The sequence below is a fragment of the Ictalurus furcatus genome, chromosome 26, assembly GCF_023375685.1.
Source record: "Ictalurus furcatus strain D&B chromosome 26, Billie_1.0, whole genome shotgun sequence".
NCBI classification, from domain to species: Eukaryota; Metazoa; Chordata; class Actinopteri; order Siluriformes; family Ictaluridae; genus Ictalurus; species Ictalurus furcatus.
In genome coordinates, this window is record NC_071280.1 from 19,970,154 (window position 1) to 20,042,242 (window position 72,089).

General features: G+C 41.4%; 5 protein-coding genes across 7 annotated transcripts in view; all 5 read left to right on the top strand.

The window, feature by feature from the left end:
* The first annotated feature begins 1,882 nt into the window (after window positions 1-1,882).
* Window positions 1,883-10,103, top strand: thumpd1 (THUMP domain containing 1). Its single transcript, XM_053616344.1, has 5 exons — window positions 1,883-2,023; window positions 2,902-3,114; window positions 3,305-3,464; window positions 9,371-9,619; window positions 9,703-10,103. The coding sequence occupies exons 2-5, from the start codon at window positions 2,905-2,907 to the stop codon at window positions 10,077-10,079; spliced, it is 996 nt and encodes a 331-aa protein (XP_053472319.1). The 5' UTR covers window positions 1,883-2,023; window positions 2,902-2,904; the 3' UTR covers window positions 10,080-10,103.
* Window positions 10,104-18,897: 8,794 nt separating this feature from the next.
* LOC128602482 (cytochrome P450 3A30) lies at window positions 18,898-29,793 on the top strand. Its single transcript, XM_053616323.1, has 13 exons — window positions 18,898-19,120; window positions 21,214-21,307; window positions 21,449-21,501; window positions 22,318-22,417; window positions 23,733-23,846; window positions 23,982-24,070; window positions 24,211-24,359; window positions 24,769-24,896; window positions 24,988-25,069; window positions 25,440-25,600; window positions 27,325-27,551; window positions 28,793-28,955; window positions 29,147-29,793. The coding sequence occupies exons 1-13, from the start codon at window positions 19,050-19,052 to the stop codon at window positions 29,258-29,260; spliced, it is 1,545 nt and encodes a 514-aa protein (XP_053472298.1). The 5' UTR covers window positions 18,898-19,049; the 3' UTR covers window positions 29,261-29,793.
* A 1,378-nt stretch (window positions 29,794-31,171) lies between these two features.
* LOC128602479 (cytochrome P450 3A30-like) lies at window positions 31,172-44,608 on the top strand. 2 transcript variants are annotated; one of them, XM_053616319.1, is made up of 13 exons: window positions 31,172-32,186; window positions 37,081-37,174; window positions 37,274-37,326; window positions 37,543-37,642; window positions 37,801-37,914; window positions 38,039-38,127; window positions 39,257-39,405; window positions 39,858-39,985; window positions 40,094-40,175; window positions 40,938-41,098; window positions 42,492-42,718; window positions 43,338-43,500; window positions 43,662-44,608. In XM_053616319.1, exons 1-13 carry the CDS (start codon window positions 32,116-32,118, stop codon window positions 43,779-43,781), a joined length of 1,551 nt encoding a protein of 516 aa, XP_053472294.1. In that variant the 5' UTR covers window positions 31,172-32,115; the 3' UTR covers window positions 43,782-44,608. The 2 variants fall into 2 exon arrangements, with proteins under 2 accessions (XP_053472294.1, XP_053472295.1); XM_053616320.1 differs by lacking the exon at window positions 31,172-32,186 and having other exon boundaries at window positions 37,135-37,174; window positions 37,252-37,326.
* Window positions 44,609-45,263: 655 nt separating this feature from the next.
* LOC128602484 (cytochrome P450 3A27-like) lies at window positions 45,264-57,375 on the top strand. Of its 2 annotated transcripts, XM_053616327.1 has the most exons (14): window positions 45,264-45,489; window positions 47,468-47,561; window positions 47,661-47,713; window positions 48,469-48,568; window positions 48,978-49,091; window positions 50,826-50,914; window positions 51,007-51,155; window positions 51,270-51,397; window positions 51,479-51,560; window positions 52,204-52,364; window positions 52,479-52,705; window positions 54,631-54,793; window positions 54,931-55,058; window positions 55,607-57,375. In XM_053616327.1, exons 1-13 carry the CDS (start codon window positions 45,419-45,421, stop codon window positions 55,033-55,035), a joined length of 1,536 nt encoding a protein of 511 aa, XP_053472302.1. In that variant the 5' UTR covers window positions 45,264-45,418; the 3' UTR covers window positions 55,036-55,058; window positions 55,607-57,375. The 2 variants fall into 2 exon arrangements, with proteins under 2 accessions (XP_053472302.1, XP_053472301.1); XM_053616326.1 differs by having other exon boundaries at window positions 45,265-45,489; window positions 54,931-57,375.
* A 3,912-nt stretch (window positions 57,376-61,287) lies between these two features.
* The window catches only part of LOC128602486 (cytochrome P450 3A27), a 13,850-nt gene continuing 3,048 nt past the window's right edge, over window positions 61,288-72,089 (top strand). Inside the window, exons 1-11 of the mRNA XM_053616329.1 lie at window positions 61,288-61,564; window positions 63,350-63,443; window positions 63,609-63,661; window positions 65,428-65,527; window positions 67,435-67,548; window positions 67,805-67,893; window positions 67,982-68,130; window positions 68,267-68,394; window positions 71,004-71,085; window positions 71,670-71,830; window positions 71,945-72,089. The exon at window positions 71,945-72,089 is cut by the window's right edge and continues 82 nt beyond it. Of these exons, the coding sequence (XP_053472304.1) occupies window positions 61,494-61,564; window positions 63,350-63,443; window positions 63,609-63,661; window positions 65,428-65,527; window positions 67,435-67,548; window positions 67,805-67,893; window positions 67,982-68,130; window positions 68,267-68,394; window positions 71,004-71,085; window positions 71,670-71,830; window positions 71,945-72,089 (1,186 nt within the window). The 5' untranslated portion in view covers window positions 61,288-61,493. The remainder of the gene's footprint in view (window positions 61,565-63,349; window positions 63,444-63,608; window positions 63,662-65,427; window positions 65,528-67,434; window positions 67,549-67,804; window positions 67,894-67,981; window positions 68,131-68,266; window positions 68,395-71,003; window positions 71,086-71,669; window positions 71,831-71,944) is intronic.

The window sequence follows — 72,089 nt, forward strand, 5'->3', positions numbered from 1 at the left end:
TCTCACTGTAAACCTCTCACTCTAAACCTGTCTCACTCTAAACCTGTCTCACTGTAAACCTCTCACTCTAAACCTGTCTCACTCTAAACCTGTCTTACTGTAAACCTGTTTCACTGGAAACCTCTCACTGTAAACCTGTCTCACTGTAAACCTGTCTCACTGTAAACCTCTCACTCTAAACCTGTCTCACTCTAAACCTGTCTTACTGTAAACCTGTCTCACTGTAAACCTCTCACTCTAAACCTGTCTCACTCTAAACCTGTCTCACTGTAAACCTCTCACTCTAAACCTGTCTCACTCTAAACCTGTCTCACTGTTAACCTCTCATTCTAAACCTGTCTCACTCTAAACCTGTCTCACTGTAAACCTGTCTCACTGGAAACCTGTCTCACTCTAAACCTGTCTTACTGGAAACCTGTCTCACTGTAAACCTCTCACTGTAAACCTGTCTCACTATAAACCTGTCTCACTCTAAACCTGTCTCACTGGAAACCTCTCACTCTAAACCTGTCTCACGCTAAACCTGTCTTACTGTAAACCTGTTTCACTGGAAACCTCTCACTGTAAACCTGTCTCACTGGAAACCTGTCTCACTGTAAACCTCTCACTCTAAACCTGTCTCACTCTAAACCTGTCTTACTGTAAACCTGTCTCACTGTAAACCTCTCACTGTAAACCTGTCTCACTGTAAACCTGTCTCACTGGAAACCTCTCACTCTAAACCTGTCTCACTCTAAACCTGTCTCACTGTAAACCTGTCTCACTGGAAACCTCTCACTCTAAACCTGTCTCACTCTAAACCTGTCTTACTGTAAACTTCTCACTCTAAACCTGTCTCACTCTAAACCTGTCTCACTGTAAACCTCTCACTGTAAACCTGTCTCACTCTAAACCTGTCTCACTGGAAACCTGTCTCACTGGAAACCTCTCACTCTAAACCTGTCTCACTCTAAACCTGTCTCACTGTAAACCTGTCTCACTGTAAACCTCTCACTCTAAACCTGTCTCACTCTAAACCTGTCTTACTGTAAACCTGTCTCACTGTAAACCTCTCACTCTAAACCTGTCTCACTCTAAACCTGTCTCACTGTAAACCTCTCACTCTAAACCTGTCTCACTCTAAACCTGTCTCACTGTTAACCTCTCATTCTAAACCTGTCTCACCCTAAACCTGTCTCACCCTAAACCTGTCTCACTCTAAACTTGTCTCACTGTAAACCTGTCTCACCCTAAAGCTGTCTCACTCTAAACCTGTCTCACTCTAAACTTGTCTCACTGTAAACTTAATGGCGTTTAAAACAGTGTTAGTATGAATGCAGACTTTAATACAGTGAAACATACACACTGTTAACATCACAGAAATATATATAAATAAAATGGGGTTCACTCTGCTCACGTTTAAAAAGCATTCCTGTATTCTCTTGAATGTCCATGGAATAAAATAACATATTAGATGCCGCGAGCGAACCTTCTGCATCATTTGAGTGGTCATGTAATACGAAGCAGTGCCATAACATGACATTAAAATGACCTTATATGCACATGGGCCTTGTTTCCACTCAATCCTGAGAATATTCTGATTTTTACTGAATGCACCTGTACTCTGATGACTTTGTTCTGTAACGCATTACAGTCACCTGTGTTTGTGTCCTGATTACATATATTCCGTTACTCTCCAAACCTGCTCATTCTACTGAATCAAAAACCAAAGTGTTTCATATGTTTACTGTTTAATTCACCTTTAAATTAAATTAAACTAAACCCTTTTATTAGATATTTAGAGTCTGGATGAGTCTGTCGGGAAACGCGTTTTTATAGTTGATGAAGATTGTCCCAAACGAGAGACCGTTCGCGCTGAGGTTACAGTGCGCATGCGCAGAGGCACAGCGCTACCTGTGTGTCCGCGTGGTTATACTCAGACCGTGTTTACAGCATTACTGCTGTATTCCTCTACAGTACACAAATACAGGGGAGTCGTTTATTACTGCAGTGTGCAGGGACTGAACCAGCGGATTTATAGCGGGTAAGTGAACTCTCTCTCTCTCTCTCTCTCTCTCTCTCTCACACACACACACACACACACACACACAGAGTGAGATATTTATATGTATTTATGATTTATCCTGCACAGGAGGCTTGAGAGTGTAGAGTTTATAAAGCAGAGAGACTGAAAGCTTTCAAAATTACGGAAGTAATTATCCTGCGTGTGTCTGCGTCTGCGTCTGCGTGTGTCTGCGTGTGTCTGCGTGCGTCTGCGTGCGTCTGCGTGCGTGCGTGCGTGCGTGCGTGAGAGCGTGCGAGAGAGTGATTAGTTTCCTATAACAGCACGTCTTCGAGTGTTTTATTTCTCTTGCATCACAGCAATTTACCAACAATTAGTTTATTATTTATTAAACAGCAGCACATCATAGTTATTATCCATTTATTACTACATTTTATGGTCGTGAAACAAGTTAGCTCCTGTTCCCGCACCAGCCTCTCTTTATTCCCTCTCTTTATTCCCTCTCTTTATTCCCTCTCTTTATTCTCTCTCTTTATTCCCTCTCTTTATTCTCTCTCTTTATTCTCTCTCTCTTGAAGTTAATAAGAGAGGAAAAAAAGAGAAACAGTAAAGAAGTGTAAAGTCCTCTGTGCTGAAGGTTGGGGAGAACGTAAATTTACAGCTTTACCCCTGACTGTAACAAAGCGCTGACACTGGAGACTCCTTCCTTTCACATTACATAAACATCTCACAGAAAACTTCATCACATGAACAATAACACACCTTTGAGATCTGTCCTCTGTGAATGAGCTGTTACTATAGAAATATAAAGCTGTGGTGTGGCGCTGCACTGCTGTTATAGAAAATGAATCAACATCTTCAGAATCCAGAACTGTAAATGAGTCTGTGGTGTTGAGCAGGTGATGTCTGACAGCGTGCAGGACGGGAGGAAGAGGAGTAAGAGGAGGTATGGTGCCCCCCAGGCGGGCGGAAAGCGGCGGAGAGGTGGCAGGGAGCTGGAGCCAGGCATGCAGGGCATCCTCATCACCTGTAACATGAAGGAGCGCCGATGCACCGCCGAGGCCTACAGCCTGCTGAACGAGTACGCAGACCAGCTGTACGGTCCAGAACAGGTACACGTCCCTGTGAACCAGCTGTTACCATAGAAACCATAACGCATTAGAACGAGCGCATTAATATAAATAAACCTGTGATTTGCAGCTGCGCTGCTTGAGCACCATAAAGCTTTGTGTATCTGCAGCATTAAAATCTGTGTCCACTGGGGGGCGACACAGTAATCTGTGTGTGTGTGTGTGTCTGCAGTTAGCAGACCCTAATGACAGCAGCAGTGAGGATGACGTGGAGGCAGCACTGCAGAAGGAGGTGAAACAGTTCCACTCGACCACAGAGAACCAACAGAGACGCTTTACAGCTCTCGAGAGTGGAGCAAATAACGTCTTGTTCATCCGCACACACAGCATTGGTAACACACACACACACACACACACAGCATTGGTAACACACACACACACACACACACACAGCATTGGTAACACACACACACACACACACACACAGCATTGGTAACACACACACACACACACACACACACAGCATTGGTAACACACACACACACACAGCATTGGTAACACACACACACACACACACAGCATTGGTAACACACACACACACACAGCATTGGTAACACACACACACACACAGCATTGGTAACACACACACACACACAGCATTGGTAACACACACACACACACAGCATTGGTAACACACACACACACACAGCATTGGTAACACACACACACACACACACACACACAGCATTGGTAACACACACACACACACAGCATTGGTAACACACACACACACACACACACACACACACACACACAGCATTGGTAACACACACACACACACACAGCATTGGTAACACACACACACACACACACACACACACACAGCATTGGTAACACACACACACACACACACACACAGCATTGGTAACACACACACACACACAGCATTGGTAACACACACACACACACACACACAGCATTGGTAACACACACACACACAGCATTGGTAACACACACACACACACACACACAGCATTGGTAACACACACACACACAGCATTGGTAACACACACACACACACACAGCATTGGTAACACACACACACACACACAGCATTGGTAACACACACACACACACACAGCATTGGTAACACACACACACACACAGCATTGGTAACACACACACACACACAGCATTGGTAACACACACACACACAGCATTGGTAACACACACACACACAGCATTGGTAACACACACACACACAGCATTGGTAACACACACACACACAGCATTGGTAACACACACACACACAGCATTGGTAACACACACACACAGCATTGGTAACACACACACACACACACACACAGCATTGGTAACACACACACACACACAGCATTGGTAACACACACACACACACACACAGCATTGGTAACACACACACACACACAGCATTGGTAACACACACACACACACACACACACAGCATTGGTAACACACACACACACACAGCATTGGTAACACACACACACACACAGCATTGGTAACACACACACACACACAGCATTGGTAACACACACACACACACAGCATTGGTAACACACACACACACACACACAGCATTGGTAACACACACACACACACACAGCATTGGTAACACACACACACACACACACAGAGCATTGGTAACACACACACACACACACAGAGCATTGGTAACACACACACACACACACACAGCATTGGTAACACACACACACACAGCATTGGTAACACACACACACAGCATTGGTAACACACACACACACACACACACAGCATTGGTAACACACACACACACACAGCATTGGTAACACACACACACACACACACAGCATTGGTAACACACACACACACACAGCATTGGTAACACACACACACACACACACACACAGCATTGGTAACACACACACACACACAGCATTGGTAACACACACACACACACAGCATTGGTAACACACACACACACACAGCATTGGTAACACACACACACACACAGCATTGGTAACACACACACACACACACACAGCATTGGTAACACACACACACACACACAGCATTGGTAACACACACACACACACACACAGAGCATTGGTAACACACACACACACACACAGAGCATTGGTAACACACACACACACACACACACAGCATTGGTAACACACACACACACACACACAGCATTGGTAACACACACACACACAGCATTGGTAACACACACACACACACAGCATTGGTAACACACACACACACACAGCATTGGTAACACACACACACACACAGCATTGGTAACACACACACACACAGCATTGGTAACACACACACACACACAGCATTGGTAACACACACACACACACACAGCATTGGTAACACACACACACACACACAGCATTGGTAACACACACACACACACACAGAGCATTGGTAACACACACACACACACACGGCATTGGTAACACACACACACACACACACAGCATTGGTAACACACACACACACACACACACACAGCATTGGTAACACACACACACACACACACACAGCATTGGTAACACACACACACACACACACACACACAGCATTGGTAACACACACACACACAGCATTGGTAACACACACACACACACAGCATTGGTAACACACACACACACACAGCATTGGTAACACACACACACACACAGCATTGGTAACACACACACACACAGCATTGGTAACACACACACACACACAGCATTGGTAACACACACACACACACACAGCATTGGTAACACACACACACACACACAGCATTGGTAACACACACACACACACACAGAGCATTGGTAACACACACACACACACACGGCATTGGTAACACACACACACACACACACAGCATTGGTAACACACACACACACACACACACACAGCATTGGTAACACACACACACACACACACACAGCATTGGTAACACACACACACACACACACACACACAGCATTGGTAACACACACACACACACACACACAGCATTGGTAACACACACACACACACACACACACAGCATTGGTAACACACACACACACAGTATTGGACACACACACACACACAGCATTGGTAACACACACACACACACAGCATTGGCAACACACACACACACAGCATTGGTAACACACACACACAGCATTGGTAACACACACACACAGCATTGGTAACACACACACACACACATACAGCATTGGTAACACACACACACACACACACACACACAGCATTGGTAACACACACACACAGCATTGGTAACACACACACACAGCATTGGTAACACACACACACAGCATTGGTAACACACACACAGCATTGGTAACACACACACACACACATACAGCATTGGTAACACACACACACACACACACACACACAGCATTGGTAACACACACACACAGCATTGGTAACACACACACAGCATTGGTAACACACACACACACACACACATACAGCATTGGTAACACACACACACACAGCATTGGTAACACACACACACACACAGCATTGGTAACACACACACACACACAGCATTGGTAACACACACACACACACACAGCATTGGTAACACACACACACACACATACAGCATTGGTCACACACACACACACACACAGCATTGGTAACACACACACACACAGCATTGGTAACACACACACACACACAGCATTGGTAACACACACACACACACAGCATTGGTAACACACACACACAGCATTGGTTACACACACACACACACAGCATTGGTAACACACACACACAGCATTGGTAACACACACACACACACACAGCATTGGTAACACACACACACACATACAGCATTGGTTACACACACACACACACACACACACAGCATTGGTAACACACACACACACAGCATTGGTTACACACACACACACAGCATTGGTTACACACACACACACAGCATTGGTCACACACACACACACAGCATTGGTCACACACACACACACAGCATTGGTCACACACACACACACACACAGCATTGGTCACACACACACACACACATACAGCATTGGTCACACACACACACACACACAGCATTGGTAACACACACACACACAGCATTGGTAACACACACACACACACAGCATTGGTAACACACACACACAGCATTGGTAACACACACACACACACACAGCATTGGTAACACACACACACACATACAGCATTGGTTACACACACACACACACACACACACAGCATTGGTAACACACACACACACAGCATTGGTTACACACACACACACAGCATTGGTTACACACACACACACAGCATTGGTCACACACACACACACAGCATTGGTCACACACACACACACACACAGCATTGGTCACACACACACACACACATACAGCATTGGTCACACACACACACACACACAGCATTGGTAACACACACACACACAGCATTGGTAACACACACACACACACAGCATTGGTAACACACACACACACACACAGCATTGGTAACACACACACACAGCATTGGTTACACACACACACACAGCATTGGTTACACACACACACACACACAGCATTGGTAACACACACACACACACAGCATTGGTAACACACACACACACACACAGCATTGGTAACACACACACACACATACAGCATTGGTTACACACACACACACACACACACACAGCATTGGTAACACACACACACACAGCATTGGTTACACACACACACACAGCATTGGTTACACACACACACACAGCATTGGTCACACACACACACAGCATTGGTCACACACACACACACAGCATTGGTCACACACACACACACAGCATTGGTCACACACACACACACACACAGCATTGGTCACACACACACACAGCATTGGTCACACACAGCATTGGTCACACACACAGCATTGGTCACACACATACAGCATTGGTTACACACACACACAGCATTGGTCACACACACACACACAGCATTGGTCACACACACACACACAGCATTGGTAACACACACACACACAGCATTGGTAACACACACACAGCATTGGTAACACACACACACACAGCATTGGTAACACACACACACAGCATTGGTCACACACACACACACACACAGCATTGGTAACACACACACACACACACACACAGCATTGGTAACACACACACACACACAGCATTGGTCACAGACACACACACAGCATTGGTCACACACACTTTCAGTATTTAATACTGATATGACACTTCAGTATTCAAACCTCAGACATAACTACAGACTTAAAAGTTATTTACTAGTACATGTGGGGGCGGGGTAAAGCAGGGGCGTGTCTCAGTTATGCATACAGGGCGTGTCTCAGTTATGCATACAGGGCGGGGTCTGGGTAAAGCAGGGGCGTGTCTCAGTTATGCATATAGGGCGGGGTCTGGCTAAAGCAGGGGCGTGTCTCAGTTATGCATACAGGGCGGGGTCTGGCTAAAGCAGGGGCGTGTCTCAGTAACTGTCAGCGCGATATAGAATAATAAACTGTAAACAGTGCACGCTGGATCAAGTGCTATTCTACGTGCTGCTGAATGAGTGTGGAATTCATTTTGTTCTGTTAAACCCGTGATTAGTAATGAAATAGTGTGATCATTACAGTGACTTACTGATATTCCCGTCTCCTGTGAGATTTATTTCAACACTCGCCATCTTCTCACTCACATCTCATCATATTAGTGTTTTATTCCTTCATATTCGTTCTGGCTTTTATGTTACATCTCTCTCTCTCTCTCCCTCTCTCTCCCTCTCTCTCTCTCTCTCTCTGTGTCTGTCTCTCTCTCTCTTTCTCTCTTTCATTCTCTCTTTCTCTCTCTCTCTCTGTGTCTCTCTCTCTCTCTGTGTCTGTCTCTCTCTCTCTGTTTCATTCTCTCTCTCTCTCTCTCTGTCTCTCTCTCTCTTTCTCTCTTTCATTCTCTCTCTCTCTGTCTGTCTCTCTCTCTCTTTCATTCTCTCTCTCTGTCTCTCTCTTTCTCTCTCTTTCATTCTCTCTCTCTCTCTCTGTCTGTCTGTCTCTCTCTCTCATTCTCTCTCTCTCTGTCTGTCTGTCTGTCTCTCTCTCTCATTCTCTCTCTCTCTGTCTGTCTGTCTGTCTCTCTCTTTCATTCTCTCTCTGTCTCTCTCTGTCTGTCTGTCTGTCTGTCTCTCTCTCTCTCTCTCTCTCTGTCTCTCTCTCTCTCTCTCTCTCTCTCTCTCTCTCTCTCTCTCTCTCTCAGACCCGGGTCAGTTAGTGCACTCTATCCTGCAGGACCTGTACAGTACTCGGAGGTTGAAGTCGAGGGTGATATTGCGGATGTTGCCGGTGTGTGGGTCGTGTAGAGCGTTCCCTGAAGACATGCTGAAGTTCCTGTCTTCGTTCCTGCAGCCGTGGTTCCTCTCTCCGAACCACGCCTCCTACCAGATCTGCTTCAAATCCCGCAACAACAGCCACAGCAAGAGGGACGACGTCATCAAGAGCATCGCTGGTGACTAAACATTACATTACACACACACACACACACACACACACACACACACACACACACACTAACAAGTCCTCTTGCTCCAGGTTTGGTGAACCGGCTAAATCCGAAGAACAAAGTGGACCTGACCAATCCCGAGCTCAGCGTCATCATTGAGGTGATAAAGTCGGTGTGCTGCGTCAGCGTGATCCGAGACTACAAACGCTTCCGAAAATACAACCTGCAGGAAGTGGCCAAGGGCCCAGCCACCCAGGAGTCATCCAAACAGGAAGTGGCAAAGGACCCGGCCACCCAGGAGTCATCCAAACAGGAAGTGGGGGAAAATGAAGCAAACCAGGAAGTGCTGAAAGACTTGACCAGTCAGGAGCAGGGCCAACAGGAAGTGGTTGAGAGCAAAGCCAATCAGACAGAAGAGCAGAATGTGGGCGGGGACAGTGGGATAAAAAAGGAGGAGCAAGAGTAATTGAAGTTTTGTTCCAAATACACGAAGGGGGAGGGGGTTCTGGGGGTGGTCGCGGGGGGAGGGGGTGCTGGGGGGGATGCGGGGGGTTCTGGGGGGGTGTTGTGTCACAGTGGTTAATGAATTAGTTTCTTTATCAGTGTGGTACATTTATTAAAACTCTGTGTGTTAGTTAAATAACTTTCTCTTTTTACTGTTAAACTCTTTTATTGGACTTTTATTTCAGTTTAATTTTATTTTAGGTTAAGATCATTGTTTTCCAGACTCAGAATAAATAAGATTTTGGCGTGATCACTGTTCTTCACCTGTCTGTCAGGGAAACTATTCTAAATATCTCTCACTCGATTAAATATCACACTGCTGTGGAGAACAGACCCGAAGTGTGGAGGAGACGGCGAGTAACACCTCACGCCGGCGTAATATCCTCCGTTCACATAAATATATCAAATATTCCTTATGGGACTGACAGGGAGACAGAATGAGAGTGAGAGACAGACAGAAGGAGAGGGAGAGACAGAAGGAGAGGGAGAGACAGACAGAAGGAGAGGGAGAGACAGACAGAAGGAGAGAGAGAGGGAGAGACAGACAATGAGTGTGAGAGACAGACTGAAGGAGAGAGAGAGAGACAGAGTGAGTGTGAGAGACAGACAGAGTGAGTGTGAGAGACAGACAGAAGGAGAGTGAGAGAGACAGAAGGAGAGAGACAGACAGACAGAAGGAGAGAGAGAGGGAGAGACAGACAATAAGTGTGAGAGACAGAAGGAGAGAGAGAGACAGTGTGAGTGTGAGCGACAGACAGAAGGAGAGGGAGACAGAGTGAGTGTGAGAGACAGACAGAAGGAGAGTGAGAGACAGACAGAAGGAGAGTGAGAGACAGAAGGAGAGAGAGACAGAGTGAGTGTGACAGACAGAAGGAGAGGGAGAGACAGAATGAGAGTGAGAGACTGACAGAAGGAGAGAGAGAGTGAGAGACAGACAGAATGAGTGTGAGAGACAGACAATGAGTGTGAGAGACAGACAGAAGGAGAGAGACAGTGTGAGTGTGAGCGACAGACAGAAGGAGAGAGAGACAGAGTGAGTGAGAGACAGACAGAAGGAGAGTGAGAGACAGACAGAGTGAGTGTGAGAGACAGACAGAAGGAGAGAGAGAGACAGAGTGAGTGTGAGAGACGGACAGAAGGAGAGAGAGAGAGAGAGACAGTGTGAGAGACAGAAGGAGAGAGAGAGACAGACAGTGAGTGTGAGAGACAGACAGGAGAGAGAGAGAGAGAGACAGACAGGAGAGAGATATTCAGTGTTTAATAGATCATGTATAAAACAAACACTTTACAGTGAAGCATTTTTTGGACTAAGTGGAATTAAAATATGTTGCATAATAGAGCAGTTTAATCACTGATCTGTGTGTGTGTGTGTGTGTGTGCGTGTGTGTGTGTGTGTGTGTGCGTGAGAGATAGTGCTCTAAACACACTAAATCACTTTATGATGTTTGTACAAACTCTCGTGACTGGACTTTCACCTGAAAATTATATCACTCATATACGTGTGTGTGTGTGTGTGTGTGTGTGTGTGTGGTAGCTGTCCCAAATGAAAACCACAATCAGGACTCGGATTAAAGTTCGTAAGGAGATGAGTAAAACTAAATAAATCAATTTCTTCACTAATTATATTCCATTGTTCACACACACACACAGACACTGCTCAGAGACGTGATTTAACGTGATCTAATTAAATTTTGTTTGTTTCTACTGACACCATGAATGTTCTAGAGGATTTTACTACAGTGCCGGAATGTAGCTTTTAACATTCAAATTCAATTTTGTTTTTAAAGTACAGTCTAAACTTGTGTTTTTCTGTTAATCAGAAGGTAAAATTTAATAAAACAGTTTGTCGTTAGACGAAGAAGAACAGTTACTCATCAATCACTCATCTCTAATCATCACTCATCATCCACTCATTACTCTTCATCAATCTCTAATCATCATCAATCACTCATCATCCACTCATCAATCTCTAAATCATCAATCACTCATCATCAATCTCTAATCATCATCAATCACTCATCATCATCAATCACTCATCATCATCAATCACTCATCTCTAATCATCACTTATCATCCACTCATTACTCTTCATCAATCACTCATCATCAATCACTCATCATCATCAATCACTCATCATCAATCACTCATCTCTAATCATCACTCATCATCCACTCATTACTCTTCATCAATCTCTAATCATCATCAATCACTCATCAATCTCTAATCATCATCAATCACTCATCATCCACTCATTACTCTTCATCAATCTCTAATCATCATCAATCATCATCAATCACTCATCATCAATCACTCATCTCTAATCATCATTTATCATCCACTCATTACTCTTCATCAATCACTCATCATCAATCACTCATCAATCACTCATCATCAATCACTCATCTCTAATCACTCATCATCCACTCATTACTCTTCATCAATCACTCATCATCAATCACTCATCAATCACTCATCTCTAATCACTCATCATCCACTCATTACTCTTCATCAATTACTAATCATCATCAATCACTCATCATCAATCACTCATCTCTAATCATCACTTATCATCCACTCATTACTCTTCATCAATCACTCATCATCAATCACTCATCAATCACTCATCTCTAATCACTCATCATCCACTCATTACTCTTCATCAATTACTAATCATCATCAATCACTCATCATCATCAATCACTCATCTCTAATCATCACTTATCATCCACTCATTACTCTTCATCAATCACTCATCATCAATCACTCATCATCATCAATCACTCATCTCTAATCATCACTTATCATCCACTCATTACTCTTCATCAATCACTCATCATCAATCACTCATCATCAATCACTCATCATCATCAATCACTCATCATCAATCACTCATCTCTAATCATTACTCATCATCCACTCATTACTCTTCATCAATCTCTAATCATCAATCACTCATCAATCACTCATCATCATCAATCACTCATCATCAATCACTCATCTCTAATCATCACTCATCATCATCAATCACTCATCATCAATCACTCATCTCTAATCATCACTCATCATCCACTCATTACTCTTCATCAATCTCTAATCATCATCAATCACTCATCAATCACTCATCATCAATCACTCATCATCAATCACTCATCTCTAATCATCACTCATCATCATCAATCACTCATCATCAATCACTCATCTCTAATCATCACTCATCATCCACTCATTACTCTTCATCAATCTCTAATCATCATCAATCATCATCAATCACTCATCAATCTCTAAATCATCAATCACTCATCAATCTCTAATCATCATCAATCTCTAATCATCATCAATCACTCATCATCAATCTCTAATCATCAATCACTCATCAATCTCTAATCATCATCAATCACTCATCATCAATCTCTAATCATCATCAATCACTCATCATCAAGCACTCATCTCTAATCATCACTCATCATCATCAATCACTCATCATCAATCACTCATCTCTAATCATCACTCATCATCCACTCATTACTCTTCATCAATCACTAATCATCAATCACTCATCTCTAATCATCACTCATCAATCTCTAATCATCATCAATCATCATCAATCACTCATCAATCTCTAAATCATCAATCACTCATCATCAATCTCTAATCATCATCAATCTCTAATCATCATCAATCACTCATCAATCTCTAATCATCAATCACTCATCATCGATCTCTAATCATCATCAATCACTCATCATCAATCTCTAATCATCATCAATCACTCATCATCAATCTCTAATCATCAATCACTCATCATCAATCTCTAATCATCATCAATCACTCATCAATCACTCATCATCAATCACGCATCATCATCAATCACTCATCTCTAATCATCACTTATCATCCACTCATTACTCTTCATCAATCACTAATCATCATCAATCACTCATCACTCACTCATCATCAATCACTCATCATCATCAATCACTCATCTCTAATCATCACTCATCATCCACTCATTACTCTTCATCAATCTCTAATCATCATCAATCACTCATCATCAATCACTCATCATCATCAATCACTCATCTCTAATCATCACTCATCATCCACTCATTACTCTTCATCAATCTCTAATCATCATCAATCATCATCAATCACTCATCAATCTCTAAATCATCAATCACTCATCATCAATCTCTAATCATCATCAATCACTCATCATCAATCTCTAATCATCAATCACTCATCATCGATCTCTAATCATCATCAATCACTCATCATCAATCTCTAATCATCATCAATCACTCATCATCAATCTCTAATCATCAATCACTCATCATCAATCTCTAATCATCATCAATCACTCATCAATCACTCATCATCAATCACGCATCATCATCAATCACTCATCTCTAATCATCACTTATCATCCACTCATTACTCTTCATCAATCACTAATCATCATCAATCACTCATCACTCACTCATCATCAATCACTCATCATCATCAATCACTCATCATCCACTCATTACTCTTCATCAATCTCTAATCATCATCAATCATCATCAATCACTCATCAATCTCTAAATCATCAATCACTCATCATCAATCTCTAATCATCATCAATCACTCATCATCAATCTCTAATCATCAATCACTCATCAATCTCTAATCATCATCAATCACTCATCATCAATCTCTAATCATCATCAATCACTCATCATCAATCACTCATCATCATCAATCACTCATCATCAATCACTCATCTCTAATCATCACTCATCATCCACTCATTACTCTTCATCAATCTCTAATCATCATCAATCATCTCTAATCATCACTCATCAATCACTCATCAATCTCTAAATCATCAATCACTCATCATCAATCTCTAATCATCATCAATCATCATCAATCACTCATCAATCTCTAAATCATCAATCACTCATCATCAATCTCTAATCATCATCAATCTCTAATCATCATCAATCACTCATCAATCTCTAATCATGAATCACTCATCATCGATCTCTAATCATCATCAATCTCTAATCATCATCAATCACTCATCATCAATCTCTAATCATCAATCACTCATCATCAATCTCTAATCATCATCAATCACTCATCATCAATCTCTAATCATCATCAATCACTCATCATCAATCTCTAATCATCAATCACTCATCATCAATCTCTAATCAGCATCAATCACTCATCAATCACTCATCATCATCAATCACGCATCATCATCAATCACTCATCTCTAATCATCACTTATCATCCACTCATTACTCTTCATCAATCAGTAATCATCATCAATCACTCATCAATCACTCATCATCAATCACTCATCATCAATCACTCATCTCTAATCATCACTTATCATCCACTCATTACTCTTCATCAATCTCTAATCATCATCAATCATCATCAATCACTCATCATCATCATCATCAATCACTCATCATCAATCACTCATCATCAATCACTCATCATTATCAATCACTCATCATCATCAATCACTCATCTCTAATCATCACTTATCATCCACTCATTACTCTTCATCAATCTCTAATCATCATCAATCACTCATCAATCACTCATCATCATCATCATCAATCACTCATCATCAATCACTCATCATCAATCACTCATCATCATCAATCACTCATCATCATCAATCACTCATCTCTAATCATCATCAATCACTCATCAATCACTCATCATCATCATCATCAATCACTCATCATCAATCACTCATCATCAATCACTCATCATCATCAATCACTCATCATCATCAATCACTCATCTCTAATCATCATCAATCACTCATCAATCACTCATCATCATCATCATCAATCACTCATCATCAATCACTCATCATCAATCACTCATCATCATCAATCACTCATCATCATCAATCACTCATCTCTAATCATCACTTATCATCCACTCATTACTCTTCATCGATCACTCATCATCAATCACTCATCATCATCAATCACTCATCATCATCAATCACTCATCTCTAATCATCACTTATCATCCACTCATTACTCTTCATCGATCTCTAATCATCATCAATCACTCATCATCAATCACTCATCATCATCAATCACTCATCAATCACTCATCATCATCAATCACTCATCATCAATCACTTATCAATCACTCATCATCAATCACTCATCATCATCAATCTCTCATCAATCACTCATCTAAATGTCACAAACTTTAGAAAAATGCAAGGAGTCATTTGAGAGCTGAAAGAGTCGACTCTTATTGATCAACTGAGTCAAATTATCTGACTCACTGAAAAGAACATAACTTCAGATTCAAATCTATAATGCGTAAATATTAGAATGTTTATCTGAAACTTCTGTAAGAAATAAATTATAGTCAAATATTTCTGTCATAAAATATTTCTAGTTGTGATTCACCTCCATTTCCCACAATTCACTGGGGCAGGAAATGAGCATGTATATATCTCATACAGTGTGTGTGTGTGTGTGTGTGGATATTATCTCTCCTCAAGATAGTGTTATATAACAGTATCATTTTCCCTTGTGAAATTTATATTAATCACTACTATAAACACTGCTCTCACACACACACACACACACACACACACACACTTTTCTTGTCGATTGTTGTTGTAAATCTTTCTGGATGACCATCAGAACCCTGCAGTTTGATCAGAAGTACGAGGAGTGAAGAATCAGGAGACTGAGAGTCGGGTTATAAACAGAGCTGTGCTGGTGATTCTCCTCTGAGCTGTAGTCACCTTCATCACAGGAGAAACATCATCACAGCTCTGTTTATAACTCTTCATCTGTAAAACACCCAACTGAACACTGTACCTCCATGAAATCTACACCTTATTTCTGTGAAACTTTCAGGTTCGTATCTGGTCCTCCACCACAGATATTCAACCTGAAAGGGAGGGGAATTTTATTATTATTATTTGTTAAGTTGCACTCTCTCACCAACATAAAAAAGAGATCTAAGATCTGAAATGTTCTGCATGTACACTGTACTTACCCAGGTACCCCCTAATAATGAAGACTATAAGAGACTCAAACCCTTCCCTTTATAAATCGACTCTGAAAGTGGAACTGTGAGCAATCTTGAGCATTACAATCGGACTGAAGTTCGAAGTCTACGGAACAAGAATGTGCAAAATGCTTACATATGTTCATGAACCTTGTAATAGTAGTCTAGTTCTAGTCTGTCTACCCCACAGAAAGACTGAAGTCAGTAGGAATAAGCTCTAAAGTACCATGAGCATAACGTTTAGCATTCTTTGGCATTTAGTCGGCTTCTTTATCTGCAACCGTGTGCATTTCATCATTCTTATACAAGTACACTCGGTTTTATCACAGTTCACAGGTCCACGAGTGCTAGGAGCATCCAAGCAGATGTGTGACTTATCGCTGGCGGGCCGATGGAACAAAATGATATGAAGGACGGCAACGGGTTTCCCTGTTCCTCTGGGCTTAGGAAAGATCCGGGTCTCATGGCACTGTGAGTGCTGCTGCACATCATAGGACGATGAGGAATCCAGAGACCATGTCTTTGATCAGCAGTTAAGCTTTTTAAGCGCTTCTCTGATTGAGAAAACACAGTGAGTGTCTGTTTTTCAGAAACCTCAGTCTTGGCCTGGAGAGAGTTATTGGAGTGCTGCTCACAGGTTTTCTGAGCGGAGATAGCAGTGCGTTTATGGTTAACACGTTCCTTCGCCAGCTTAGCTTTCATCTCATCGATCTCACACTTCTTCTCATCCCTCTCTTGTATGAGGAACGCATACCCCCGTCTGAACACCTGTACTACTGCCTCGAAGTCTTTACACTTCATGCAGTTATCCAAAGCAGAAAAGCACTGCTCTGTACTCCGCTCTGTTTGTTCTGGAATAACAAGCTCTTTACATAACCTGGCCTTCTTCTGTACACACCGCTTGCCTAACGTTTACCACAGTGCTCTCTCAAAACTGAGAGGATTAGCAAACGGCGAGGATGACTCAGAAACTGCTGAGGAAGATTCTCCAACACCCTTTTCAATTTCGCCTCAATTCCGTTCATCAAACTGATTGTCATCTAGAAGGTTCTTTGACAGGATGAGCCACTCACCCATGTTCATCACATGCTCATCACATGCTCGTCACGTGCTCGTCACGTGCTCGTCACATGCTCATCACCTGTTCATCACGTGCTCGTCACGTGCTCGTCACGTGCTCATCACGTGTTCGTCACGTGCTCATCACCTGTTCATCACCTGTTCATCACCTGTTCATCACATGTTCATCACGTGCTCGTCACGTGCTCGTCACGTGCTCGTCACATGCTCATCACCTGTTCATCACATGCTCGTCACATGCTCGTCACGTGCTCGTCACATGCTCGTCACCTGTTCGTCACATGCTCGTCACGTGCTTATCACGTGCTCGTCACGTGTTCGTCACGTGCTCATCACCTGTTCATCACCTGTTCATCACCTGTTCATCACATGCTCGTCACATGTTTATTAACAACAACAACATCAACAACAATAATAATGATAATAATAATAATAATACACTTAATAGAAACATTGTGGCAGACTTCTTGTCTTTAGTTATTTTCTTTCTTTCAGAAATGTAAGCAGACCTAATAAACATGTTGAGTGGTACAGATGATTGTGTGTGTGTGTGTGTGTGTGTGTGTGTGTGTGTGTGTGTGTGGGTGGGTGATCGTGACTGTGTGTAGAGGTGAGCTAGATTAGTGTGTGTTTAATCATTAACTGTAGCGTGGGGTTTAAATGTGCTCTCGTACAGCACACACACACACACACACACACACACACACACACTACAGTAACACCTGACTGCAGTATCTCTGGATTTACAGTATTCTTCCTAACACTACTACTAACACTACTACTAACACTACTACTAATCAGGATGGCGTATTGGTGGAGTTTTTCGGCGGAGACGTGGGCTCTGATCGTGATCCTCATCAGTCTGATCCTGCTGTAAGTGCTGATTCACATTTCACTTTATCTCACGGTTAGTGACAGGTACACACACACTGTACACACACACTGTACACACACTGTACACACACTGTACATATACTGTACACACACACTGTACACACACTGTACACACACTGTACATATACTGTACACACACACTGTACACACACTGTACACACACTGTACACACACACTGTACACACACTGTACACACACTGTACATATACTGTACACACACACTGTACACACACACTGTACACACACACTGTACACACACTGTACATATACTGTACACACACTGTACACACACACTGTACACACACTGTACACACACACTGTACACACACTGTACACACACACACACACACTGTACACACACACTGTACACACACTGTACACACACTGTACACACACACTGTACACACACACTGTACACTGGCCAAACATCAAGAACTGAACACTAAACTTCACTGTAATAAGCAGAATGGTTTTAGTGAGAAATTATTGAGATCGAACTGGAAATAAACCCGTGATTTGTTTGGTATACATCTCTCAGCCACACCGGGCTGCACCGGGTCGCACCGGGCCACAGCAGGCCGCACTGATCATTCTTTCAGTAAAGCCGTGTAAATGTTAAATGTTCAGTGTGTTGATGATGAATCAGCTGTAAATGACCTCTCTGTGCCCAGAACAGCTGATAAATGACGCGCAGTGCCTCTCAGGCCGTCTGAGGGTCAGGGGTAAAGAGGGCAGTCACCCTAGAGGGCAGATTCTCTCGTGTGTAGGATCACCTGTCGGCTCTTCATCTCCTTTCCTCACATGTAGGGAAGCCTACAGCCTATAGCACTGCAGCACAGGGAAGAACACCTATATGTGAACTTCATGAACTCTTTAATGAACACTAATTTAGAGTAAAGTCAAGAGCTGAGAGAGAGAGAGAGAGAGAGAGAGAGAGAGCAAGAGAGAGAGAGAGAGAGAGAGCGAGAGAGAGAGCAAGAGAGAGAGAGAGAGAGAGAGAGAGAGAGAGTGAGTGAGAGCAAGAGAGAGAGAGAGAGAGAGAGAGAGAGAGAGCGAGGGAGAGAGAGAGAGAGAGCAAGAGAGAGAGAGAGAGAGCGAGAGAGAGAGAGCAGTTAAAGTAGGTAGAGAAGTGGATTAAGAGAAATAAAAGGTTTAAAAGTTTAAAACCCCAACACTGCTGTTCCTGGTAATGTTTTACACACCACAATATCCATCCATCCGTCTTCTATAGCACTTATCCTTCAGGGTCAGGGGGAACCTGGAGCCTGTCCCAGGGAGCATGGGGCACAAGGCGGGGTGCCAATTCATTAACACACCCATTAATACACCCATTCGTACACCCATTCGTACACCCATTCGTACACCCACTCGTACACCCATTCGTACACCCACTCGTACACCCACTCGTACACCCACTCGTACACCCACTCGTACACCCATTCGTACACCCACTCGTACACCCACTCGTACACCCACTCGTACACCCATTCGTACACCCACTCATACACCCATTAGTACACCCATTCGTACACCCATTCGTACACCCATTCGTACACCCACTCGTACACCCATTCGTACACCCACTCGTACACCCACTCGTACACCCATTCGTACACCCACTCATACACCCATTCATACACCCATTCACAGACCCACTCGTACACCCACTCGTACACCCATTCAAACACCCATTCGTACACCCACTCGTACACCCATTCATACACCCACTTGTACACCCATTCATACACCCACTCATACACCCATTCGTACACCCACACATACACCCACTCAGACACTACGGACACTTTGGACACGCCAATCAGTCTACCATGCATGTGTTTGGACTCGGGGAGGAAACCCCCGCAGCACGGGGAGAACATGCAAACTCCACATACAAACACACACACACTGGGCAGCAGCGGGAATCGAACCCCCGACCCTGGCGCACACCACAATGTGTTTTAATAAAAAAACAAAAACTAAAAAACGTAAAACTATTTTACTCGTCTTTCCTGCTTTCTTATGTTCTTTCTCTCGTTTTCATAGAAATAGTTACGCTGTGTTGTTTTCAGGTACGGGTACTGGCCACACGGTTTCTTTAAGCGTTTGGGAGTTCCTGGTCCTAAACCGGTACCATTTATTGGAACCATGTTAGAATATCGTAAGGTGAGCTTATTATTATTATTATTATTATTATTATTATTATTATTATTATTATTATACTGCAAACATTATCCTATAAAAACTGCATTAAATGATAAACCCATGGTGGGAATTATTCATGGAATATTCTTCACTGATTTTCAGGGAATCCATCATTTTGATATGGCGTGTTTTCAGAAGTACGGCAAGATTTGGGGGTGAGTGTGTTACTCAGTGTCGCAGTGACACGCAGCTAACGGAGAACGCTAACATTCAGTAACGTATATAACAGGTTCTAATAAGGTCAGGTTCCATGATGCGGAAATAACGTTCCTGCAATGTTCTGAGAAAATGGAAATGTTTTTATAATGTTACTCACACAACGTTCCAGCTAACGTTACAAAAGTTAGTTTTAATGTTTGTACATGTTACAGAAAATGTTCTCAGAACAACAACAACAACAACAACAACAACAACAACCCTGACATAACATTCATAAAAGCAAACCTAAAACATTTACCAGGCTTTAGGGTTGGGGTTTATCTGCCTAACAAAGAGAATGTGATCAGAATGTTTGGTAACATATGGAAAAGGTTGTATAACGTTCCTGCAATGTTCTTCATACCTAGGTTACAGTAATGGGTTTAGAACATCACTCACACAGCAGTCTGTTATACAAGAACTAACATTACAGCGTTTTAGATGAACACTAATAATAATAATAATTATTAGTAGTAGTAGTAGTAAACATTCCTACAACGTTGCTGCAACAGAACATTAACCTGAATATGTTATAAAACATTCTGGTAAGATTCACATTGTTTAACTTCTATTTACTCAGTCAGTCAGTGGGTTATAAGTTTCAGTTAGACATCATATTAGTTTAGCTGGACTCAGTGTGTTGATGTATATAGAGTCCTCCTCTCCCTAACTCTGTTAATCAGGTTATTCACACTGTATAAGGTTGTTGTAATGTTGCAGTTAGTAAATATGATGTTACGTCAGAAGTCTGATGCTTGTCGTGTTAATTGCAGTATATACGATGCGAGACAGCCGGTCCTCTGTATCCTGGACACCGAGATCATCAAAACCGTCCTGATTAAAGAGTGTTACTCTCTCTTCACCAACCGCAGAGTGAGATCACACTCTTACACTTAACACTGACAGACAGACTGAGAGAGAGAGAGACAGACAGACTGAGAGAGAGACAGACAGACAGACAGACAGACTGAGAGGGAGACAGACAGACAGACTGAGAGAGAGACAGACAGACAGACTGAGAGAGAGAGAGACAGACAGACAGACAGACTGAGAGGGAGACAGACAGACAGACTGAGAGAGAGACAGACAGACAGACTGAGAGAGAGAGACGGATGGAGAGACAGATAGACAAATAGATCTTTATTGTCATCACAGTTATATACAGTACACAGTGAGTTGAGTGAAATGCTCCGAGACAGAGAGAAAGAGAGACAGACAGATGAGCAGACAGACTAATAGACAGGGTTGTACTAGCACAATCAATAAAGGAACAAACAACAGCAGCGGCACAGACAGGGACGCCTCCACTGCCAACAAGCCTAATCCTTCTTACTAATTTATATTCCAGAAATACCCTTAATACACACGCACACACACACACACACACACACACACACACCACTCCACTTTAATAGGAACACCCGCTCATTACTGCACAGTTATTCCATCAGCCAATCACGTGTCAGCAGAACGATGCATAAAATCATGCGGCTGCAGGTGAAGAGCTTCAGTTAATGTTCACATCAAACATCAGAAAGAAGGAGAAGTCTGATCTCTAAAGTGTGACTGTAAGTGTGGCGTGGATGTGGGTGTCAGATGGACTGGTTTCAGTATCTCAGAAATCTCCTGTAAAAAGTGATTATATGAGTTACTCTATCCTTCCTGGCAGCTCAAAACCACCTGGAGGTTTAACTATGACGCCTCTTACCGACACGGCGTTTCCACCCACAGAACTGTCACTCACTCCATGTGAAAATCCCAGGAGATCAGCAGTTTCTGAAATACTGAAAGACTGAAACCAGCACATCTGATGCTAACATCCACGCCACGGTTCAAACCACACGTTAGAGATCAGACTTTTTCTTCATTCTGATGTTTGACGTGAACATTAACTGAAGCTAAGTGCTAAACTGGTTTACTATTATAAATTAACTTTTTGCTCTGCTGCATGAATTAATTTACTTTAAATTATATTCTTATATAAGTAACACTATAAAAGCAATAATACATGAATTCATTTCCTCAAGTGATCAATTGAAATGTAATGAAAATAATACTTTTGTCAAATGCGTCCTTTCAGCAGCACAAAACCACACTTGTTATAAACACGATTAGTAACACCACATCTACAACTGATAGATCTCTAACTGTGATCGAGTTTAAATGATCATTTTTTCATTTTGCTCAGAATTTCGGTCTAAACGGTCCTCTGTACGACGCTGTGACCGTCGTCGAGGACGAGGACTGGAGGAGAATCAGGAGTGTTCTCTCTCCATCCTTCACCAGCGGCAGACTGAAGGAGGTGTGTGTGTGTGTGTGTGTGTGTGTGTGTGTGTGTGTGTGAGACCAGTAATTAATTTCTTTTAATGATTTAACACACGCTTTGGCTTTCTCTTAAGGCTTACATTAACAGTGGATGTTATTTCCTGTTTCTCAGATGTTTGGAATCATGAAGTCTCATTCTCGCTCGTTGGTTGAAAATCTGCAGAAGACGTCAGAACGAGGAGAATCAGCAGATATTAAAGAGTAAATAAATACACTCTGATGCAGCACATAACTCACAACAGATCAGTGTGTGTGTGTGAAATATTAAAGCATAAAATGTATGTTTAATTCACTAATTTCTGCATGTTGCTTTGATTTGATGGTGTTTTTGGTCACTTTAGGTTTTTCGGAGCGTACAGTATGGATGTGGTGACGAGCACAGCGTTTAGTGTCGATATCGACTCCCTGAACAACCCCAAAGATCCCTTCGTATCCAACATCAAGAAAATGCTGAAGTTTGACTTCCTCAACCCTCTGTTCCTCGCTGTCGGTAATTTATTGATTTGAGATTAGGGGCGGCTGTGGATCAGGTGGTAGAGCGGGTGTTCCACTAATCGTAGGGTTGGTGGTTCGATTCCCGGCCCACGTGACTCCACATGACTCCACATGCCGAAGTGTCCTTGGGCAAGACACTGAACCCCAAGTTGCTCCCGATGGCAAGTTAGTGCCTTGCATGGCAGCTCTGCTATCGTTGGTGTGTGTGTGTGTGTGTGTGAATGGGTGAATGAGACTCAGTGTAAAGCGCTTTGGATAAAAGCTCTATATAAGTGCAGCCCGTTTACCATTTATATTAGAACTCATTACAATGAAATTTTATTCCAGACACTTAAAAGTCAGATTTATGTTTGTATTTGTTGTGTTTCAGCTGATATTATACGTTCTCTGATTTTTTCTACTAGCGTTGTTCCCCTTTATCGGGCCGGTGCTGGAGAAAATGGATTTGGCCCTTTTCCCGACCGCAGTGACTGATTTCTTTTACGCCTCCCTGAAAAAGATCAAATCTGAACGTGTGGCTCAAGATCATAAGGTACTAAAAAGACTAAAAAGTTTGTAAAACCCTTTACACACTTTAGACACTACTGAGGTTTTATTGTGTTTGTGTCTCTGACTTTCTGCAGAGACGAGTGGACTTCATGCAGCTGATGATCGATTCTCAGAAATCAGAAAAAGACGATCAGAACGGCAAAGAGACAAACAAAGGTATTTTCCTCTAGTAAAAAAATCTCTCAGACAATATCATCTAAATAATTTTAATAATATAAGCCCTCATGGTGTGTCTCCAGTTCTCTGCTTTCCCAAATTTTAGTTCATGATCCTATAAAGAACAGAAATGCTGGTGCACCGTGGTAACCATGTTTCCCAAGCAAGGACTGAGAAAAAGAAGTGCAATGCATCTCCCTTCAGCTTGTTTGAGACTATAGTGTCCTGCAAGGCCACAATCACTGCTGGGATCAAATATGAGAATATAAATAGGGTCACAGATTTAAAAAATCACACAAAAGCATCCTCATGCTGTCACGTGTGTGTGTGTGTGTGTGTGTGTGTGTGTGTGTGTGCTTGATGTCTGAAGGTCTAAATGATCATGAGATCCTGTCCCAGTCCATGATGTTCATCTTTGCTGGTTATGAGACGACCAGCAGCACGCTGTCGTTTCTCTTCTACAATCTGGCCAGTAATCCAGACACGATGAAGAAACTACAGGAAGAAATCGATGAAACTTTCCCCAATAAAGTGATTCAAGTATTTACTTAAATTACAAAAGTTATATATCAGATGCAAAAAATGTGATATGGGGTTGGACAATTGCCATATCATTACAGACAAAGTGTGAATACCAGAATAATAGTTTACACGGGACAGGGGTTTACATGAGACCGAGACAGGGGTTTACACGGAGACCGAGACAGGGGTTTACACTGAGAACGGGACAGGAGTTTACACTGAGACCGAGACAGGAGTTTACACGGAGACCGGGACAGGAGTTTACACGGAGGCAGAGACAGGAGTTTACACGGAGACCAGGACAGGGGTTTACACGGAGACCGGGACAGGGGTTTACACGGAGACCGGGACAGGGGTTTACACGTAGACCGAGACAGGAGTTTACACGGAGACCGGGACAGGGGTTTACACGGAGACCAGGACAGGGGTTTACACGGAGACCGGGACAGGGGTTTACACGGAGACCGGGACAGGGGTTTACACGGAGGCAGAGACAGGAGTTTACACGGAGACCAGGACAGGGGTTTACACGGAGACCGAGACAGGGGTTTACACGGAGACCGGGACAGGGGTTTACACGGAGACCGGGACAGGGGTTTACACGGAGGCAGAGACAGGAGTTTACACAGAGACCGGGACAGGGGTTTACACGAAGACCGGGACAGGGGTTCACACGTAGACCGAGACAGGAGTTTACACGGAGACCGGGACAGGGGTTTACACGGAGACCGGGACAGGGGTTTACACGGAGACCGGGACAGGGGTTTACACGGAGGCAGAGACAGGAGTTTACACAGAGGCAGAGACAGGAGTTTACACAGAGACCGGGACAGGGGTTTACACGAAGACCGGGACAGGGGTTCACACGTAGACCGAGACAGGGGTTCACACGGAGACCGGGACAGGGGTTCACACGTAGACCGAGACAGGGGTTCACACGGAGACCGGGACAGGGGTTCACACGGAGACCGGGACAGGGGTTCACACGGAGACAGAGACAGGGGTTTACATGGAGACCGAGACAGGGGTTCACACGGAGACCGACACTTGGGTTTACACAGAGACAGAGACAGGGGTTTACATGGAGACAGAGACAGGGGTTTACACTGAGAACGAGACAGGAGTTTACACTGAGACCGAGACAGGAGTTTACACTGAGACCGAGACAGGAGTTTACACGGAGACAGAGACAGGGGTTTACATGGAGACCGAGACAGGGGTTCACACGGAGACCGGGACAGGGGTTCACACGGAGACAGAGACAGGGGTTTACATGGAGACCGAGACAGGGGTTCACACGGAGACAGAGACAGGGGTTTACATGGAGACCGAGACAGGGGTTCACACGGAGACCGACACTTGGGTTTACACAGAGACAGAGACAAGGGTTTACATGGAGACAGAGACAGGGGTTCATATGGAGACAGAGACAGGGGTTTACAGAGAGACCAAGACAAGCGTCTAAACAGAGAATGAGACAGTGGTTAACATATTGAACAAGATAGGGGTATTTAGAGAGACTGACACTGAGATCGACATGGAGACTGAGACAGATTTTGAGATAGAGAAAGAGACAGGGGTTTACACAGAGAATGAGAGAGATCAAATGGAAACTAAGATGGGTCTACACAAAGACAGAGACAGGGTCTTCACGGAGACCAGGACAGGGGTTGACAAGGAGGTTGAGACACTAGTGGGCATTATATATATGTGTCTTATCATTGGGTTTTCAGGCTGAAGTTGATTATGATACGGTCATGAACATGGATTATCTGGACGCTGCTCTGAACGAGTCGCTCAGGTTGTACCCGATTGCTCTTCGTCTGGAAAGAGTCTGCAAAAAAACTGTCGAAATAAACGGCCTTACCATCCCAAAGGACACCGTTGTTATGGTCCCCACTTACGCCCTACATAGGGACCCTGAATATTGGACTGATCCAGAGGTCTTCAGACCTGAGAGGTATGAAGCAATCTGTGATAAACAATAATGGAAAAGTAATCAATTCTGATTAATTTCTTGAACAAGATTCCGTCCATCCACCGTTTTATGAATCGACTTCAGCCCTATTTGAACAGGATTCGCTTCCTTTATTCTTACTCTAACACATTTTCAAGAGAAAAAAGTTTTTTAAATGCTTAATTTTAATTTTGACCTTCAGAATTCTGGTTAGATTTTGTAAATTAGCTGGGTAAGTTACCTAATGTCATGTTAACTAGGGATGGAGAAGGATGCACGTGCAGTTAAAAGCTTTAATTAGAGATAGGAAGACAAATCCAACAATATGCAAAGACGCGGTCAAAAACAGGTGTGGGTCAGGTGATCGACAAACAACACAAATGAGGCAAGGCAAAGTTCAAAAATGAGAAACTATGGACAGGATCAGAAAACAGAGCAACGAGGACAAAGAAAGGTTTGGTATGGCTCTGGCGACAAAACACAGAAACACAGACAAAACACAGACACAGACAAAACACAGACAAAACACAATACTTCGCCCCAACCTGCAAGGAGTTTAAAAACTAAACATAATCAAAGGGGATAACACAGAACAGCTGAGTCATATTAGGAAACAACCAGTAATAAAACAGGGGTAGAGACAGGACAGAAATAAAAACAAACACACGTGGAACTGAGAACCTGGAAGCGCCGCTGTCGTGCTCGAGGCTGCTGAGTGCACTTCTCACTCCGGCACTCAGTGTGAGGGGAAATCCCTGACACCTAGCTAGTTAAATTAAGCTTGCTGAATTAGCTAGTTTTGCTTTCATTGCTAATGTGCCTTAGCATTCCTTCTAAAAGGGTAATTAAACATTATCTAACCATGAAGTCAAATTCTCAGTTTTACTGAGAATAATTTTCCTTATGACTGAGTGCTTAGCGAGCTAGCTTGTCACACAGGATGAGGATAGTTAAACAGCTCAGTGTTTAAATGTGAACACTTATTGACTTTCACTTAAGAGTTTTGCCTCCATACTCCTGCTAGATGACTAAATACAGAAAATGTTTATCCAACACAAGAGGCAGCAGCTGCCTTCACAATGAGCCAAAAAAAACCAGAAGAGTCATTGGGTCTGTAATGGGACCAGTATTATCTGAACAGGATGGAAATACACCAGGTCTCCATGTAAATGTAATCCCGTCTGAATAGGGCTTTCCGATTTTTATTCATTAGTATTGTATGTTGATCCTCCATATTGTTTCAGGTTCACTCAGGAGAATAAGAAGAGCATCGAGCAGTATGCGTACATGCCGTTTGGTTTAGGACCCAGAAACTGCATCGGGATGAGGTTTGCCCTTGTGACCATAAAGCTGGCTGTTGTTGAGATACTGCAGAAATTCGACATCAGTCTTTCTGAGGAAACAAAGGTTGGGATTTTCTATCACTAATCATCTAACCATGTACAGCTAATGTTGCTAGTGCTGGGTAATAACTTAGCTAACATTAACCTAAAATGGCATTAGTTACTGCTTTTAAAACCACGTTCCACTTTCCATTGTTGGCATTTTATACTCTGTTTAAGTAAATGTCATTCTTAATTTCTTCATCTTCTAATCAGGGTCCTCTGAAGCTGAGCAGCAGTGGACTTCTGGCTCCTGAACAGCCCATCAAACTGAAATTCACGCCTCGGAAAATGTCAGACTCCTGCAACAGCAACCACATTAACTCGTAAACTTTCAAAGTTTCTGCTTCCTTTTACTGAATTTCTCATTTTTAAATGTTTTACATTCAGTCTGTATTGGACACTGAAATCAGATCAGGCGTGTAATGATGTGCACAATTCCCTGTTTAGCCACTAGTGCCAGTAAAGTTGGGCCTGTTAGTGCTGAACCACATCTTTTCCTCATTTACACATCTTAATAAAGACATTTATTCATTTGGAAGTAACAATAAGCACTACAGATAATGTACATCTAGTTAATCAGAAAAGTCCTTCAGCAATGTTCTGGTGTAGAAAAGGACAGATTCTGGACATTATCTGGGTTTGAACTGCTTGTTACTACACAATCACTTAATCATATCTACAGTATATATGCTCTGTTGTTGAATTCAAATTAATATCATTTTCTTTTACTTTTCTGGTTGCATGTATTCTGTAATATATAAAAGTGGATTTTATATATTCTAGAAAATATATACCTCTAAATTAAAGCTCAGCTATAACGCTCTTGTTTTTTGTGAAGTATTAAAAAAACCCTAAGTGGTTCAGGTGTAAGTCCTTGTTTTTTTCTACTGTACTGAAATACATAGCCAAATATAGAAGACAGTGGCAGTGGGTAGTGTCGTCTCCTCAGAGCTCCAGGGTCCTGGGTTTGATCCTGAGCTTGGGTTACTGCCTGTGTGGAGTTTCACATGTTCTGCCTGTGCCCATGTGGATTTCCTCTGGGTTCTCTGGTTTCCTCCCAGTATATTCCACACCTTTATTACCCATTACATGTTTACATTTTTTTACCAAATCTATTTAATATTTTTATTTCTGCTGTCTTGAGCAAGTTGGCCCAAAAAGTCCTTCAGGATTAATATATTTATCTTATTGAGTGTACGAATGTGAGGAAAGCCATCCTATCCAGAGTGCATTCCCGCTTCACACCCTGTGCTGTGCTCAGGTCAGACTACGGACCCACCACCACCTTCACCAGGAGGTCGCCTTTTTATTTTTATGGCCATATTTTATGGCTCCTCCTGCTGGCCAGCTCCAACTGCAAATTCCATGGCCCACTTGCAAGGCCTGTACACAGTCCTAGAACAGGTGGGTCCAGTGAACTACCACCTGCAACAGCTGGGTAAGCGAAGAAATGCACAAGTATACCACATTATGACTCCCGGAATGACAATGACTCCCGGAAACTGAACTAGGTTTTGAAGTTCGAAGGCTACCCCCTTCCACGGGTGGATAACCTGGTGGATCACCTGGGGAGAGCCTGCTTCATCTCCACCCTGGACTTCACAAAAGGGTACTGGAAGGTAGTTCTAGCCCCAGAAGCTCAAAACAGCATTTAGGACATCCAGTGGCCACTGGCAATACCGGATTCTCCCCTTCAACTCCACAGAGCTCCTGGAGTAAGGTCATCTTCTCTGATGAGTCCACTGTTCAGCTTTTCCCAACACTTGGTCGTCCCAAGACCTGGAGAGGCCTACAAGCCACAGTGTCTTGCATGCACATCGCCATGGATCATGGAAATTTTTACAGACTTTCCTCTGAGCTTCAGGCTCACTTTATTGCTATTTTGTTCCCTGCATGCTGTTCAGTGCACACTCTCTTTAACTAAAGTCCAGCACAACCAGAGAGAAAAACGCCCAGTCTCAGCCTCACTGCTTTCCAGTTCAACTTCACCCGTACTTCAATCAGATACTGCTCTGTGTGAGTGTTAAGAGGTGATCTCTCTCTCTCTCTCTCTCTCTCAATCTCTCTCTCTCTCTCTCTCTCTCTCTCTCTCTTTCCCACAGCATTCCTGCAAGAACAAGCAACAAACAAAGCACATACAAATACACTGGTGGTGCTTACACATATCTGAGAATCATCATCGCAGGTTACCTGACAATTCAACCAGCATCCTCTCCATCCGCAGCTGATGCTTCACCACGCCCCCACTGCCACACCTACAATAAATAAAAAAGTCACAGGGGGCACTATAGAGTCCCTGGGTAACTCCTGAATCCACTCTTTTGACAGAAAATGATGACACACACTTCTTGGTACAAAGTTTTGTAAGTTTTTGAGGATTCTAAATGAATCCCACCCCGCCCCCCCAAAAAAAGGTATAAAAGGACTAAAAAAGGAATGATAATGAAAAACTAAGTACAATAAATGAATAAGTAATCACAGAGGAAGAGAAAGGAAAAGAGAAGTTATTCTGGACCTACAAGTTTTGGTCCCTGAAACATTCAAATAATGGACCCTGTGTCTTCCGAAATATTTTACAGACCCCCTGATGGGGCATCTTTAATCTATAATGAATGAACTGGAGGAGGAGCTGATTTACAACTAAGTGAGATGAGACACATGGTCATCAGTGTTGAAAATGCTGGAAGTTCAGCACTATATTTGGGCAGTGGTAAAGTTAGAGGCGGGACTGAGATATGACTCAGACTGCAGCTTGTTCAAAAGACGTCTCTGCACTAGTATTAAAGATCCAAGTCAGACCAAAACTGATGAAGAGAAAGACATAAATGTTCACAGTTTCACACAAGTTTCTGGATTCATTACAAAATCTTTATAACATTATAACTTTATAACTTTCTTTCTAGCCTGCTCTCTGGTTCCTGGTTTCATAACGGAAGTTGAACATGACACCCAACACCCCCAGCTGTACAGAGATAAGCTGTGTGTGTGTGTGTGTGTGTGTTTAATCTGTAGTGTGAGGTCTAAATGTGTTCTCTTCCAGCTCTCTCTTTCACACTAAAGGAACCTCCAACTGCAGTGTCTCTGGATTTCTCATAATAATAATACTACTGCTAATACTACTACTACTAACAGTAATAATAATAATAATAATAATAATAATAATAATAATAATAATAATCAGGATGGCGTATTGGTGGAGTTTTTCGGCGGAGACGTGGGCTCTGATCGTGATCCTCATCAGTCTGATCCTGCTGTAAGTGCTGATTCACATTTCACTTTATCTCACTGTTAGTGACAGAAAATAATGAAGTGTGAAAAAGTTTGTACACCCTCAGGACTGTATGAGGACAACCACTTCATTTCATCAAATTATAACCTCTTATATAAAACCACACCCACTATTTAATTAAGTTAATCAGTCTAATTTATTCATTATGGTTTCTTTCATTCTGTTTCTTGCTATTAGATTTTTTACTGTGCTTTGCTTTGGGAACACTGAACTTGAGCCTGGAAGGCAAATTTATTTGATCCCAGGATGTTCAGTGAGTTTGAGTTCACAGATATCAAAATTGGTGTATGTTAACATATTACTAATAAAAAATAGACCACTATTAAAATGGCATTTTAATATTTTACACCCACTTTGATTTTTTAATTTGACAACATTCTCCACTCTTTATTTTTTATAACTAATTATAATTATATAATTCATTATAAAACACGGCATGGTTGAAATCTCAAATCTGATTGGTCAGAAGTTTGGACAATAGTTCCAGCTGTGACATGAATGACAGGATTATATTAACGCACATGTTCTTGTTCCTGTAGTGTAGAGATTAATTGTCTTACTCAAGCTAAGGCCACTCGTATTTACTGAGAAAGAGCTTGAGAGTATTTTGTTCCCCAGTATGGATGGTCTTAATGAAGCTTCCGTGAAAGCAGCATTTGATCGTAATCTCAAGACATTACTCAATAAGGAAACTAGGTTGCTTTTGCATGGCAGTACACTGAGGGAATCTGTTAGAGTTAAGAGAATTCCACGAGGACTCAGAATACTAAAAGAACCTACTACTGGACGTAACAATGAATATTTTTGCAACAAATGGTGTGAAATCATGAACAAGGCTTCCATTGACCTTACAGTCTTAGTTATAGACTTTGTGAGTAAGGAACTGGGTCGTACTCATCAACAGATCACTGAACGCTAAGAAAATACAAAAAGTCTTCAATTCTCTAGAGAATGAGCTCCATTCAAGCATCGATAAATAGAAGAATGAATTTTAGAAAATCAAAGTAAAGAAATATAAAAGACATGCCCTTGATTTTCGTGATGATCGAGTATATGTGTGGTGTAGTCCATCAACTGATGCCCTTAGATGTAGACAGAAATCAGTACATTTGATAGATACACATACCTCTGGATCTTCATCAGAGGGTCTGACTTCATCTGAATACCCCACAGATTCTGAGGGCCTTACAGCTCGGAGACATTTTTTTAATTCAAGGAGTGATCCTCCACCTCCCACACATTTTCTAGTTGATATGCCAGAACTCGTACTGAACTTCTTCATGTACAATAAGGAGTTCTGTTTACAGAAGGAGGGTACAGCAAAGGGAGCGGCATTTGCTCCTGACTATACCTGTTGATTTATGTCATTTTTGTAACAGGAACACATCTTCAACAACAATAGAGTCTTCTATAAACGATACATAGATGACATTTTTTCATTTGGATTGCACAGGACAGTGATTTGGATGATTTTGTAAGCTATTTAAATGGCCTTGTCCCGACGATTAATCTTAAAATGGAAACAAGCTCTGACATGATCATCTTTTTGGATACTTATATTAGTGTTAATGACACTACTCCACAGCTCTCTACAGAAAACCTACAGAACGTAACAGCAATCTTCATGCCAAAAGTTTTCATCGTATTCCTCTGAAGAAAGGTCTCCCCTATAGCCAATTTCTCCAGATTAAGAGAATATGTACAAACAATGATGATTTTGAGAAGGAAATGTACATTCAAGATGTACATTCAGTTCCTTCATAGAGGATATCCTGAACAGTGGCTGAGGAAAGCAAGTGAAAAAGTAAGGTCTACACCAGTGGGGTCCAGTCTAAGACATCCAAAAGATGTGTTGCACCACCTACACTGTGCAATGGTCAGGCAATTACATCAGTCATAAATAAACATTCTCATGTTCTCAGAGCAGATGACATCGGAAACAACATCTTTAAAGAGACTCCCTCGCTTATCAGTTTCTGTTATCTACCTGATCACATGTCCATGGGGACTACAGTACGTTGACAAGACAAATCGACAATTAAAGATCCGCATTAATGATGCTCCATGAGGAGGGCGGATTTTCATTCCCCTGTGGCCAGACATTTTGTAGATGTGGGTCATGGAATTTTGTGGTATTCAGAGGTTACCTGTCCTAGAAGAGGTGGTGATTTGAACAAAAGGCTTTTACAATGTGAAGCCAAATGGATTTATTATATGGACTTTGCACACCCTAAGGGATTAAATGAAGATCTCCAATTGTCATATGTTGAATATGTTACTCCATATCTAGACCTTTGTATTTTTTCAGCACACATTAATTTGTAAAAATGTTTTATACAAATGTGTTTATTTAGAGTGAACAAAACTTTCTGTGCATGGGAAAGTCTTCAGCACATATGTGTTTGCACTTTCTGGTTTCACAGTTAAGTGTGAGGCTGCATTTTTGAAAGAGAGAGAGGGGGAGGGGGAGGGGGAGGGGGCTGGTGAGAGAATAACTGTTTATTACAGCTATAGTGTAAGTGAGAACAGGAACTACTTTTTCCACAACACAATACCACAGAGTCTGTTGTGTGCTATTCTTTACATACAGTGGTGCTTGAAAGTTCAATTTTCTATATTTCTGCATAAATATGACCTAAAACATCTTCAGATTTTCACAAGTCCTAAACGTATGTAAAGAGAACTCAGTTAAACAAATGAGAAAAATATTATACCTGGTCATTTATTTATTGAGGAAAATGATCCATTATTACATATCCGTGAGTGGTAAAAGTATGTGCACCTCTAGGATTAGCAGTTAATCTGAAGGTGAGATTAGAGTCCGGTGTTTTCAGTCAGTGGGATGATGATCAGGTGTGAGTGAGTGAGCGTCCTGTTTTATTTAAAGAACAGGGATCTATCAGAGTCTGATCTTCACAACGTGTTTGTGGAAGTGTATCATGGTACAAACAAAGGAGATTTCTGAGGACCTCCGAAAAAGAGTTGTTGAAGCTCATCATGGTGGAAAAGGTCACAAAACCATCTGTAAAGAGTTTGGACTCCACCAATCCACAGTCAGACAGATTGTGTACAAATGGAGGAAGTTCAACACCATTGTTCCCCTCCCCTGAGTGGAGACCAACAAAGATCACTCCAAGAGCAAGACGTGTAATAGTCCACAAGGACACAGAGGAACCCAGGGTGACTTCTAATCAACGGAAGGCCTCTCTCACATTGTCTAATGTTAATGTTCATGAGTCCACCATCAGGAGAACACTGAACAACAATGGTGTGTGTGGCAGTGCTGTAAGGAGAAAGTCACTGCTCTCCAAAAAGAACATTGCTGCCCTTCTGCAGTTTGTTAAAGATCACGTGGACGAGTCAGAAGGCTATTGGAAAAATGTTTTGTGGATGGATGAGAACAAAATACTGTAGAACATTTTGGTTTAAATGAGAAGTGTTATGTTTGGAGAAAACACTGCATTCCAGCATAAGAACCTTCTCCCATCACATTACAGCTTGTGAAACATGGTGGTGGTAGTGTCATGGTTTGGGTCTGTTTTGCTGTATCTGGGCTGGAATGACTTGCCATCATTGATGGCAGAGATGGACACCAAAAAATTGTAAATGTAGATGGTACAATTTGGCCCTCTATGTTGCTGTCATCTTGAGTATGGCCTGCTAGTGCATCTTCTACACTGCTGAAGAACTGGTATGTTTTCACTGGGATGAACAGGCAGCAAATGTTGATTCATGACAGGCCCTTCTTGGACTGATGTAACTTCTTTGATTAGCCTCACTTTGCTGGCTACCAGGGAGTAGTCTGTATGCCAGTCTGCACTATGGTTCCTGTGGGTTAGGAGAACATTCAATAAATCAGCACATCTGGTGATGACAAGGTCCAGCTGTTGCCCATGGTGGGAAAGTACAGTAGATATTTTCAGGAGACCTTCTGTGACTCCTAGCCCTGAAAGTCAGCACGGCTCTAGCAATGTCTGGCCATTCTCACTCATCTTACTCCATGCTTAGATGTTGCCTCATCCAATACATTACAGAAGAGGTATTTTCCTTCTGGAATGGAGTTGGGATTAGGTCTGTAAATACTGAATAGACTGGGTGTGATGAAGACATGTGCAGGTTGAGGATTTTTTTTTTGAACCACTAAATGGAGGATCAACACAGAGGATGAGGGTGGTCTTCACTACAAAACCTATGCCATGCTGTCTTGGTTCATCTTGGGGCTTCCCTTGCTAAAGGACAGTGTAGTTGGCCTCGCTGATAGAGCTATTGTTGGCCAGTCTGGTCTCCTGGAAACAGGAGATGTCAACATTCTGATGTCAACACTCAGTGATCTCAGTAAGCCTTGGACACATGGTCGTAATGTTCCAACTTGCAATGTGAACAGGAATATTCATATTTTATTGAGTGTGCCTGGTGTAGGACATTGGCTTGCTTGATAAGGCGGTCTCTAAGCTCCATACTTTCAGTGGTGGGACAGCACCTTACTGGCTGAGGGCTGCCCAGCTTGAGGCAGGCGGTAGCTGTCTTGTGAGATGAGATTATCTCTCCCACTGTCAGAAATGACCCATGATCTTCCTTCCTATGCCAGTTTGAAGGAGGATATAAAAGGGTCTCACAGGAACAGATCAAGATCCTATGAGACATAGCCATAGCAACAATTGTGTATGATCGACATGAGGTCAGTTATGATGAAGTGAATTGTGTACAGTGCCCCCATGTGGTTAATCACTGACATACCACCACTAACATGTCATTATCAACTTTTTTTTTTTTTTTACCTCTACCTCACTGTGTTTTTCTCTTCATAATGTTGATTATATCGAGTATAAACTGTCCTCCTGTAATGTGTTGTTTTCAGGTACGGGTACTGGCCACACAGTTTCTTTAAGCGTTTGGGAGTTCCTGGTCCTAAACCGGTACCATTTTTCGGAAACATGTTAGAATATCGTAAGGTGAGTTTATATTATATTAAACATTATCCTATAAAAACTGCATTAAATGATAAACTCAGTGTCAGTGTTACTTACAGAATATCTTTCACTGATTTTTAGGGAATCCATAATTTTGATATGGAGTGTTTTCAGAAGTACGGCAGGGTTTGGGGGTGAGTGTGTTACTTTCACTTTATATTCTGTTAACAGAGAACACAATCCAATCATTCTGTAACGCACTCAACTTTAACAGTAGTTTTGATCCTGTGCTCCTGTACTTTATTTTTCCATGGTAAAGTTGACATTTGTGTGGAATTGCCCTAAATAATGTTGCAGTTAGTAAATATGATGTTACGTCAGAAGTCTGATGTTTGTCATGTTAATTGCAGTATATACGAAGCGAGACAGCCGTCCATCTGTATCCTGGACACCGAGATCATCAAAACCGTCCTGATTAAAGAGTGTTACTCTCTCTTCACCAACCGCAGAGTGAGATCACACTCTTACACTTAATACTGACAGACAGACTGAGAGAGAGACAGACAGACTGAGAGAGAGACAGACAGACAGACAGACAGACAGATGTTGAGGGGTGTACATGCTTCCTCATAGCACTGCTGAATGAATTTATTATTTGTTTTGCTCAGAGTTTGCGTCTACAAGGTCCTCTGTACGACGCAGTGACCATCGCCGAGGATGAGGACTGGAAAAGAATCAGGAGTGTTCTCTCTCCATCGTTCACCAACGGCAGACTAAAGGAGGTGTGTGTGTGTGTGTGTGTGTCCACACCATTAATTAACATGAATTTCTTTTAATGATTAAACAAATGCTTTGACATTCTCTTAATGATAATATTAATAGTGGATGTTATTTCCTGTTTCTCAGATGTTTGAGATCATGAAGTCACATTCTCGTTCGTTGGTTGAGAATCTGGAGAAGACATCTGAGCGAGGAGAATCAGCAGATATACGAGAGTAAACAGTTAGACTCTGATTTAACACATAATTCACAATCGCCTTGCATGTGTGTGTGCTGTAAGCTGAGCACTGTAAACTGCTTTCTGTGAAATATTAAAGCATTAAATGTTTACATTTACAGCATTTATCAGATACTTCTATACAGAGTCACTTACAGAAGAGCTTTGTAGTCTCTATCAAAAACGCTCTAGTTCACTGGGGCAGGAACCAGCAGTCAAGGGGCTTATACACTTGAGAGTAAGCCTGTAATTTGCAGCAGGTGAGAGTCCACAACATGCAGTCAAAGGGTGTTTGACAGATTATCATTAACAAGGTTCACAGCAAAATTTCCAGCTTGACTAAATCTCAAAAAACACACAAAAGACATGAAACTCACACTCCATAAAAAGTGAGAATTGGAACAAGGGGCCATTGTGTTCTTTTTCTCAGCCTTTGGGCAGGAAACAAGTTTCCACTTCATAATTTTCCTCTCTCTTTCCCATTTTTTGCAACATATCTTACAATAAAAATGGTTCTGTACATCATAGACACAATTACACTTTGTTTTTTGTGGGGAAGTTTGTTAGATTTAAATCCGATTATTTGCTATAAAACAAGATCTGTGGTGGTGGGCACAAAAGATTCTTAAACCAGCCCAACCTGGCAACCCTGTCTTTAACTGTCCTGTCTGCTCTTCCTCCTCCACTGAAAAATGTGAGCATGGAGCAGCGTGATTCCTGCCCCAATGGACCTTTATTAGTACTTGTTGCAGTTCACAGTTTTGAGCACTAGGTGAAATATGCATATATTTGTCAGATAGCAACCTTTTATATATATATATATATATATATATATATATATATATATATATATATATATATATATATATATATATATATATATACACACACACCTGTGGTGGAGGTGGGGGTAAATTTGTCTGAAACCTGTAAACCCTGATCAATGATATTACCTCTCATCTGCCATAAATTACAGGGTTACTCTAAAAAGTTACTAGCCTGTAAAATAGGTCATTATAGCATCTCCACTTATTTGTTTGAGGATATGTGGTTATTAAGGTTGTCGTCCAACACCAGAATCTATGGTTACACGCATTTCTGCATGTTGCTTGATTTGGTACTTTTAGGTTTTTCGGAGCGTACAGTATGGATGTGGTGACGAGCACAGCGTTTGGTGTTGATATCAATTCTCTGAACAACCCCAAAGATCCCTTTGTAACCAACTTCAAGAAACTGCTGAAGTTTGATCTACTCAACCCTTTGTTCCTCACCAGTGGTAATTTTTTGATATAGTATAAAATTTCAAAGCGGTTAAGAAAATGGATAGATAAAATGGTAAATGGCACACTTATATAGAGCTTTTATCCAAAGCGCTTTACACTGTGTCTCATTCACCCATTCACACACACACACCAATGGTAGCAGAGCTGCCATGCAAGGCACTAACTTGCCATCAGGAGGAACTTGGGGTTCAGTGTCTTGCCCAAGGACACATCAGCATGTGGAGTCATGTGGGCCGGTAATCGAACCGCCAACCCTACGATTAGTGGACAACCCGCTCAACCACCTGATCCACAGCCGCCCCAAAGATAGGATAGATAGTATAACATTTCAGTTCAGACACTTAAAAGTCAGATTTACTTTTGTATTTGTTGTGTTTCTGCTTCTTGTTACAAATAAGGATTTGCATCAACTGGTATTTTCTGTTCTCTGCCTTTTTCCTAATAGCGTTGTTCCCCTTTATCACACCAGTGCTGGAGAAAATGGGTATTTCCATTTTCCCAACTGCAGTGACTAATTTCTTTTACGCTTCCCTGCAAAAGATCAAGTCTGAACGTGTCGCCCAAAATCATAAGGTAAAACTACATTGGTTTATTTATTAACTCCTAAAAACTGGTAAAACTCCTTTACACACTTTAAGTATTATTGAGATTTTAGTGTTTTTTGTCTCTGACTTTCTGCAGAAACGAGTGGACTTCATGCAGATGATGATCGATTCTCAGACATCAGAAAAAGAGAATATGAATGGCAAAGAATCAAACAAAGGTATATTCCTATAGTAAAAATCTGACACTTTCATTATTCTATGTTTATTCCTAAAAAAAACCCTGAGATCTGTTTAACACAAACAGCAGATTATTAAACACAACAGCATGGTTTTGAGTTTACTACAGAGTTTCTTAGTTTTGGTTTTGTGGGTTTAACTCCATAGAGTTTGACTTGGATACTAGAGAAGTGAAAAGAGATTGTTCTAAAGTCCATGACCGACCCAGTAAAAGCATGACAATGCTCAAGGGTTTAGGGAGATTGATGTTGAAGGAAATTAAGAAGATAGAACTGAGATAGAACCAGATAGAACAAGAGAAGACAAAGCAAATAAAATAATTTTAAAAGTGTCAGTTTGTAGAAGGTGGCAGATGCAACTGCAAAAAAACCCACGAAAACTGTGAAAACAAGAAACATAACATAACATTGGACAGAGGCCAAAACCATGCAGAGTACAAACAAGACTGTGGCACACATAACAACAACAAACGCTTGACAGTTAGGTGCTGAAAAAAATAGAACTTATATAGGAGTGCTTATTATGGGTAATCAGAACAGGTGTGAATGATCAGTGGCACATGTGACATGTTCATGTGATCTGCTGGGGCTGATGGGTAATGTAGTTCAGTGCAGCATAACCATCACAGAAAGTAGGACCAAATGGTATATAGTATATGGTAATACATCACAAATCAGGGCAAAACATCATCATGATAAGACTTTGTGTGTGTGTGTGTGTGTGTGTGTGTGTGATGTATGAAGGTCTGACTGATCATGAGATCCAGTCCCAGTCTTTGGTGTTCATCTTTGCTGGTTATGAGACGAGCAACAAGACGCTGTCGTTTCTCTTCTACAATCTGGCCAGTAATCCAGACACGATGAAGAAACTACAGGAAGAAATTGATGAAACTTTCCCTAATAAGGTGATTCAATCAAGTTACAAAGGTGAAAAATGTGGTATTGTGTTGGACAATTGTTATATTATTACACACAAAGTGAGAATAGCAGAGAACTAGACTTTGTGACCAAAATATGTGTTGACACAAACCACGACAGGGGTCTACATAGAGTCTGTGACAGGGGTCTACATGGAGTCTGTGATAGGAGTCTACACGGAGTCTGTGATAGGGGTCTACACGGAGTCTGTGACAGGGGTCTACATGGAGTCTGTGATAGGAGTCTACACGGAGTCTGTGATAGGAGTCTACATGGAGTCTGTGACAGCAGTCTATATGGAATCTGTGACAGGGGTCTACACGGAGACTGTGACAGGGGTTTACATGGGTATCGAGACAGGGGTCTACATGGAGTCCGTGACAGGGGTCTACACGGAGTCTGTGACAGGGGTCTATATGGAATCTGTGACAGGGGTCTATATGGAGTCTGTGATAGGGGTCTACATGGAGTCTGTGACAGGGGTCTATATGGAATCTGTGACAGGGGTCTACATGGAGTCTGTGATAGGGGTCTACATGGAGTCTGTGACAGGGGTCTACACGGAGTCTGTGACAGGGGTCTACACGGAGTCTGTGACAGGGGTCTACACGGAGTCTGTGACAGGAGTCTACACGGAGTCTGTGATAGGAGTCTACACGGAGTCTGTGACAGGGGTCTACACGGAGTCTGTGACAGGGGTCTACATGGGTATCGAGACAGGGGTCTACATGGAGTTTGTGACAGGGGTCTACACGGAGTCTGTGACAGGGGTCTACATGGAGTTTGTGACAGGGGTCTACACGGAGTCTGTGACAGGGGTCTACATGGAGTCTGTGACAGGGGTCTATATGGAATCTGTGACGGGGTCTACATTGAGTCTGTGATAGGGGTCTACATGGAGTCTGTGATAGGGGTCTACATGGAGTCTGTGACAGGGGTCTATATGGAGTCTGTGACGGGGTCTACATTGAGTCTGTGATAGGGGTCTACATGGAGTCTGTGATAGGGGTCTACATGGAGTCTGTGACAGGGGTCTATATGGAATCTGTGACAGGGGTCTACATGGAGTCTGTGATAGGGGTCTACACGGAGTCTGTGACAGGGGTCTACATGGAATCTGTGACAGGGGTCTACACGGAGTCTGTGACAGGGGTTTACATGGGTATCGAGACAGGGGTCTACATGGAGTCCATGACAGGGGTCTACACGGAGTCTGTGACAGGGGTCTATATGGAATCTGTGACAGGGGTCTATATGGAATCTGTGACAGGGGTCTACATGGGTATCGAGACAGGGGTCTACATGGGTATTGAGACAGGGGATGGCACACAGACCAAGATAGGGGTGGACATTACCTTTGTCTTGTCTTTGGGTTTTCAGGCTGAAGTTGATTATGACACAGTGATGAACATGGATTATCTGGACGCTGCTCTGAACGAGTCACTCAGGTTGTACCCAGTTATTTTTCGTCTGCAAAGAGTCTGCAAGAAAACGGTTGAAATAAATGGTGTTACCATCCCAAAAGATACTGTCGCCTTGATCCCCACTTATGCCCTACATCGGGACCCTGAATACTGGACTGAGCCAGACACCTTCAAGCCTGAAAGGTACAAAGCATATATAAGCCGAGTTTACCCATCTACTTAGAAAAGTGAACAAATCAGTTCTAATTCATTTCTCAAACAGGATTCCATTAGTCCACCATTTTAGTAATTGCCTTTATCTTGAAAGGATTAGTTTCTCGGGGTGAAGTTCAGGAGTAGAAAATAATTTAGTAGTTGTTATTTGTTACTGTACTTATTATTTTGGAAGATTTGCACTTTTTTGCATAATTATTTTTGCCCCCATGTAAAATATTAGTCTTTAAACTTCACCATCAAGTTTAAAATAAAGTTAACTTTGTTAAATTAGCTACAGTAGTTGCATTTTGGAATTTAACTAGTTAAATCACATTTCTAGTTAAGTTTTAGTTAAGTAACATCAACTTGTTAAACTACCTAGCTAGTTATGTTTAATAGATTAACGTGTTAAATTAGCTAGCTAGTTACATTTTGTAAATTTTCTTGTTAAATTATATCATTTGTTTTGTTTTCATTGCTAATGTTCCTTAGTATTTATTTCAAAAAGGGTTATTATTAACCATTTGCTAACTAGAAAGCCAAATTCTAGCTTTGTCTGAGTTTTTAAAAAGTGTAGTTTGTTGATATAGTGTTCATATTGTTTCAGGTTCACTCAGGAGAATAAGAAGAGCATCGAGCAGTATGCGTACATGCCGTTTGGTTTAGGACCCAGAAACTGCATCGGGATGAAGTTTGCCCTTGTGATCATAAAGCTGGCTGTTGTTGAGATACTGCAGAAATTCGACATCAGTCTTTCTGAGGAAACGAAGGTCAGGATCTTCTGTCTCTAATCATGTAAACCTTGTAAAGCTAATGTCATGAACACTGGTAATATCTTAAATAATTCTGCTTTTAAAAGTAATCACTTTCCTGGCCGTATTGCTGTCAGCCATATTAACCATCATTCTTACTTTTCTTCTTTTCCAATCAGGTTCCTCTGGAGCTGATCAACACTGGAATTCTGGCTCCTAAACACCCCATAAAACTCAAATTCACAATTCGGAAAATGTCAAACTCGGACTCCTTCGACAACAGCCACATTAACTCATAAACTCTCAAATGTTTTCCTTATTTTCACTGTATTTCTGAATTTGACTTTATTTTTCAGAGTATTACAGTCAATCTGTATTTGAAACTGAAGTGGAAATGTGTGCTAGGTGTGTAAAGATGCAATGCCTGTGTGAAAAATTATTCAAACCTGTTTAGCACTTTTAAATGCCAATGTTATTTCATGTGTTCACGCTTAACCCCTGTGAGTCCTTATGGGCATTTTTGTCTTTTTCATTTTTTTTATTATTATTATTTTATTTTTATTTTTTATAATTTTGTCTGTGTTAATGCAAACAGCATAGTTTTTGTGTATTTTTATTGGGATTTTAATGTTTCATCCTCATTTGCTTTCATAAATCTATTTTAAACTAGATACACAAAATAGTTTCATTCAGGACCTTACAGACAAAAACGTCCCCATTGAAACCCATTCAAACTGCAATATTTAATCCTCATGACGTTTAAGCATAAAATCATGCATTCTGTGTTAACAGGCTTTTATTTTGTGTAGTATTTTCTCAGGTTTATCCTCTGGGGAAAATCCATGCTTTTCCTTTTTTCTGCTTCTGCTGAATTATAGAGTGCCGCAGACCAACTGAATAAATGATCACTCTAACAGGACACATCTGGGCAACAAGACACACCTGTCTGTCACATGTTCCAATATTTTTGATCACTTGAAAAATGGGCATGTTCAAACAAAAAAAAGGTTAAATTTTCTAAGTTGTTTAACATGTCTAGATGTAAATATCAGTAAATAAAAGCTGAAATTCTCTCTCATGTTCATCTTTTGATCTCAAACCCAAATGTCTTCATTGTACAGCAAAATAATATATAATAGGGCATATCATTCCGAAGCTTTCAGATAGGACTGTATACATGTGTGGACCTTGTAATGGATTCAAGGGTGAGTCCAAAATGTCTCTGAGGCCCTCTAGTGGCTGGCTGCAGTACAATTTTTAACCCCGCCCACTCTCATGTTAGTGAACTGAACATAGGCCAAACTTACATTTTAAGTTCAGGTAGAAGTTCAGTTGATCGTGATATCTCCCCCAGTATTCCATTACTATACATGCATTTTATGCAAGTTATTTGATTATAATTAAAAGGGTGTGGTCAGTGAGGTGATTGACAGTAAAGCTGGTTTGGGACAATGTCTACTGTTAAAAGTGCTATACAAATAAAACTGAACTGAACTGAATTGAATGACAGTCGAACCTCATGGACACACTTTCCAACAAGAACGGACATGAAGCTCTTAACAGATCTGTAGCAAAGCATGTTTTTTTCTGCTGTGAACTGTTCTAACTCACACACCACAGGAAATTCTCTGCATATTATCTGATGTGTTGCCCAGAGATTAGCTGAGTTTGTGTGTGTGTGTGTGTGTGTGTGTGTGTGTGTGTGTGTGTGTGTGTGTGTTTATCATTAATCTGTAGTAGGAGGTTTAACTGTGTTCTGATACAGCCCCCCACCCTCTCTCTCTCTCTCTCTCTCTCTCTCTCTCTCACCCTCCCTCTCTCTCACTCTCTCTCTCTCTCACACACACACACACACACACACACACACAGTACATGAACCTCAGACTCTGGATTTAATATACTACTAACACTACTACTAACACTACTACTAATCAGGATGGTGTATTGGTGGAGTTTTTCGGCGGAGACGTGGGCTCTGATCGTGATCCTCATCAGTCTGATCCTGCTGTAAGTGCTGATTCACATTTCACTTTATCTCACGGTTAGTGACAGAAAATAATGAAGTGTGAAAAAGTTTGTAAACCCTCCGGACTGTATGAGGACAACCACCTCATCTCATCGAAATCTCTTCGATATATAATAATCTTATATATAATCTTTATATAACCTGTTATATAATCTCTTATATAAAACCACACCCCTCCTTTAGATCATTAATACACAACTATTTCATTCAGTTAAAGTTCAGTCTAATTTATTCATTATTGTTTCTTTCATTTAGTTTCTTGTTATTGTTTGTTACATTCTCTTCGGCAACCTTCACCTTGAGCTAGGAATTTATCCCAGGATTTTTATTGAGTTAGATTTCACAAACATTCTTTTTTAAATGACTAATAAAAATATACCAGATCAGTTTAAAAGTTTGCACACCCTTTCAAAATTTGATGCAAGATAAGATCTACAACCCCAATTAAAAAAATAAAAGTTGGGACGCTGTGTAAAATGTAAATATAAACAGAATGCAATGATTTGCAAATCTCATAAACCCATATGTTATTCACAATAGAACATAGAAAACATATCAGATGTTTAAACTGAGGAAATGTACCATTTTAAGGAAAAATAAGGTTATTTTGAATTTGATGGCAGCAACAAAAAAGTTGGGACAGAGCCATGTTTACCACTGTGTAGCATCCCCTCTTCTTTTAACACCAGTCCGTATACGTGTGGGGACCAAGGAGACCAGTTGCTGGAGTTTTGGGAGAGGAATGTTGTCCCATTCATGTCTGATACTGGATTCTAGCTGCTCAACAGTCCTGGGTCTTTGTTGTATTTTTCTTTTCATGATGCGCCAAATGTTTTCAATTGGTGAAAGGACTGGAGTGCAATCAGACCGGTTCAGCACCCGGACTCTTCTACTACAAAGCCATGCTGCTGTAATAGATGCAGTAAGTGGTTTAGCATTGTCTTGCTGAAATATGCAAGGCCTTCCCTGAAAAAAACGTTGTCTGGATGGAAGCAGATGTTGCTCTAAAACCTGTATATACCTTTCAGCATTGATGGTGCCTTTCCAGATGTGCAAGCTGCCCATTCCATAGGCACTAATGCACCCCATTCCCTCAGAGACGCAGACTTTTGTACTGAATGCTGATAAAAAGCCAGATGGTCCCTCTCCTCTTTAGTCCTCTTTAGTTTAGAGGATGTGGCATCCATGGTTTACAAAAAGAAGTTCAAATTTCAGTTCATCTGACCACAGAACAGTTTTCCACTCTACCTCAGTCCATTTTAAATGAGCTTTGGCCCAGAGAAGACAGCGGTGTTTCTGGATCATGTTCACATATGGCTTCTTCTAGAGCTTTAACCAGCGTTTGTGGTTGGCACGGTGAACTGTGTTCACAGACGATGAGTTCTGGAGGTGTTTCTGAGCCCATGCAGTGATTTCCATTACAGAATCAGGCCTGTTTTTAATGCAGTGGCTCCTGAGGGCTCGAAGATCACGGGCATGTAATATTGATTTTCACCCTCGTTCCTTGTGCACATAGAATTCTCCAGATTCTCAGACTCTTTTGATGATATTATGTACTGTAGATGATGAGATATTCATAGTCTTTGTAATTTTACGTTGAAGAATGTTATTCTGAAATTGTTCCACAAATTGTAGATGCAGTTTTTCACAGATTGGTGAACCTCTGCCCATCTTTACTTCTGAGAGACTCCGCCTCTCTAAGATCCTCTTTTTATACCCAATCATCTTACTCACCTGTTCCCAATTAACCTCCAGCTGTTTCTTTTTACTAACACTTACTTTTCCAGCCTTTTATTGCCTATGTCCCAGCTTTTTTGAGACATGTTGCGACCATCAAATTCAAAATTAACACGGCTATTGTGTTATCAGTATTTTTACCCTCTACCTCACTGTGTTTTTCTCTTCATAATGTTGATTATATCGAGTATAAACTGTCCTCCTGTAATGTGTTGTTTTCAGGTACGGGTACTGGCCACACAGTTTCTTTAAGCGTTTGGGAGTTCCTGGTCCTAAACCGGTACCATTTTTCGGAAACTTGTTAGAATATCGTAAGGTGAGTTTATATTATATTAAACATTTTCCTATAAAAACTACATTAAATGATAAACTCAGTGTCAGTGTTACTTACAGAATATCTTTCACTGATTTTTAGGGATTCCATAATTTTGATATGAAGTGTTTTCAGAAGTACGGCAGGGTTTGGGGGTGAGTGTGTTAAAGTCTGTTTACTTTATGTTCACTGTTAATGGAGAACACAGTCCGAGTGTTCTGTAACACACTCAACTGGTTCTAAGAATGTTATGAATGTAACGTTCCTGCAACGTTCTGAGAAAATGTAAGGGAATAAGGACTGGCTTCATAAAGCTTTTATAATGTACCTCACACAAAGTTCCAGCTAATGTTCAGTTTTAATGTTTATACAATTAAAATGTTTATAAAACTTCTGTAAAAACATTCTCAGAACAACAAAAACCCGTGACAGATTGAACGCTCTAGTACCCAAAAAACGAAAACTTTCAGAACACATTATGTTAACCTCAGATTGGATAAATATATATATGTAGAGTGCAAACTTTTAATCACCAGCTACCTGATTAGCCAGTGGGATTTCAGTTAGCTAATGAACATTTATGCTATTATTTTTGTTGTTTGTTTGTTTGTTTTAGTGAGAGGTCATATTATTTTAGCTGTATGCATTACTATACATAGAGTCCTAATCCCAATCTTAATTTGCTAATTAATCTAATAGCTATCAGACTATTCATATTTATTTTTACTACCTAGTAAATATGATATTAGAGTATTACCATACACTGTCCCAAACGTCGCTAACGCTTAGCTAACCAACATGTTTTACTGTTTCATGTTCATGGATAGTGCTTTGTTTGTTTGTTTGTTTGTGTGAAAATAATTCACCTTAAACAGAAAGTGTTTGTGATTCTAAAGGTTTCTGTTTGCAGTATATACGATGCGAGACAGCCGGCCCTTTGTATCATGGACACAGAGATCATCAGAACCGTCCTGATTAAAGAGTGTTACTCTCTCTTCACCAACCACAGAGTGAGATCACACTCTTACACTTAACACTGACAGACAGACAGAGAGAGAGACAGATGGAGAGACAGACAGATAGGTGGACTGGGGTGTACATGGTTCCGAGTAGCACAACAATGTTTACTGTTATTAATTAAATGTTTGTACTGCTGCATGAATTTATTTAAAAGTATTATTTTATTTTATTAATAAATAAAAAATTCTTAATGGATAAATTACAGTAATAAATCCTTACACGTTAAAGGGTTGGGGTTAGGTGAAAGGGTTAGGTAAGAAAACAACAATACTTTGACAAATCTGTTCTTTCAGCAGCATAAAATCAAAGTGATTATAAATACTATTAACATCACATCAAACTACTGGATATGTAACGATGATTGAGTTTAACATCTAGTTTTTTACGACTTTTGCACAGAGTTTTCCTCTAAACGGTCCTCTGCATGACACCGTGTTCATGGCTGAGGACGAGGACTGGAAGAGAATCAGGAGTGTTCTCTCTCCATCATTCACCAGCGGCAGACTGAAAGAGGTGTGTGTGTCTGTGTGTGTGTGTGTGTGTGTGTGTGTGTCTGTGTGTGTGTTTGTGTTTGTGGGATTTTGTGGGATGATAGAATGAAAGGATCAGGGGGCTTGGCTTTGTGGAGCATCAGCTGGTATGTTTAGCACTAGCTTTCTTGCCGCACCACTCAGGTGTCGTACTGCTCTTGCAAATACAAGATGGCCTAACACTAACCCTAACCCTGACTGTAACCCTAGGGGAAAGACCACTGGCATCTAGGAGATACTGCATATCCCCTATCTAGTGAATGAATATTAATATAGCATGGTCTCTGATTTTAGTTCATGAGTTTATGTGAGCACTCTCTCTCTCTCTCTCTCTCTCTCTCTCTCTCTCTCTCTCTCTCTGTGACCTTTTTCTCGTCTCCTCAACAACCAATATCACAGTAATATGTCTTTCTCTCTTAGTTTCTCTTATCTTGTAAAAACATGCCACCACTCTCGTTTCATCGTATGTCGTGTACCCATGGCCCACCGTTTTTACCTCGACTGATGAGAACACTGTTGCTGAGACAAATGACTGTATGATGATTTGTGTCTAAGCAATAAGAATTAAAGCTATTGTCTGATATACATATATATCATCTCGTGATGGTGTGACGGCGGCTTTTATTCTCATCCTGATCAATTTCACATTTTATATTTTGTGCATCTTCAAAAGATTTTCTAACGGTTTACTGGTGTCAGAAGTGGGATTCCCAGGTGGAGGTAAGAATATTTTCTTTGATTATGTAAGGTTTGCTTCCATGTGGGAATCCTAGTCACCTCAATAGTGATTATGGGCTGTTATTACCTGGCCTATGGTGTTTTCTATAGGAAACTGTGGAATGTGACTCTGGTTTTTGTTGTACCCTGGAGGCGAGGTGAGACATGCATCTGCTCCAAGGGCAATTCTTCAATGGTATTGGGTCACTCTGTTTGTGATATTAACAAAGACGTCTTAAGCGTGACGTCTCTAGCAAATTTCACATTTTAAAATTTCTACTTCATCAAAAGATTTTCTAACACTAGTCATTATCAGCTCTTATCAGAACATTATCAGATTTTATCAGATCTATCTTGCTCTGACTGACCACATTGCCACTAAACACCTGAACTTTTTACTTGGTGTGTCTATGTGAAGCCGTAGTGAGAAATGTATGGCAGTACTGCTGACTCATGAGGCCAGGAGGTAGGGCAGGACGTGGTTGACCAGAGGTGAATGATAAATGGGTGGGCCTGGGGCGGTCTGACTCACTGTGATTATTAGCCGGAGCTGGTGTTTGAGCCATGTGAGTTGTAAAGTACTGTGTGGGTACCGACCCAGTATCTGTGGATTAATGGGGACTGTCTTAATTTGGATATGTTTGTAGATATCAGTCTTACAGACCATACTGTATGTGCTCCAGTACTTTCTTTTCTTTCCAAGAACACTTTTGGGCCTACCACCTCCAGCTTTGGCCACGTTGAGCTTTGGCTCCCTGACTGACTGACTCCCTGGCACTCCTCCGTACTGGGCAGCTGGTTTTGTCAGATGATGGAATTAAAGGATCAGGGAGCTTGGATTTGCGGTGGATCAGCTGGTAGCATTGTTTATTAGTTGTTTCTGTTTGGACACTGGAAAAATAATACTGTGTGTATGTAAATTTATAGATCACTATCTAGTTACCATGTCTAACAGTCCATCACCTTACATTAACAGTGGATGTTATTTCCTGTTTCTCAGATGTTTGGAATCATGAAGTCTCATTCTCGCTCGTTGGTTGAAAATCTACAGAAGACGTCAGAACGAGGAGAATCAGCAGATATTAAAGAGTAAATAAATACACTCTGAACAGATTACTCTTCAACATGCAGAAATTCTTCTGCATGTTGCTTTGATTTGATGGTGTTTTTGATCATTTTAGGTTTTTCGGAGCATACAGTATGGATGTGTTGACGAGCTCATTGTTTAGTGTCGATATCGACTCCCTGAACAACCCCAAAGATCCCTTCGTATCCAACATCAAGAAAATGCTGAAGTTTAGCTTATTCAACCCTCTGTTACTCATTTTCGGTAATTTATTGATTTGAGATTAATATTAATTCACAATATAATAAGACAAACCTAATTCCAGACATGTAATATCCAGATCTTCATCTTTTACATTCTTTTTCTTTTTTCTAATAGTTTTGTTCCCCTTTATCGGGCCGGTGCTGGAGAAAATGGATTTTGCGGTTTTCCCGACCGCAGTGACTGATTTCTTTTACGCCTCCCTGCAAAAGATCAAATCTGAACGTGTGGCTCAAGATCATAAGGTACTAAAAATACATAAAACCCTTTACACACTTTAGACACTACTGAGGTTTTATTGTGTTTGTGTCTCTGACTTTCTGCAGAGACGAGTGGACTTCATGCAGCTGATGATCGATTCTCAGAAATCAGAAAAAGACAATCAGAACGGCAAAGAGACAAACAAAGGTATTTTCCTCTAGTAAAAAAATCTCTCAGACAATATCATTATTCTGTTCTTCTGTTCTGTTCTGAGATAATGGAGGTCATGAAGATCAATTCTATACAAATTAATTATGATGAAGCAAAGCCGCAAATCGAAATAACTTCACTCAATACGGTGCAGGAAGTCTCTCCAGTTCTCTACTTTCCAATCTTTTCCTTTGTTCCCAGGAAGATAACATTTTGGTTCTGATGTGCAAAACAAGTGAACAAATCTTAAAATACTAGCAGCACTGGTTTTGAGTGTTCCATTTCTACTGGGGATTTATTTGGTTTTGTTGATTTAATTCCGTAGGGCTCGGCTTGGATTACAGAGAAATGGAAGAGATTGTTCTTGACCAATCGGGATAAAGCATGACAAAGTTCAGAAATTCAGTGTGTGTGTGATAGTGAATGGATTTGAAAAGAGAGATCTGACATCAGATAAAAGCAGAGAAGACAGAAGTAGAATGTAGTAGAATAGAAATGTGCATCAGTGAATGTAGAACTCAAAACTCTAAAACAGGCAACGTGAATCAGATCACATGAATCGGGTCATAGGTCTAAAATCAGGCCAGAGCATCCTCATGCATGATTTATTTGTGTGTGTGTTTGTGTTTGATGTCTGAAGGTCTAAATGATCATGAGATCCTGTCCCAGTCCATGATGTTCATCTTTGCTGGTTATGAGACGAGCAGCAGCACACTGACGTTTCTCTTCTACAATCTGGCCAGTAATCCAGACACGATGAAGAAACTACAGGAAGAAATCGATGCAACTTTCCCCAATAAGGTGATTCAATCAAGTTCTAAAGTTATGAAACATGTTTAGAAACGATACAGAGTTGACACAGAGACTCTGGCTGTTTCAGTCTCACTTATCCATGTCTTGTCTTTTGGTTTTCAGGCCGAAGTTGATTATGATGCTGTCATGAACATGGATTATCTGGACGCTGTGATGAATGAGTCGCTCAGGTTGTACCCAGTTTCTGTTCGTCTTGAAAGAGTCTGCAAGAAAACTGTTGAGATAAATGGCCTTACCATCCCAAAGGACACCACCATCTTCGTCCCCACTTTCGCCCTACACAGGGACCCTGAACACTGGCCTGATCCAGAGACCTTCAACCCTGAGAGGTACGAAGCAATCTTTCAAGAACAGTGATGGGAAATTATTTTTCTCGACTGTAATTAATTTCTCAAACAAGATTCCACTGGTCCACCATTTTAGAAATTGACTAGCCCTATTAGAACAGGATTAGTTTCTCTGAGTCTTTTACACATCTCCTCCATGATGAAGCTCGCTCCAGAAGGCAACTTAACCTAAGGCAGGAAGAACAAGGGTCTGCAGGTTGTTTTTTTTTATGATCCTGAATAATTGCAGTCATTTATTATGCAGCATCTACTGTTTAAGGAACTTACAATACAACTCTGTTCATTTATTTCCATAAAACATCCGGGTTATGCATGTAACCCTGTTCCCTGAGAAGGAAACAAGACGTTGCATGAGCTCCACGCTGTGGGAAGCGCCCTCGCATGTGACCGATATCTGAAGCTTGAGTAACATCATGCCTATTTATGGGCCCGCCATGATCAGGTGACGTGGCAATTAAGCACGTCATGTGATATATAAATGGCACCTGTGAACTGCATCATCAGCCTCTATTATCTGAAGCAAAGATGCAATTCACATGCACCAGTATGACAAAGCTATGCAACATCTCGTTCAGTTCTCAGGGACATTTACATTACATGCATAATCCAGACGTTCCCTTTCAAAGGGAACTCAACGTTGCATGAGCTCCACCCTGTGGGAATGACAATACCCACTCCATCATACTGAGGGCATGGCCTGTATAGAAAGATCCAAGCCCGAGTGTCACTGCAAGACACTCGAGCCCAGGCTGGAATGTATAACCAGGCTGTAATATCGAATGAATATGTGTGGCGTAGACAACACCGCAGCAGCACACACATCCTGTAAGGATACCCCGTTGGACAAAGCCTTCGAGGAGGCGACCCCCCTAGTGGAATGAGCCCTCATGCCCAGAGGCATAGATAGACCGCAAGCCTCAAAAGCGATAGAGATTGTTTCCACTATCGAATTAGAGATGCGCTGTTTCAACACAGCATCACCTCTACTGTTGCTGACAAGCAGAGCAGCAGCTGCTCCGACTTATGCCACTGGCTGGAGCAGTGGATGTAAGCACAGAGAGCCCTTACTGTACACAATAGGGCTATTTCTCTTGTTCCAGTGTGAGGAATGGAGGAGGGCAGAAAGCCTGCAACACTACTGGCTGTGCAGCAGACGTACGAACTCTAGGAATATAATCCAGCCTAGGATATAGGCAGGCCTTGGCTAATCCAGGGGCAAGGTCAAGGCAGGAAGGTGCAACAGAGAGCTTGTAGATCTCCTACTTGCTTGAGAGATGTCAGGACCAGCAGAAGAGCTACCTTTAGAGTCAGAAGCTTCTCTGAGGCTGACTCTAAGGGCTTAAATGGGGCACCTGACAGACCTTCCAGGACCACAGAAAGGTCCCAGGATGGGCTGCAGATTGGTCTCAGCCGCCTGATGCCACACATAAACCTCGAAGTTAGAGGATGTTGCCCCACAGAGGCTACATCAATAGGGGCCACAAGACAAAAAAATCGCCACTTTAAGCGCATACAATTTCCTCAGGGATGGTGCTCTAGCATTCAACATGGTCTCTACAACCTCAGTTGCGAGACCAGAATCTATGAGCTGGTGCCCCTCAGGGGCCAGTCCCACAGTTTCCATAGTTCTGGCCGAGGGTGATAAATCAGCCCTCTGGCTTGAGACAGCAGATCCCTGCGGATGGGAATCTCCCAAGGAGTGTTGTCCGGCAGGGATATTATCTCTGAGAACCATATTCGAGCTGGCCAATAAGGTGCTACTAGCAGCAGACGTAGACAGTCTTGGTGAACTCTTGCTAGAACTTGTGGGAGCAGAGCAATCTAAAGCTTAAATCTTAAGCATTTTAAGCTTATCAAAATTACTTCCACAATTAGTAAATCTACTACAATCCTCCATATTGTTTCAGGTTCACTCAGGAGAATAAGAAGAGCATCGAGCAGTATGCGTACATGCCGTTTGGTTTAGGACCCAGAAACTGCATCGGGATGAGGTTTGCCCTTGTGGCCATGAAGCTGGCTGTTGTTGAGATACTGCAGAAATTCAACATCAGTCTTTCTGAGGAAACGAAGGTCAGGATCTTCTATCACTAATCTGTTTAATGTCACTAACGCTGATGCTGACACAGAACTGCTTTACCTACTATATTAAAGAAATCACTTTGCAGGTAATATTCTTGTCAATCACAGTAACTATGTTTTCTAATCAGGTTCCTCTGGAGCTGAACACCATTGGACTTCTGGCTCCTAAACACCCCGTAAAACTCAAACTCACACCTCGGAAAACATCAAATTCCAACCACATTACCTCATAAACTATGAGGATAATTCATATTAGGTATATAATGAAATACAGTGCTGTGAAAACGTATTTGCCCCATCATGATTTCTTCTGTTTTTGTGTATATCTCACACTAAATATTTTTAGATCATCAAACAAAATACATTACATTGACATTTATTCATTTAGCAGACGCTTTTATCCAAAGCGACTTACAAATGAGAAAATACAAGCAAAAAAATTTTCTATGTGAGAAACAGGATCCAAACCCACGCCTCCATTCGGAGACCGAAATTCTCCTTACACCACGCGGAAAATCTGAACCTTGCGTCTGGCACTTTAGACCGCTCGGCCATCCTAACACAAAACATAAAACAAAGGTGACCTGAATAAACACATAATACAGTTTTTATTTTTATTTTTATTTTTATTTTATTGAAGCAAAAAAGTTATCCAACACCTATCACTCATGTGAAAAACTAATTGCCCCCTTAAACTTAAAATCTGGTTGTGCGACCTTTAGCAGAAATAACCGCACCCAAATGCTTCCGATAACTGGAGATCAGACTTCCCTCTTATTACTTTCTTCCTCTACTTTCTTCTAGGACTTTGGATCATGAAGGAGTGTTTTGGCAAAATTCAGTCGAGTCTTAATGTTCTTCTGGGTTAGCGGCGGTTTTCACCTCACCACTCTTCCATGGAGCCGTTTTCCCCCAGTGTCTTTCTGATAGTGGAGTCATGAACAGTGACCTTTATTGATGTAAGAGAGGCCTGTAGGTCCTTTGATGTTCTCCTTGGCTCTTTTGTGACTTCATGGATGAGTAGATCGGACACTTCTGGGAAGGTTCACTACTGTGCTGTTTTTCCATTTGGAGATAACGGCTCTCGCTGTGGTTCTTTGGAGTCCCAGAGCCTCTGAAATAGCTTTGTAACCCTTCCCAGACTGATGTACTTCAATCACCTTCTTCCTCATCATTTCTGGAATTTCTTTAAGCTTTGACGTAGTGTGTTACTGGGTAAGATCTTTTAACCAACTTCATGCTGTTGAAAAACATTTATGTATGTGTAGATGTGATGGAACAGGGTTTGCAGTAATCAGGTCTGGTTGTGTCTCGTCCAGCTGAACCCCGTTATCAATGCAGTTTCATAGATTTGGGGAATTAGTAACCATGGGGGCAAATACATTTTCACACAGACCCAGTTGGTATTGGAGAACTTTTTTGCTTCAATAAATAACATCATTATCATTTTTAAACTGTATTTTGTGTTTACTCAGATCACCTTTGTTTTATTTTCTGAAACAATTCAGTATGAGATATTCACAAACAGAAGAAATCAGGATGGAGCAAATACTTTTTGCAAATACAAATACACAGCACTGTAAAATAAAACAATAACAATAAAAAGAATAAATTATCCAACAAACTTTAAATACTGTTTGTGTTAAATGTCAGAACAACTCTCTCTCATTTGCACAAATTCATAGTGATTTAAATGTCATGTAGCAGATGTTGCTTGTGATTTTAATGTGATGTAGCATCAAATTTATCATCAAATTAAACCTGTAACTGTTCCAGATGTACAGTGTGTGTGGAGTTCCAGATGTTCTCTCCGTGTACATGAGGGTTTCCCACATTTGCTGCCCATTACATGTTTATAATTTTTCTTTTTACCAAACCTAATAATGCTCATTTGTATTGTCTTGTCACAATAATGTTCCTTCAGGATAAATAAAGCTTATCTTATCTGAATGAGTGTATGACTGCGTGTATGACTGCGTGTATGACTGAGTGTATGACTGCGTGTATGACTGAGTGTATGACTGCGTGTATGACTGCGTGTATGACTGCGTGTATGACTGCGTGTATGACTGCGTGTATGACTGAGTGTATGACTGCGTGTATGACTGAGTGTATGACTGAGTGTATGACTGCGTGTATGACTGCGTGTATGACTGCGTGTATGACTGAGTGTATGACTGCGTGTATGACTGAGTGTATGACTGAGTGTATGACTGCGTGTATGACTGCGTGTATGACTGAGTGTATGACTGCGTGTATGACTGCGTGTATGACTGAGTGTATGACTGAGTGTATGACTGCGTGTATGACTGCGTGTATGACTGCGTGTATGACTGAGTGTATGACTGCGTGTATGACTGCGTGTATGACTGAGTGTATGACTGCGTGTATGACTGCGTGTATGACTGCGTGTATGACTGAGTGTATGACTGCGTGTATGACTGCGTGTATGACTGAGTGTATGACTGCGTGTATGATGGTGTCCTGTACCACCCTGACCAGGATAAACTGAAGAAATCATCACTGTAAACAAAGTTCAGTACTACTAAAATAAACAGAACCGCAGAACAAAATTCCAAAGGTCAGTGTTTTACTGTTATGTGCACATCAACTTTGTCACTGTTACAGGTTTATTTATGGATGTTGACAGGCTCGCAGTCTGAAGGCTCGGCTGTACACTGCCCTTTACTGTAGCACACCTTTACACACCTTCTATTTTAACCAACATGTTATGTTCTAGAGGGTTCTGTAGTTTATGTGTAGTAATGTTCTAGAGGGTTCTGTAGTTTATGTGTAGTAATGTTCTAGAGGGTTCTGTAGTTTATGTGTAGTAATGTTCTAGAGGGTTCTGTAGTTTATGTGTAGTAATGTTCTAGAGGGTTCTGTAGTTTATGTGTAGCAATGTTCTAGAGGGTTCTATAGTTTATGTGCAGTAATGTTCTAGAGGGTTCTATAGTTTATGTGCAGTGATGTTCTAGAGGGTTCTGTAGTTTATGTGTAGTAATGTTCTAGAGGGTTCTGTAGTTTATGTGTAGTAATGTTCTAGAGGGTTCTGTAGTTTATGTGTAGTAATGTTCTAGAGGGTTCTGTAGTTTATGTGTAGTAATGTTCTAGAGGGTTCTGTAGTTTATGTGTAGTAATGTTCTAGAGGGTTCTGTAGTTTATGTGTAGTAATGTTCTAGAGGGTTCTGTAGTTTATGTGTAGTAATGTTCTAGAGGGTTCTGTAGTTTATGTGTAGTAATGTTCTAGAGGGTTCTGTAGTTTATGTGTAGTAATGTTCTAGAGGGTTCTGTAGTTTATGTGTAGTAATGTTCTAGAAGGTTCTGTAGTTTATGTGTAGTAATGTTCTAGAGGGTTCTGTAGTTTATGTGTAGTAATGTTCTAGAGGGTTCTGTAGTTTATTCTTAGTTGGGACTGGTTTTAGAGGGTTCTATAGTTTATGTGTAGTAATGTTCTAGAGGGTTCTATAGTTTATGTGTAGTAATGTTCTAGAGGGTTCTGTAGTTTATGTGTAGTAATGTTCTAGATGGTTCTATAGTTTATGTGTAGTAATGCTCTAGAGGGTTCTGTAGTTTATGTGTAGTAATGTTCTAGAGGGTTCTGTAGTTTATGTGTAGTAATGTTCTAGAGGGTTCTGTAGTTTATGTGTAGTAATGTTCTAGAAGGTTCTGTAGTTTATGTGTAGTAATGTTCTAGAGGGTTCTGTAGTTTATGTGTAGTAATGTTCTAGAGGGTTCTGTAGTTTATTCTTAGTTGGGACTGGTTTTAGAGGGTTCTATAGTTTATGTGTAGTAATGTTCTAGAGGGTTCTGTAGTTTATGTGTAGTAATGTTCTAGAGGGTTCTGTAGTTTATGTGTAGTAATGTTCTAGAGGGTTCTGTAGTTTATGTGTAGTAATGTTCTAGAGGGTTCTGTAGTTTATTCTTAGTTGGGACTGGTTTTAGAGGGTTCTGTAGTTTATGTGTAGTAATGTTCTAGAGGGTTCTGTAGTTTATGTGTAGTAATGTTCTAGAGGGTTCTATAGTTTATGTGTAGTAATGTTCTAGAGGGTTCTGTAGTTTATGTGTAGTAATGCTCTAGAGGGTTCTGTAGTTTATGTGTAGTAATGCTCTAGAAGGTTCTGTAGTTTATGTGTAGTAATGTTCTAGAGGGTTCTGTAGTTTATTCTTAGTTGGGACTGGTTTTAGAGGGTTCTGTAGTTTATGTGTAGTAATGTTCTAGAGGGTTCTGTAGTTTATGTGTAGTAATGTTCTAGAGGGTTCTATAGTTTATGTGTAGTAATGTTCTAGAGGGTTCTGTAGTTTATGTGTAGTAATGTTCTAGAGGGTTCTGTAGTTTATGTGTAGTAATGTTCTAGAGGGTTCTGTAGTTTATGTGTAGTAATGTTCTAGAGGGTTCTGTAGTTTATGTGCAGTAATGTTCTAGAGGGTTCTGTAGTTTATGTGCAGTAATGTTCTAGAGGGTTCTGTAGTTTATGTGTAGTAATGTTCTAGAGGGTTCTGTAGTTTATGTGTAGTAATGCTCTAGAGGGTTCTGTAGTTTATGTGTAGTAATGTTCTAGAGGGTTCTGTAGTTTATGTGTAGTAATGTTCTAGAGGGTTCTGTAGTTTATGTGTAGTAATGTTCTAGAGGGTTCTGTAGTTTATGTGTAGTAATGTTCTAGAGGGTTCTGTAGTTTATGTGTAGTAATGTTCTAGAGGGTTCTGTAGTTTATGTGTAGTAATGTTCTAGAGGGTTCTGTAGTTTGTACCTGTAGTTCAGTTGGGTCTGCGGGTTCTTCATGATGTAGCGTGAACGTCGGCTGACTGAGAGAGACGTTTTATCCAGAGACTTTTATGCTCATCCGTTCAAGAGGATGTTCCTGATTGTAGTGGACTCACAATTGGAGTGGATGGATGTATACCTGACTGTGACAACATCCCAAAGCACTGCTGAGAAACTCCAGCAAAGTTTCAGCATTTTCAGATTGTCACAGATCCTGGAGCCGGACAATGGACCTTGCGTTACCTGTGCGGAATTTGCAGGATTCCTAAAGAGAATGGGATTCAGCACATGAGAACTTTCCATCCATCAAAAAAAGGATCAGCAGAAAGAACTGTGCAGATGTTCAAAGCAGGTCTAAATAAAATAAAAGGAGATACCATGGAAACAAGAGTATGTCGCTTCCTGTTTAGTTATCAGATTACTCCACAGACTACAACTGGGTTTGACTCCTGCAGAAATGATGATGGCCAGACGCTTAAGATCAAACACCTCCACCAGTTTAGTGTTCTGTTAGTTTAGTTTAGTGTATAAGTGCCACAACTATAGTTCCACTGCTGCGTTGTTTCAAGGATGGAGTTTAAGGATGAGTGCCTGTCCCTTGGACGATCTATTTGATGTCTGGTTGTTAGTACACCAGTGGTTTCTGTCGTTTTCAGGACATTCCAGATTATTGTATTGTCTGTACCCAGTGCTTCTACAATGGCTCTGATCAATTTCCACTCTTTTCTCAGCTTCACAATGGCTTGCTTTTCACCATAGGCAGCTCTCTGTTCTTCATATCGGTTTATCCTCTTTAACAACAAATGCAGTCTTCACAGGTGAACATTTAGAGCTATTAATTGTTTGAACAATCAATCTACTAGGGCACAGATGACCAACAAGAAACACCTGTCGGTCACATGTTCCAATATCACTTGAGAAATGAGTGGGTTTTCCGTATATAGCCAAAAATATATAATAGGGCACATAATTCCCAAGCTTTCAGATGGGACTCTATACATGTGTGGACCTTGTAATGGATTCAAGTGTGAATGAAATGTCTCTGAGGCCCTCTAGTGGCTGGCGGCAGTACAATTTCTAACCCCACCCACTCTCATGTTAGGAACTGAAAACAACCCTCATGGACACACTTTCCAAAACAGGCCTGAAGCTCTCGACAGATCTGTAGCAAAGCCGTGTTTTGTTCTGCCGTAAACTGTTCTAACTCACAGCACAGGGCATTCTCTATAGAGCTTCCAGTGTATTACTCAGAGATTAGCTGAGTTTCTGTGTGTATGTGTGAAGTTTATAACATTATACTTCTCTGTGGAGAATATTGCAGCCACATGTACTTTATATTGATAAGCACTATATAAACACACACACACACACACACACACACACACACACAGAGAGAGAGAGAGTTTACATTTCCTGTCTTGTTATTGACATTAGCAGGTTTGCATGTTCAGACATGTTCTCAAATTTACACACACACACCTCACATCTAACAACAATTCTGCATTACTTACAGAATATTTATAACAATGTCTTTTAAACTTCCTGAAATTTCTTTCTTTCTTTCTTTCTTTCTTTCTTTCTTTCTTTAAATCAGGGAAATAAACAAATGTAATGAAATTCACTTTCTCGCAGAAAGCAGGGAAATTCCTCAGGGGTTGAACCAGCTGGACCTGACACACCCTCTAACATAAAGGTTAGCTCGGTGTGTGTGTGTGTGTGTGTGTGTGTGTGTGTCATTAATCTGGAGTGGGAGGGTTAACTGTGTTCTGTTACAGCTCTCCTCCTCTCACTTTCATACAAACAATACATGAACCTCCGACTGCAGCGTCTCTGGATTTCACATACCACTAACCACTACTAACACTATTACTAACACTACTACTAACACTACTACTAACACTACTACTAACACTACTACTAATCAGGATGGCGTATTGGTGGAGTTTTTCGGCGGAGACGTGGGCTCTGATCGTGATCCTCATCAGTCTGATCCTGCTGTAAGTGCTGATTCACATTTCACTTTATCTCACGGTTAGTGACAGAAAATAATGAAGTGTGAAAAAGTTTGTACACCCTCAGGACTGTATGAGGACAACCACCTCATCTCATCGAAATCTCTTCGATATATAATAATCTTATATATAATCTTTATATAACCTGTTATATAATCTCTTATATAAAACCACACCCCTCCTTTAGATCATTAATACACAACTATTTCATTCAGTTAAAGTTCAGTCTAATTTATTCATTATTGTTTCTTTCATTTAGTTTCTTGTTATTGTTTGTTACATTCTCTTCGGCAACCTTCACCTTGAGCTAGGAATTTATCCCAGGATTTTTATTGAGTTAGATTTCACAGACATTCTTTTTTAAATGACTAATAAAAATATACCAGATCAGTTTAAAAGTTTGCACACCCTTTCAAAATTTGATATAGATTTTCTCCACTGTTTATTTATATAACTTATATAATTGTTAGGATAAAGCAAATAACAACTTTATCTTCACTCTTTCCTCGTCAGCCTTTCCGCCTCTTAGTTTATTTACTCAAAAGAAAAAGTAGCGCATGTGGTTACCATGGAGAGTATGCAGGCCTGGAGAGTCTAAATGAACACACTGGCAACCAGGGCAGTTCAAAGAGACGTCTGGTTTATTGCAGATTCACAGAGGGTTATATAGGCAAAATAGCTGTGCACAGGCGCACTGATGTTGAAATAATATGGCAGTTGAACTGTCTAGCCACGTACGTGAAAACATCTTAGGCAATACAAGAAAGTATAGCAGTTGTTGACCGTATATGGTATGACGGTATGGTTCGCCTAACAGAAAAGTTCCTATGGTGACATGTTAACTGGCATGTACACAACAGACAGGTCTAGAAAAGTAAAGAGACAGAGATTAAACTTTAACCTAAACATACTTATACATATCTGAGGGAATAGAGAACAGAGAGTTTTCCCAACAATATTTATAATTATATTTTGTGTAGTTGTTGTTTGGAATTTCATTTATTTGTCCATAAAATACACTGTTTTTTGCCAACCATATATACACGTACAATATATATATATATATATATATATTCAGGGGATGGGTATTAAACCTTTTTTACTGTTTATTTTTATTAGTTTTATTATTATTATTACTATTAGAAGTGATTAAGGTCTAACTGAGAAACCCTGAAGCTGTTTGTTTTATATTTCACACTCACCCTGTCTCAAATCTATTTAACTCTATACGCTTAACTCTACATATTTACATACATATTATTATTATTATTTAACTTCACACATTTATGTTTAAGCATGTGTTTATATTTTTATCTCTGTAAGTACTTAACTCTACACATTTAACTTTATACATTTAACTCTAAGTCTATATGTTTAATTCCATACATCTTGACTCTATATGTTTAAGTCTATATGTTTAATTCTATACGTTTATCTCTACCATGTGTAATGAAAGGCAGTAATTTAGAGTAAACTCAGCAGCGGAGCTCAGTGTGAGTGACCAGGTGAATCGCAGGTAAAGAGTTGAATCATTGCTGTTCCTGTTAATGATTTACTCACCACTGTGTGTTTTAATTGAAAAAAAAAAGAGCTGTGATGTAGCCATAGCAACAGTTCTGTCTAATGGACAGTGAATCATGTACAGCGCCTCCATATCAGTATCAGTATCAGTGTTATCAGTATTTTTACCCTCTACTTCACTGTGTTTTTCTCTTCATAATGTTGATTATATCGAGTATAAACTGTCCTCCTGTAATGTGTTGTTTTCAGGTACGGGTACTGGCCACACAGTTTCTTTAAGCGTTTGGGAGTTCCTGGTCCTAAACCGGTGCCATTTTTTGGAAACATGTTAGAATATCGTAAGGTGAGTTTTTTAATTATTATTATTATTATTATTTATTATTATTATTATTATTATTGTTATTATTTATTATTATTATTATACCGTAAACATTTTCCTATAAAAACTGCATTAAATGATAAACTCAGTGTCAGTGTTACTTACAGAATATCTTTCACTGATTTTTAGGGAATGCATAATTTTGATATGAAGTGTTTTCAGAAGTACGGCAGGGTTTGGGGGTGAGTGTGTTAAAGTCTGTTTACTTTATACCCTGTTAACACAGAACACAGCCCGAGTGTTCTGTAATGCACTCAACTGCTTCTCAGAATGTTATGACAGTAAGGATGTCCACCCTGTTAGAGTCATCCTGGGTCATACACAGCTTAAAAGTCTTGTGATTTAAATGTATATGCAGCACAGACAATATCTGAGAGTTAATCTGTCCCTTTACAACTTTAAAATGGTTTTTACTTATTCTTTATTTTTCAAAAATAGATATTTTATGAACTGTGTGTCCGATTTCTCATCAGGACATGATTTCACATTTTTGTTTTCGATAAAAATGCATTCTAGTAGTTGATCATTTTTCATGGGTACATGCTTGGGCCTCCTTTTAAGCAATAATTTACACCAGAAAATGAATTATGTCTATTAACTTCATTAAATTAAAGACAATATAGTGGATGTAAAAAGTCTACACGCCCCTGTTAAAATGGCAGCTTTTTGTAAATGAAATGGAAAAAAAAAATTAAAACAAGATAAATCATGTCAGAACCTTTTCTACCTTTACTGTGAAACTTTAACCTGTTAATTAAAGTGGGAAAACAATAACAATCATTTTAAGGGAGGGGGGTGGGGGGTGGGGTATACAAAACAAATAAATAAAGTACAATAACCTGGTTGTTTAAGTGTACACACCCCTAAACTAATACTTGGTTGAAGCAGACTGTACTTCCATGTTACTTTATCCATTTGTGATGACCATTTATTTACAGGCTGAGGCATTAAAAAAAAAAAAAAAAAAGATGCACACTTAATATCACTTAATATTTCTGCCATCATTCTAACAAACTGAATAATAAAGCTATAAAAACACACATGCACTTCACAGATACACTGTTTTGATGTCCATGCTGTTAGACCTTTGGGTAACAAGGACGCCTTTCTGCCATAAAGTTATCCATTACCCACAGCAACGCCAGGCTAACATAAATCCGCAATCAAACAAATACATTTATGCTTTTTAAAATATGTTCATTTTTAAATTATGAAATGTGTTTGCTCTTCTCACATTTCTCCTAACAGGGTGGACATGTTACGGCTAAATAAGGACAAAATGAGAAAACAACAGTCATTAAGAGGAGTTAGTCATTTACCTTCCTCCAAAAGATTAAGTGAGCTCCAGGAAATGATGTCAATACACAAGATGGCTCTTTATTTTAAAGAGACAGTAGCCAGATATAACAGGGGGGACAGTAACTTCAGGGACATGTGAAAACCCCCATAAACACTGATCAAGTGAGTCCCACTGAGGAAACAGCTCTATGGTTCAGAGAGGACATGAACAAAACTTTTAAACAATATTAAAAGACTGAAACTTTATGATTATACCTCATATCTCAACACAAAAACACAATACACACCCCTAGGGACATGCGAAAACCTCGAGTGTGTGAACTGTATACACTTATTTATTGGGGTCGACTGCATAATGTTTAACATTTAAAAAGTGTAAATTATTATAGTGAGACTTTTATAAATGATATTGTTTAACATTTTATATAATAAATACCATGATCTGTACTGGGGATGTAAAAGGCACCGGATTGTAGGAATGACCCATACACTGTCCCAAACGTAGCTAACACTTTACTAACCCGCATGTTTTACTGTTTCATGTTCATGGATAGTGCTTTGTTTGTTTGTTTGTTTGTTTATTTGTTTTGTGGGAAAAAATTCACCTTAAACAGAAAGTGTTTGTGATTCTAAAGGTTTCTGTTTGCAGTATATACGACGCGAGACAGCCGGCCCTTTGTATCATGGACACCGAGATCATCAAAACCGTCCTGATTAAAGAGTGTTACTCTCTCTTCACCAACCGCAGAGTGAGATCACACTCTTACACTTAATAGAGAGAGAGACAGACTGAGAGAGAGAGAGAGAGAGAGAGAGAGAGAGAGCGCATGAGAGAGAGAGAGAGAGAGAGAGAGAGAGCGCATGAGAGAGAGAGAGACAGAGAGAGAGAGAGAGAGAGAGCGCATGAGAGAGAGAGAGAGAGAGAGAGAGCGCATGAGAGAGAGAGAGAGACAGAGAGAGAGAGAGAGAGAGAGAGAGCGCATGAGAGAGAGCGAGAGAGAGAGCGCATGAGAGAGAGAGAGAGAGAGAGAGAGAGAGCGCATGAGAGAGAGAGAGAGACAGAGAGAGAGAGAGAGAGAGAGCGCATGAGAGAGAGAGAGAGAGCGCATGAGAGAGAGAGAGACAGAGAGAGAGAGAGAGAGAGAGAGCGCATGAGAGAGAGAGAGAGAGAGAGAGAGCGCATGAGAGAGAGAGAGAGACAGAGAGAGAGAGAGAGAGAGAGCGCATGAGAGAGAGAGAGAGAGAGAGAGAGCGCATGAGAGAGAGAGACAGAGAGAGAGAGCGCATGAGAGAGAGAGAGAGACAGAGAGAGAGAGAGAGAGCGCATGAGAGAGAGAGAGAGAGAGAGCGCATGAGAGAGAGAGAGAGACAGAGAGAGAGAGAGAGAGCGCATGAGAGAGAGAGAGAGAGCGCATGAGAGAGAGAGAGAGAGCGCATGAGAGAGAGAGAGAGAGCGCATGAGAGAGAGAGAGACAGAGAGAGAGAGCGAGAGAGAGAGCGCATGAGAGAGAGAGAGAGAGAGAGAGAGAGAGCGCATGAGAGAGAGAGAGAGACAGAGAGAGAGAGAGAGAGAGAGCGCATGAGAGAGAGAGAGAGAGCGCATGAGAGAGAGAGAGACAGAGAGAGAGAGAGAGAGAGAGCGCATGAGAGAGAGAGAGAGAGAGAGAGAGAGCGCATGAGAGAGAGAGAGACAGAGAGAGAGAGAGAGAGAGAGCGCATGAGAGAGAGAGAGAGAGAGAGAGAGCGCATGAGAGAGAGAGACAGAGAGAGAGAGCGCATGAGAGAGAGAGAGAGACAGAGAGAGAGAGAGAGAGCGCATGAGAGAGAGAGAGAGAGAGAGAGCGCATGAGAGAGAGAGAGAGACAGAGAGAGAGAGAGAGAGCGCATGAGAGAGAGAGAGAGAGAGAGCGCGCATGAGAGAGAGAGAGAGAGAGAGCACATGAGAGAGAGAGAGAGACAGAGAGCGCATGAGAGAGAGAGAGAGAGCGCATGAGAGAGAGAGAGAGAGAGAGAGAGCGCATGAGAGAGAGAGACAGAGAGAGAGAGCGCATGAGAGAGAGAGAGAGACAGAGAGAGAGAGAGAGAGCGCATGAGAGAGAGAGAGAGAGAGAGAGCGCATGAGAGAGAGAGAGAGACAGAGAGAGAGAGAGAGAGCGCATGAGAGAGAGAGAGAGAGAGCGCGCATGAGAGAGAGAGAGAGAGAGAGAGCACATGAGAGAGAGAGAGAGACAGAGAGCGCATGAGAGAGAGAGAGAGAGAGAGAGCGAGAGAGAGAGACATATGGACAGAAGGAGAGACAGATGGAGAGACAGGTGGACCGTGGTGTCAACAAAGAAACAAGAAATAAAAACTAAACTAAAAATTTGGACTGAAAAACTGTTATGAATTCACTTGTTGCACTGCTGTATGAATTTATTTATCTTTTTATGGCTGAGAGTTTTAAAGTCTTACTTTAAAGCATTCATAATTTGAATAAATGAATTCTTCATTGATAAATCACGGTAATAAAATCTTTCCAAAAAAAGAAAAACCAATACTTTGACAAACATCTGTTCTTTCAGCAGCACAAAGCCAAAGTGACATACATACTAATAACTTCACATATAAAACTATTAGATCTTGAGTTTAAAGCATCATTTTTTTTCATTTTGCTCAGAATTTCGGTCTAAACGGTCCTCTGTACGACGCCGTGAACATCGCCGAGGACGAGATCTGGAGGAGAATCAGGAGTGTTCTCTCTCCATCCTTCACCAGCGGCAGACTGAAGGAGGTGTGTGTGTGTGTGTGTGTGTGTGTGTGTGTGAGAGAGAGAGAGAGAGAGACTGGCTGCCCATTAGAGTTTGGTAGGATGATGGAATGAAAGGATCAGGGAGCTTGGATTTGTGCCACATCAACACCGTTTATTAGCTGTGTCTGTTTGGACACTGGAAAAATAATTCTGTGTCTATGTAACCTATAGATCACTACCTCATGTCTAACAGTCCATCACCTTACATTAACAGTGGATGTTATTTCCTGTTTCTCAGATGTTTGGAATCATGAAGTCTCATTCTCGCTCATTGGTTGAAAATCTGCAGAAGACGTCAGAACGAGGAGAATCAGCAGATATTAAAGAGTAAATAAATACACTCTGATGCAGCACATAACTCACAACAGATCAGTGTTGTGTTGCTTTGATTTGATGGTGTTTTTGGTCACTTTAGGTTTTTCGGAGCGTACAGTATGGATGTGGTGACGAGCACAGCGTTTAGTGTCGATATCGACTCCCTGAACAACCCCAAAGATCCCTTCGTATCCAACATCAAGAAAATGCTGAAGTTTAGCTTATTCAACCCTCTGTTCCTTGCTGTCTGTAATTTGAGATTAATATTACTTCACAGTATAATAAGACAAACCTAATTCCAGACACTTAATATTCAGATCTGCATTAATAATTATGTTTGTAGTTACAATGAGATATTTAACATTCTCTTTCTTTTTTCTACTAGTGTTGTTCCCCTTTATCACACCGGTGCTGGAGAAAATGGATTTGGCCTTTTTCCCGACCGCAGTGACTGATTTCTTTTACGCCTCCCTGCAAAAGATCAAATCTGAACGTGTGGCTCAAGATCATAAGGTTCAACTAAAAATACATAAAACCCTTTACACACTTTAGACACTATTGAGGTTTTATTGAGGTTTTATTGAGGTTTTATTCCCTTTCAAAGGGAACTTCATGTTGCGTTAGCACAACGCTATGGGAGCGCCCTCATTTGTGACTGGGGCTGACTGTGAGCATTGTGAATGCTTTACAATTAGGCAGCTCCGGGCGACCAAGCAAATGGCCTGTCATATCAGCCATTTAGTCGGTAGCTTGGTTGTGGCGAAGAGGCACCTATGGCTCAACCTTTCAGGGATGGGGGACAAAGATAAGGTCTCCTTGCTGGATGCCTCTGTTACACTTTCCAGCCTGTTCAGCCGCACGGTTAATGCCATCAGCGACAGGTTTCACGAAGCAAAACAGCAAACGGCAGTCAGTTCAGTCAGTTAATTCCCTGACGTGTCGAGCTCGACTGGGCATCCATGAGTGGAGCCTGGGCCAGCACTAGTGTGAGGGAGGCACAGAAGGCAAGTGTGGCGGCCCGCTTCCCCCTGCGGAGAGCCAGGGGGACTGGGCGGCCACAATCGCAGCCTGCAAATAGGCCTGATCTGAGAATGACCATAAAAGCCAAGCAGGCAAGGAAGGAGCAGTCCTGATGGGCCACTGAGGGACGTCTCAGGGGACTTGAGCTTGTTAGGGCAGTGAGCCCCCAGTACTACTGTAGGGCCTCCCCTAGCCAAGGCTGTCCCAAGTTTTGTCAGCGAACTGTCAGAGGGCAACGAAAATCTGATGCTTTCCCTCCAATAGAATGTGGAAAAGTTAACGTCACTAAAAGACTGTCTGGCAGCGTGGAAACTACTGCCAAATGTGTCTCCATGGGTTCTGTCTACCATAGAAAAGGGTTACCAGGTCCAGTTCAGAGCTCGACCCCCCGGTTCAGAGGTGTGCTCACCACAGTAGTCACCACAGAGCAGAGCCCAACGTTAGTGCAGGAAGTAAGATCCCTCTTGGAAAAAGGAGCCATAGAACATGTACCCCATTCCCTGAAAGAGGGAGGTTTTTACAGCCATTATTTCCTGGTCCGCAAAAAAGATGAGAGTATGCAGCCAATTTTATATCTGCATCATCTGAACCGTACTCTTTGGACATACAGGTTCAAGATGGTGACGCTCAAACTTATTGTGCCACAGATCCAGTTTGAGGACTGGTTTGTGACGATAGATCTAAAAGATGCATATTTCCACATAGAAAGTTCACCCAGTCACAGGAAGTTCATGAGGTTTGCGTTTGAAGGTAACACATACCAATATTGGGTTCTTCCCTTCAGGCTAGCTTTATCTCCTTGCACCTTTACAAAGTGCATGGATGCTGCTCTGGCTCCCTTGCAACTTCAGGGCATCTGAGTACTAAACTACGTGGATGACTGGTTAATTCTAGCACGATCCAGGGAACTGGCGGTTCAACATCGTGATGTTGTTCTCGCCCACATGAAGAGCTTGGGGCTCAGGTTGAACCTCAAGAAAAGTAGGCTTTCTCCAGTGAGGTGGACAACTTTTCTAGGGGTTATAAGGATTCTATTACGATGAGGGTGTTTCTATCCCCAACACTCGTAGAGTCAATCCTATCAACATTGAGCAAGATAAAGCTGGATCTGGACATCCCCTCCAATCTCTATGAGAAACTGTTGGGCTTATGGCAGCAGCAGACAACGTCATACCGTTGGGCCTATTCCACATGAGACCGTTTCAGTCGTAGTTGAAAAGTCGGGGGTTTCGTCCGAGGACAAAACCTCTGAGAGTAATCAGTGTCACGCAGCGATGCCTACGTGTTCTAAGAATTTGGAGGTGTCCCCAGTTTCTAGACTCAGGTCACACTAGGCCGGATTATATTCCTAAAGGGCCTACATCTGCTGCCCAGCCTGTTGTGTTGCAGGCTTTCTGCCCTCCTCCATTCCTCACACCAGAAAAAGAGAAAATGCACCAGCTGCAAAAGTAGAGGTGATGCTGTCTCGAAGCAGCATATCTCTAATTGTATAGTGGAAGCAATCTCTATCGCTTTTGAGGCGCGCAATCTCTCAACGCCTCTAGGCATAAGGGCTCATTCCACTAGGGGGGTCGCCTCCTCGAAGGCTTTGTCCAAAGGGATATCCTTACAGGATGTGTGTGCTGCTGCGGGGTGGTCTACGCCACACACATTCATTCGATATTACAGCCTGGATATTCATTCTGGTTGTACGCTCGATATGACAGAGTGGGTATTCTCGTTCCCATAGCGTTGTGCTAACGCAACGTTGAGTTCCCTTTGAAAGAGAACGTCTGGGTTATGCATGTAACCCTGTTCCCTGAGAAGGGAACGAGACGTTGTGTAGCTTTGTCATACTGGGGCATGCCTGTGAATTGCGTCTTCACTTCAGATAATAGAGGCTGACGGCGTGGTTCTCAGGTGTCATTTATATATCATGTGACACGCTTAATTGCCACGTCACCTGATCACGGCAGGCCTATAAATAGGTATGATGTTAAACAAGTTTCAGATGCCGGTCACACACGAGGGCGCTTCCCAGAGCGTGGAGCTCACGCAACGTCTCGTTCCCTTCTCAGGGAAGATGGTTACATGCATACATTTTTGTCTCTGACTTTCTGCAGAGACGAGTGGACTTCATGCAGCTGATGATCGATTCTCAGAAATCAGAAAAAGACAATCAGAACGGCAAAGAGACAAACAAAGGTATTTTCCTCTAGTAAAAAAATCTCTCAGTCAGTATCGTTATTCTGTTCTTCTGTTCTGTTCTGAGATAATGGAGGTCATGAAGATCAATTTTACACAAATTAGTTATGATGAAGCAAAGCCGCAAATCGAAATAACTTCACTCAATACGGTGCAGGAAGTCTCTCCAGTTCTCTACTTTCCAATCTTTTCCTTTGTTCCCAGGAAGATAACATTTCAGTGAACAAACAGCACTGGTTTCGAGTGTCCCACTGGGGATTTATTTGGTTTTGTTGATTTAATTCCGTAGGGTTCGGCTTGGATTACAGAGACGTAGGAGAAATTGCTCTTGTTGACCAATCCGGATAAAGCATGACAATGTTCAGAAATTTAGTGTGTGGGATAGTGACATCAGATGAAAGCAGAGAAGAAGGAAGTAGACTAGAATAGAAACATGTGCGGCAATGAATATAGAACTCAAAACTCTAAAATCACACAAATAGGGCAATTGGTCTAAAATCAGGCCAGAGCATCCTCATGTATGATTTATTTGTGTGTGTGTGTGTGTATGTATGTGTGTGTGTGTGTGTGTTTGATGTCTTAAGGTCTAAATGATCATGAGATCCTGTCCCAGTCCATGATCTTCATCTTTGCTGGTTATGAGACGAGCAGCAGCACGCTGTCGTTTCTCTTCTACAATCTGGCCAGTAATCCAGACACGATGAAGAAACTACAGGAAGAAATCGATGCAACTTTCCCCAATAAGGTGATTCAATCCAATTCTAAAGTTATGAAACATGTTTAGAAACTATACAGGGTTGACACAGAGACTCTGGCTGTTTCAGTCTCACTTATCCATGTCTTGTCTTTTGGTTTTCAGGCCGAAGTTGATTATGACGCTGTCATGAACATGGATTATCTGGACGCTGCTCTGAACGAGTCGCTCAGGTTGTACCCAGTTGCTGTTCGTCTGGAAAGAGTCTGCAAGAAAACTGTTGAGATAAATGGCCTTACCATCCCAAAGG

Excerpts from the sequence above, each read along its gene's own strand:
- LOC128602479 (XM_053616319.1), top strand. The coding sequence starts at position 32,116 with ATGGCGTATTGGTGGAGTTTTTCGGCGGAGACGTGGGCTCTGATCGTG. Across the intron at positions 37,643-37,800 it reads CTCTCTTCACCAACCGCAGA|AGTTTGCGTCTACAAGGTCC; the intron begins GTGAGATCACAC and ends TGTTTTGCTCAG. Across the intron at positions 41,099-42,491 it reads ATGAAACTTTCCCTAATAAG|GCTGAAGTTGATTATGACAC; the intron begins GTGATTCAATCA and ends TTGGGTTTTCAG.
- LOC128602484 (XM_053616327.1), top strand. The coding sequence starts at position 45,419 with ATGGTGTATTGGTGGAGTTTTTCGGCGGAGACGTGGGCTCTGATCGTG. Across the intron at positions 50,915-51,006 it reads GAATCAGCAGATATTAAAGA|GTTTTTCGGAGCATACAGTA; the intron begins GTAAATAAATAC and ends TGATCATTTTAG. Across the intron at positions 51,561-52,203 it reads CGGCAAAGAGACAAACAAAG|GTCTAAATGATCATGAGATC; the intron begins GTATTTTCCTCT and ends TGATGTCTGAAG.
- LOC128602482 (XM_053616323.1), top strand. The coding sequence starts at position 19,050 with ATGGCGTATTGGTGGAGTTTTTCGGCGGAGACGTGGGCTCTGATCGTG. Across the intron at positions 22,418-23,732 it reads CTCTCTTCACCAACCGCAGA|AATTTCGGTCTAAACGGTCC; the intron begins GTGAGATCACAC and ends CATTTTGCTCAG. Across the intron at positions 24,360-24,768 it reads CCCTCTGTTCCTCGCTGTCG|CGTTGTTCCCCTTTATCGGG; the intron begins GTAATTTATTGA and ends TTTTTCTACTAG.
- thumpd1 (XM_053616344.1), top strand. The coding sequence starts at position 2,905 with ATGTCTGACAGCGTGCAGGACGGGAGGAAGAGGAGTAAGAGGAGGTAT. Across the intron at positions 3,115-3,304 it reads AGCTGTACGGTCCAGAACAG|TTAGCAGACCCTAATGACAG; the intron begins GTACACGTCCCT and ends GTGTGTCTGCAG. Across the intron at positions 3,465-9,370 it reads CATCCGCACACACAGCATTG|ACCCGGGTCAGTTAGTGCAC; the intron begins GTAACACACACA and ends TCTCTCTCTCAG.